At 35.0% G+C, this 72,089-nt stretch overlaps 2 protein-coding genes and 1 pseudogene across 2 annotated transcripts; 1 reads left to right on the top strand and 2 right to left on the bottom strand.

Annotated features, from left to right (window-relative positions):
- The first annotated feature begins 7,398 nt into the window (after positions 1-7,398).
- Positions 7,399-9,024, top strand: LOC18426224 (putative F-box protein At1g50870). The gene has a single exon (XM_006832882.3). It carries the CDS (start codon positions 7,617-7,619, stop codon positions 8,784-8,786), a length of 1,170 nt encoding a protein of 389 aa, XP_006832945.2. The 5' UTR covers positions 7,399-7,616; the 3' UTR covers positions 8,787-9,024.
- A 29,878-nt stretch (positions 9,025-38,902) lies between these two features.
- Positions 38,903-41,072, bottom strand: LOC148783526 (aspartic proteinase nepenthesin-1-like; annotated as a pseudogene).
- Positions 41,073-42,084: 1,012 nt separating this feature from the next.
- Positions 42,085-43,703, bottom strand: LOC18426221 (aspartic proteinase CDR1). The gene has a single exon (XM_006832879.2). The coding sequence runs from the start codon at positions 43,500-43,502 to the stop codon at positions 42,150-42,152; it is 1,353 nt and encodes a 450-aa protein (XP_006832942.2). The 5' UTR covers positions 43,503-43,703; the 3' UTR covers positions 42,085-42,149.
- Positions 43,704-72,089: the final 28,386 nt, after the last annotated feature.

Below are 72,089 nucleotides of genomic sequence, written 5' to 3'. Positions count from 1 at the left end.
TCAATATATTTAAATAAGTTAAATCTATTAAAATATCATGCATTCCATAAAATTGTATAATCCATCTCATATATTCCATAAGAATATATCAAATAATATCAAGTTTATATATACCTTCAATAATCAAGATAAGATATGGTCAATATTTCCTAAGCAATATTTCCTAAGTAATATTTGACCATATGCTACAAGATATAGTTATCATATTTAATAAACTTGAACACAAAGCAACAAGAGAAGGGTGGGGGCGTGCCACCCATGTATGGCATGTGGGGCCTCACCTAATACCCACACGGTGGGCCCATGTACACTATGGACCCCGTGCATTTTTTAATAAATATTTTAAAATTAAACAAAATAAATTTTAAAACATTATAACTTTGTAAATTAATAACTTCATTTTTATAAGTCAAAAAATAATAAATAAAATATCAAATGACTTATAAAAATTCAAACAATAAATCTAAAATAATTAAATAATTAAATAAACATAATTAAATTAATATGATGGGAAGTGGATCTATATGGTTTAGGAATTCTATCAACGATCATGGGGTACTCCACCTTCAACTGTGGACTACAGACCACATTTGCTTTATCAAACCAACCCAGTATTTCTCATTACCCACAATCCAAGCAGGGGCTCATTAGCGGGTCACCAAAGTCTGATCGATAACCCAAGGTGTCGCAATCTCAGTTTATGGATTACAGGTCCGCCTTTAGAGACGAGTCAAGGTCACTACGACCTGATGCCCCATAGCTCTATGGTGTATAGGGGTATCTCTCTCGCACATGCATATGCTTCACCCAAAGGTGGATAACTGGATTTCCCAAATGATCTATTGATATACATGCCGTATGATGAAACATGGAAGGGGATTAACCCCTGTCTCTGTAGGCCTACCATCACACACAATGGTCACACAGTCCCTAGTCTCACTCATCCAAGCATAAGCTCCGACCGCATCAATGGCTAACCCAAAACTCTTTTGGGTTTATTCTTTATGCTCAGGTACCCGACTGACCTATACCGTCAAGCGCAGTCCGTTATCAACGAACATCATTTGCTTAGTATGATCATCAAGAGACCACACTCCCACTGAGTTTATGTTCCACTATAATAAATGTTTTCATTACACACTCATAAAGCCTTTAAAGGCCACATAAACCCAACAGTTTCGTGGAAATTTCTCTTTAAAATTAAGTCAACCACACAATTCTCTATTGTTCTACACCAGAATTGCACTGAAAAAATGTTGACTCTAGTTCGATTACCGAGTTAGAATTGCGCCGGTTCAATTAGCGATTGGACTGGCCGCTAAATCACCAACAAAAGCCAATTAAAACCATAAAATATGCAATCAATTTTTTCTCAAGAACATATTTATTCTACTGAATAGAATGAGTCTGCGTTAGTCTGCGGTTCCTACGGTTCAGTCCAATTCTGGTAAGACTATTCTTGACAATTACCAAAAGTCCTGAGTTGACTGCTTTATCTCTCCAAGTCTAATCGATAACATTCTTTCTTCTTTACTTTTCTTTTCCTTTTCTTTTTTTTTTTTTTTTTTTGGTGTAGTATAAAACCCTAGAATGTTACAACCCTAATAATCAAGAGCCGACATGTAACCAGTCATAAAAGGTTGTTTGGATGTTGAAAAACCCAATAATTGATCATCTTGACATCGAGATGTATGAGTATGAAAAGAAAAAAAAAAAGATTTCGAGTATGCAAAATAGTCTATCTTGCAACACATTATTTGGACCGTCTATTTTCAAGATTTTTAAATATTCATAGATCTACTTGATTTATACTATTTTTAAATTTTTTAAATTTTTGTAATTAGAGATGAAAATAGATTCTCACGCCATCTTAAGAATTTTGATTTCAATATTACATTTATGATAAAATTTAGAGGTATACTTTAATTGATTGTTTAAAGTTGCAACCTCAGGCAAACCGCACCCTCTGGAAAAATTGTTTAAAAAAACTGGGGCCTCATCATTCAAATGGAAGAATTGCATCCACTTCAAGAGGAATTTACTTTAACAAATTTTAAGGGTGTCAATTCAATAGTTTTTTGCAATGGTTTAAAAAACGGATCGGTGACCCGGATCGGGCTTCCAAAAAACCGATCCGGATCGGCGAATCGGCGATTCGGATCGGGAATCGGGTGAATCGGTCAGAATAAAGCTTAAAAAAAATTCGAAAAAATTATAAAAATTCATTATAAATATTGTTTTTTAGGAATTCAATAAAAAATGAGGGTACTCCATTAAGAATTTTCATGTTTTTGAATGAATATGCGAATATTGATATGTTCTTTCCCTGCATGAACCGCTATTCAGCATTTAATTTACAGTATTTCGTGCTCATCCCTACAGTGTTGCTGTTGGGACTCGATATGTGAATAATATGGCTGGGATAGGGTGGCCTCAGAATCATCATCTCTCTCGTTTTCTCTTAGAATAATATGGATTAAAAAAAAAAAAAAACAAATTTTCAAAAAAATCGATCATGGATTAAAAAAAAAATCACAAATTTTCAAAAAATTCTATCATGGATTACAAAAAAAAATTCGATCATGGATTAAACAAAAAAAATCACAAATTTTCAAAAAATTCAATCATGGATTACATAAAATTCGATCATGGATTACATAAAATTCGATCATGGATTACATAAAATTCGATCATGGATTACAAAAAAAAACAAACAAAAAAAACAAACAAAAAAAAACAAAAAATTCAATCGTGGATTACAAAAAAAGAAAAAAATAGTTCGATCATGGATTACAAAAAATTCAATCATGAATTACAAAAAACTCTATCATGGGTTACAAAAAAAAGCAAAAAACAAAAAATTCAATCATGGATTACAAAAAAAAAAACAAACATTTCGATCATGGATTACAAAAAAAAAACAAACATTTCGATCATGTATTACAAAACATTCGATCATGGATTACAAAAAAACAAAAACAATTCGATCAGGGATTACAAAAAAATCGATCAAGTATTACAAAAAAATCTATCATGGATTACAAAAAAAAAAAAAAAAAAAAAAAAAAAAAAAAAAAAAAAAAAAATCCGTACGGAATCGCCGATTCACTGTTCGGAATCGTCCGGTTCTCTCTAGAACCGGACGATTTCCGATTTTTTGGACGATCCGGTCCCTTTTCACGATTTTCGAGTCGAACCGAGCGAGTCCGGTTCGACTCGGCGTTTTTTAAAACGCTGGTTTTTTGGATTGATCAATGGGATGAATAAAGAACACCTGCTTGTTCTGGAGTCTACAAGTAGGCTTTTGCTTGTTGGAGCGAGTGCACAATTTGCTCCCATAGTTCAATAGAGCGCGTATTAAATTTTTTTTTTTTTTTTTAATAAGATCAGGTCTTTTTGCTGATCTTTTGAAAATATTGCAGTTTAAAACCTTTTATTAAAAAATTAATTGATTGATTTATTTTTATTTTTTTTTTGAAGGACGTGTTTTTTTAACTGCAACTGCAACTTGCTAATTATGGTTTTGAGTGCCTAACGTTTTTTGCTTGGGGGCACTTTTGCTAGAATTGTATAAAAATCAAAAATTAGATTTTTGGATTGAACGATTCTTCTTGTTTTGAATTTTTCTTTCTTTAAAAAGAGCTAGGGCTTTTTTGGGTTATGTTGAGAAAGTGAATGAGGTGAAGAATGATTTTGTGTCCTATTTTTAGGAAAAATGCTATAAGCTTGTATTACTCATGTTTTTGGCTTCTTTGGATTATGTTGAGAAAGGGAAGGAGGTGAAGAAGGATTTTTTGTCCCATTTTTGGGAAAAATGGTATAAGCTTGTGTTGCTCATATTTTTAGGTCATACGAAGTGAAACGGGAAAATCGTGACTTTTGAATGATCATAAGAATGTATTCTTGATGATGTTTTTTCATCAATTTTCTCTTTTTGAGGTAACATTATATCCTCTTGTAAATTTTTGTTTTGATAGTGGAATATTTGCTGATTTACCCGTAGACGTAGTCCTACAAGGTAAACCACGTTAATTCGTGTTGTGGTTTGACTCTCTTTAATTTTCTCTCATGACAATGTTTTCTATTTTTAATTTATTTTTTTAAATTGTTGTACACAATCTTTGAGGTTATTATTCGATTATCAATTTTACATATTTGGTATTGAATGTGTGATATTCAGTGATCGAGAAAATTAGGGTTTCCGGTATTTGGATCTTCAATAGATTTTTGTGTTTTTTCTTTTTTTTATCTTGATGCTCAGTAGGAGATCAGCAAAAATGATAAGTTTTTATTTGATTTTTATACTCTTTTTTTTTTTGCATTTTATGCATGGTTTTTAGGAACTTTCTCTCCCTAAAAGAAACATTAAGGAAATTTTGGGGATTTTTTTACAAAATTATGCATCAAAAGGGTATCTGTGCATTTTATCCTGGTTATGGGTCCTAATCTATATCCCAGATACATATACGGGTCTGGGCCTCTTTGGATATGTCGGTTTGGGTACGGGTCCAACAAGTAGTATTTTGGGTTCGAGTCCAGCAACCCGTTGAGCAACTCGAGGATACTTGAGCAGCAATGCCTGACCTTCTCTCTCTTCGACTCTTTTTCTCAAAGATTGATTTTTACCTTTGAATTTTAAGGAAATTTAAGTTTTACGATTAAATTTTTTAAATAATTTACCAGGATAAAAGTATTGAAAAATAGTGAAAAAGCTTTTGGTAATTATGAAAAATTTAAATTTGGAAAATGTTTTGGTAGGGCTCAAGCCCTATCAAAATAAGTAAAGCCTAATCTTGAAAGTCACCAAATATTGTCGTTGTGGAGTTCGAAAACTTTCAAATCGATCATCTCAGCCTTAGCCATTATGGCTATTAAAAAAAAAAAAGAAAACAAAAAATATTTTAATTTAAAAAAATAGTGTGTATATTGTATTACATTAGCTGGACCATCTATTTCACCATAAAAATAAGTGTTCACGGATCTGCAAGAACTCTATCAATTTTTTAGCTTCAAATTTCATAATTAGTGTTGAAAATTGATTTTACCGCCATTATAGAGATTATGATGCTCAAAGTGCTTTTATAGAGAAAGATGGTGAGGCTTTACTTTAGTTTCATAAATCCTAGGCCTTATAGAAAGGGAAAAAGTTTATATAGAGCTGAGGCTCTAAACAATCAAATTAGAACCCACCTCAAAAATTTCATTAGAAGAGGTTATCTTGATGCCCCAATATCCTCAAATTAATCATCGAGACATCAAGATGCATGGATATGAGAAAAAATAGCTAAGGTTTGGAAATAGTGCATCTTGTATCGTATTTTTGGACTGTCAATTTTCAAAATTTTTAAGTTTTTTTAGTTTTGCTTGATCTACAATATTTTTTAAGCTTTAGATTTTATAATTAAATATAAAAGTATATTTTAAAGTTATCACAAAGATTTTCAATATTAAAACCACATTTCTCGACACTATTTGAAGGTAGGTTCTAATTTGATTGTTTAGAGCCTCGGATCTGTACAAATCTCACCCAATAGAAGGTGCACCCTTTTAATTTTAAGCATTAAGTTTCAGGAAATTCAATTTTTACTATTATTAAATAATCAGGAAATTGAAGTCTTACCATTAAATTTTCATAAAAATTTATCATGATAAAGATATTGAGAATCAATAAAAAAATTTCGGAAATTTTAAGGAAATTCAATTTTAACCATTCAAGAAAATTAATTTGTATCTTTAAATTTTAAAGAAATTTACATAGAATGCCATTTGAATAGTTATATTCTATAAATTATTCTTAAAAAGTTAAATTTAGGTAATAATAAAATATTAATAATATCAATAGTTTTGAATATTTCTGAATTGTTTTTCAATTTTTTGAAGAGCTTTTTGTCCCATTTGGTAACCTCACGTAGAACTTAACCGACCCGCACTGGGCCCAGGGCCGTGTTCCGTGCCCGATTCAGGCAATCCTACATTGGGAAAGACAGCTTACTTGGTGAGAGGGAGAGTGTCCCTTACATGGCAGACTTTCCAAATAAGAAAAGGAAAAAATTTTATGTAAGGATTCTACCTTATAATCTAGAACTACGGATGCCCTAAAAAATCCATCAAACAAAGGTGGTTTTAATGTTGAAAAACTTTTTGATTGATCATTTTGACATCGAGATATATGGCTATGAAAAATAAAAAGATTTTAAGTCTCAAAAATAATATATTTTACAACATATTATCTACACCGTCCATTTTCAAGATTTTCATATGTTTATAGATCTACTTGATTTTAATTATTTTTGAAATTTAAAATTTTATAAGTAGATATAAAAATAGATTTTGAGATAATCCTAAAACCATTTTACATCAAAATTATAGATCATGATAACATTTGAAGGTGCACTTTACCTCTACACCTACAGATGCATCCGTATGCCATCAGCAATAAGAAAATAAGAGAGAGAGAGTCCTAATAAAAGAGAGAAAGAGTGAGAGAGTGAAATAAGAGCAATGATTAAATACAATAGTTGTATCGTAGTATTATGCAGCGATACTTCTAGAAAATCATGTCTGTGGTATTTATATGACCTCAAATTTTGTACACACACTCTCTTCATTTCAATCATCAATCTCAAAAAAAAAATCCAATTTAAACCTTAGAAATGGTCAAAATGAGTCCCTTCCTAATGAATCTAGACCATTCATTTTATTCATCTAATGATAATAAAACCATCTAAAAAAATTGGAAATGAAACATCATTTTAAAGCCTAAATTTAAGCATCTCACCAAATTAAACGGCGTATGTTAATTGGGTTAAAAAATACTTTCTAGGTTATAGTTTAAATTTTTTTATTTTTTGTGATCATTCATTACAATGGTAAGAGTGTTTATTTCAAAATTTGGATCAAACAAATAGTCTTTTGTATCATGTATGAAATCATTGCCCATGAAATAAATAGGAAACGTTTATATAGAGCCGAGGCTCTAAACAATCAAATTTGAACCTACCTCAAAAATTTCATTAGAAAAAGTTATTTTGATGTTTAAATATCTTCAAATTGATCATCTCGACATCAAAAATCGTGAATAAGAGAAAAAAATAGATTTCAAGTTTTAAAAATAGTGTCTTTCGTACGTATTTTTGGACTGTTAATTTTTTAAATTTTAAAATTTTCATAAATATATCGATCTACATTATTTATGAAGCTTTAAACTTTATAAATAAATATAAAAATATATTTTAAAACTATCACAAATATTTTCAATATTGAAATGGCATCTCTCGACAGTAGTTGAAGGTAGGCTTGATTTGATTGTTTAGAGCCTAGGCTCTATACAAACGGCACCCGAAACAAATAGGCTCACTTTTCCTCTCTCTAAAAGTAGGTTTGACAGAGAGGGAGTGAAGTTTTAGAGAGAGAAAGAGTGTGAAGATTTCAGAGAGAGAAAGAGTGAAAATTTTTAGAGAGAGAAAGGGTTTGAAGATCGATTGAGAGAAAAAGAGTGTTTGATCTTCCTGCTTGCTTGTTTGGTCTGGAGATGGGTTCTCTCTGTTAAGATTTCTAGAGAGAGAAAGTTTGAAGATCGATAGAGAGAAAAGGGAGTGTTTGATCTTCCTGCTTGCATGTTTGGTGGGGAGATGGGTTCTCTCTGTTGCGCTCTCCCTGATGAACTGATGCTCAAGATCCTCACCCAACTCCCCGTTCAATCCATTCTCAACTTCAAAGCAATCTCCAAATCATGGAATGAAACCCTCTCCTCTCCTTCCTTCGCCACTGCTCACTCTCTCTCCTCTTCCCCATTCTCTCCAACCTTCCCTCTTTTCGTCCAGAAAAGTGGAATCTTCTCCATCCCTCCTCCGCCCCGATGTTTGTCTCTCTCCCCCAATGATACTCAGCCCCAACTTCTGAAGCACCTGCCTGATGATGCCTCAGTCGACGGCCTCACAACCTGCAACGGCTTAATCTGCTTCTATGACAGAACCTCTCAATCTTATTACATCGGCAATCCTGCAACTTCTAAGTACACGGTGGTTCCGGCACCTGTAGATTGCTTTTACAACGGAGTTGTTGGCCTCGGCTATGACCCCATCTCCTTTAGTTTCAAGATATTGATACAGTGCTCACCTAAAAGTGATACCCCTTGGAGATGGTGCCTGTTCTCCTCGCTTACCAGGTGCTGGGAAACAGTCGAAGCGCCAACGACGCCTAAAACAGTCGAAGCGCCGACGCCCAAGTTTGATCATCGTTGCGACAGAGCAATGGCATGTACCGGGAGCACCTGCTATGGCGTATTTTGCTCCTGTCCAAATTTTGTGGCTTTCGACCTAAACACAAAATCATGGGATTCATTCCCACCTCCGGAGGGTCTCTCGTATTCTTGCAGAAGACTGGGCGGACTCTTTATCCACACTTGCAAATACCTTTTGAAAACCCAAATGTGGGGTGACCGGGTTTGTATTTTCAATATAAACCATGATTTAGAGTTGAAAATATGGGTTTTAAATAGAGAGATGAGGAACTGGGAGCTGGTGGTGAACGCGGGCCTGCAAAATTTGAAGGATAAACCTGGCAATACACTTGAGGCCCTTCTCTTGGTGGGTGACACATTATTCATTTCAAGACACAATGACAGATTATTCATTTCAAGAAGACACAGAGATCGTCATTCAACAAAAATCACCATAGCATATAATGTGAGAAGTCACCAATTTACAATAATTGAAGATCTTTCCTTGCGCAATGTATTTGATTTTGTGCCCTATAAGACAACCCTCTTATCCTGGGACGCATAGAAGCTCAACTCTGGTAGTTTTCGAGTATGGTTTGATGACATCCATTCTCTCTCTGTTTTCGTTTCTCTTTTGCTGAGTTAAACCTTTTTGTGTGAGTGGTCTTGGGATTTTGGCAATTCGCAGTTTGTTTTTATTGGATTTCATTAGCTGGACTGGTTTCGGTTGTCGTCTTCTTCCATTTGAAAGATGCAATTGTAGGATTGTAACTGCTTTATGCTATTGTTTCTATCAGTGTAAATCAGCTTGCTTCTCTTTGCTATTTTAGTTATTTTAGTTAAATCAGCTTTTTCACTTTCCTAGCTATTTCAGTTATGAAAAACATCACTCCAATTGGATTACAAATCCAAATATTTCAAGTTGGTTACAAATATCATTTGATCTAGGTATTGTTTTTGCAATAATCGGTGATTAAACTAATGCAATGGAAATGTTGATCAGGATTTTTTGTCCATGCATTTGGAGCTATTTATTTCTAATTGTTCACTGACACTGACTCTAAAGTCTCTAGGATTGGTGCATCAATTTTGGAATTGGTCGAACTGAATATTTTGAGCAACTTGACTTGATATGTCACTACAAAGAAATGTGAAATTATCTTTGTAGAATATATTTGCAGTCAAATAAATCTAGATACCTCAGTTGTTTCAAGAATTTTTTCTTTGAAACAAGGACAAAATTTTATTTAGGATGACTAGCTTGTGGGCTGAAAATGCCTCGATGAACCATTTGTATGCCGGTGAGAATTTCTTTTCTAAGAATAAGATTATGATTACTTAGACTTCTCAGGGGTTTATGTTTAGAGCTCAACTTAGTGGAGCATTTATTCAACTCTGTACACCCTACCGTTGGTTCAAGATGCCCTGGAAGATTTACCTGCCAAGGAGACCAAAGTGAGCTTCTTGTTTCTTCTCGTGCATTTACAAGTTTAGAGATTACATTGTTGTCTTTTGTGCCTATTGTAGTCATGGCCACTATCTTGAATAAGATATAAAACATATGAACAAGGAATACAAAATTGACATCCACAAGCTTGGATGCCTGTCCATCTTGTTTGGGCTTGACAATTAGAATTTTCAGAAGACTAATAACTTGATGAAGCGTTTGGTTGTATTGGTAACTATCTACATAAAGTTTTACATACACTCTACATAATAATCTTATTTCCTATTCTAGTTCCATCTGTGGTTCTGTGCTCTCACCTCCTAACAGGAACATCAGTGATTCAAGTTCATTTGGTAATCTACTAAACCTAGATATGCCTCACTTCTGCAATTAGTTTCTGAATATGTCACTTTGGTTGGGTATTTCACTTTGGTTTGACCAGCCGTATATGTAGAAAGTAATCTCTTTTTTTACATTCTCAATATGTCTCTAGTAATATTTGTCTATTAACCTAAGGATCTAGTTTAATTGCTCCAAAAGAGTAGGATTTGAGTAGTTAACACTTTGGTTTTTTAGTTTTTTTTTTTTTTGGGTAGTTCTGTGGTATGAATCGAACTTGAGATGTTGCGTTGCTAAGACCCTAAGCACTCTAGTCCAAGCACCATTCCTAGGTACTTAACACTTAGTATGTTAGAATGCAAATGTTTGGTATGTTCTCTGTATTTTAAATACCCCATCTTTTCAGGTTATGAAGTCTCCATTAACTTGTGTAACTTTAGGGATGTTTGAATAAATTTCGAGGAGTTCCCGTGCGAGTTGAATTATTATTATTTGAGCATTAACATGTAACGTCCATTAGAAGTAAATATGCACAAGAGAGTACAAAGAAGATTGAGATTGTTTGATGAATACCCATGAGGGTTGATGAGCATCACCATAAGCTAAAGATCATCAGCCTCATTACTACCTTCGCTAAAGTAATGATTTAAAACCACACAGTTCCTGGACATGAGATCCTTTACTTCATACAAGATATAAATTTATGCCCTAGGTACCCTTGTTGTCCCCTTACTCCAAGCAGTCATATTGGTAGAAACCTCTTCAACAAGCTTATGGCCATCAAACGAAGATAATAGCTTTAACCTTTCCAAAAGGGCTCTAACTCCAGCTTCATTCGCTGTGACTGCATTACATGGTCTCAAGTAGGACAACAAAGTATGATCTTTGTGGTCTCTAACTAATCTTCCAAACCTGCAATATTGGGAATCCTTGAAAACCATCATCAAAATTAAGTCTAAAAACAATTTTCAAGTGTGCCATCCACGCACCCTATCTCCTTTTAATTTATTATCTGGCGCTGTCACCTCTTTGAAATTCAAGATAATATACCAGAGTGAAACAAATCTTGTAAACTAGCCTGTGTTAAATTTGGGTTTGCTTCCAGGCTCAATCCACTTGGGGATGCTATGCACTAACCTCCCAAAGTTCCACACATGGGTCAGTGATAACACATATAATACTTTAAAGAATGAAGACTTTTCGAGCTATGATCTTTGAAAGAACTTCATTACAAGAGTATATGGATTAGGGCAATGATTTCATGCAACCGTTGAATAGTAATATGATGCAACAACCTTAAAAAACCATTTATGGCCATTTGTTTGATCAAATTTTGAAATATACACTCTTGTCATTCTAATGAACAATCACAAAAAAAAGAGAAAATTGAAAACACAACTTAGAACGTATTTTTTTAGCCCAATTAACATAGGCCGTTTATTTTGGTGAGATGCTTAGATTTAAGTTTAAGAAGGATTTTTTCATTTCCAATTTTTTTAGATGGATTTATTATCATTAGATGAACAATTTTAAAAAAGAAAAAATTGATTTTGAGTTTATAAAGGCTAAGATATTGAAATTTACAAAATGAATGGTCTAGATTTGTTTTAGAGGGGACTCATTTTGACCATATCTACTATCCAAATTGAGCTTTGTGTTTTTGGGGGATTGATTATTGGAATGAAGAGAGTGTGAGTACAAAATTTGGAGTCATACAAATACCGCAAACATAGTTTTCTAGAAGTGTCATTGCATTATATTATGATACAACCATTGCATTGCATCATTGTTCGATGGATTAAGGCACCAATACAAGTCCAATTCCCATTCCCTAAACCTCAATGAGCCTTTCTCTTCTGGCATTCTTCCTTAGTGCAATACAAGTCCAATTCCCATTCCCTAAACCTCAATGAGCCTTTCTCTTCTGGCATTCTTCCTTAGTGCAATCCATATTTTGTTTGCGACCTGAGAAAACTGCTCCCTAGTTTGGTGACCTGACTGATTTTGCCACTCTCTCTCTTAACAGATCTAAAGGTTACATCTTGCATTGCAGGGGTGCAGGAACCCCAGAATTTCTCAGGCTCCGCATTTCTTCAAAAAAACAAAAATTTTCTCTTGCATCACTACACCGGTCTCAATCCGAAATCACATTCAAGTCCAACCTTTTGTCAAACTTGTTAGCAAGGACTTATAAAAGGAAAGCAAATATCGGAATAATAAGTTAAGAACATGAAACATAATACAAAAAATTATCCAACTCTTTTCATCGGGTCTCACAATTGATTAGTATGTCCATTCAAAACTGGTCAAACATTTATTTTGACCTTGGTAGTAAAAATTTATAAAAATAAAAATATAGGAATAATAATTTAAAAACATGAAAAGTAAAAACTAATGCACCATTCAGTTGATACCCATTCACCAGCTTCTCTCGCATATGGAAAGAAACTAATCTTAGAAGATGAGAAATAAACTTTTTCAAGACTATAAAAGGTTTATGAGAAATTCCATAAAATACATTTTCACTATGTGATAAGAGAAAGTAGGATCATGTTCATCCCACACCTTCCATCAAGGTTTTAAAATAAGCAATGCACGTTTTAAAAATAGCATTACAAATGTTTTTTCAAGGTCGAAAACTATAGCATCAAGGGTTTAAAAATAACTTCAACGCATGCTTTGAGAACCATCAAGGTTTTAAAAAAAACTTCAACGCATGCTTTGAGAAGGTATTACATAACTGTGAAAGTTAAGAAAATAGCATTTATACATTTAAAGCTAAAAGATTACGATAGAGTGGCCCATATAATTCTATCCTTCTGGCAACACATCGCCATGTTGCATTCCCATTCAACAAACTAAATTTGGTTCAACCAAAATGGGTATCCATTTCCACCGTTGACACCCTCAATTAACACTTTCAAAATGTAATTTATGGAAAAAATGGGTAGGAGCCTGTCTTTCCCACTTAACTACTCAAAAAAAAAAAAAAAAACTAAATATGATTAAGCTTTAATCTTTAATTCAATGGCATACATAATTTAGGGATAATACCTCGCCAATGATCAAATTTTGCCAAGTTCAAAAACAATTAAGACAGTTGAAAAAGTAAATAAAACAAATTTTGCTCAAAATCAAAAGGGAAACAAAGACTAGAGAGACTAGACTTTTCGCTACCATATCATTATTTCAAAATTTAAATGGCATAAACCCACCTCAAAACATCAAATTTTCTCTATCACATCACAAACAACATCAAATCTATAAAAAAATGAGATTATAAGAGCAAAGAGCTTAGACCGACCTGAAAACCAATATTTCCTCCCTCATCATCTCTAGAGAGAGAAAGAGAAAAGCCCCATGAAATAATGGATGGAAACACAATCGGAATGTGATCAACTGACATTCAAACAAGGACCGACATCTCAATATTCAGATATTTTTTCAAGATAATGAAAATTAATAATCCATTACCCCTATTTTTTCTGAAAATATCAAATTACATTATCTATAATGGTTTTGACTATTCTTTTAAAATTTTTTAGGGTTGGATGTGGCCGATCCAGTTTAAAGATCCACCGATCCAATCAAGTTTTCCGGATGGACGATCAGTGTCACCAATCCGTTTCTTAAAACCTTGTTTTGGACCACAACTTGGAAATCTCTTTCCAACCATGGTGGTGCTCGAGAATACACAAAATACTATGAGCATGGAGATTGATTTTGGATGGAATTCAGGGGGCTCTAAGATACAATGAAGTCATTTTCAATATTACAAACATGAGAAGAAATGGCGAAGTAGAACAGATGGCAAAGTTTGGCTCATAACAACATATGCTTTCTGATTATGAGGGGAAAAGTATACAAAGAGACTATTTACTTTGATACAAAGAGACTGTTTACTTTTTGTATAAGATGGTCACAATCGGTCTTGTTCCTTAAATTTCAAAATGGTTGGTTGTAAAAAAGTCATTGAACAAATATAAAGTTCCAAAACAAAAATTATTGGATTTATGTGAGTCACTCAAAACCATCCAATTTGACATCTAATAAGTAAGAATAGATGTCACCTCTATATAATAACGATTAATGATATCTTTGTAGACAACCCCTAACTTTGTCTATTCATTGCATGAAAAAGCGGTTCAGAACTCCAAGTTCAAAGCTGCTAAATTTTTAAAGAGTCCATCCAAAACTTAATAGGCCACATAGAAAACGAATATAATAATAAGGTTCAGGAGTTTCAAACTATGGGTATTTTGAAAAACAAAAAACACAGAAAATAAGACATGAGCAGTAGATGTGAAAAATAGAGACAATTTTTTAAAGGAAAAAGTTTATATAGGGTTGACACTTTAAATTGTAGAATTAAGGTGCACTTAAAAATCCATCGGAAAAAGGTAATTTTGATGTTGAAAAACCATCTAATTGACCATCACAATATCGACACGTATGCATATTAGAGAAAAAAAAAAAGAAAAAAGAAGGAGATTTCAAGTTCCAAGAATATGACATCTTGCAACATATTATCTGGACCGTTTTTTAAATATACTTGATTTGAAATATTTTTAAAGTTTAAAATTTTATAATTAAAAATAAAAATAGATTCTTAGACTATCCTAAAACTTTTCAACACCAAAATTACATCTTATAACAAAGTTTAGAGGTACACCTTAATTTAATTATTTAAGGTTCCAATTTCATGCAAACCTCCCCTTTTCTTGGAAGTTAAACAAATATTTACATTAGGGGGCCGTTTGGATACCTGAAAATATATTATCTATTAAATATATTATTGGCGTAATATATTACTGCCTAATACGTTACCTGTAATAGATTGTTACTGTTTGGATAGTATTTAGATGTAACCTGGGAAATACATGGCTACTGTTTGGCTATGTCTCTGTCTGGAAGAAATATGGGAAATGTATTTACCAATATTTTACCATCACTTGCCTATAAACTATCACTTCTTCTTTTTTTTCTTCACAAAATTCTACTGAAATGTAGAATTAAAGTCATCATCACATCATTCCAAAAATATTTTCTAATAATAACATCATCACCATTCCAAAAAGATTTTCTAATAATTTCTACCATTCTAAAGTCATCTTCACACAAATTCTTTATTTTGCATGCCTTTGGTACTTACATGAAATCACATGCCTTCTAACATGATTAGACTTTGGTTTCAAAATGATAAGTCATTGGAATAACATGTTTTTATTGTGATAAGCCTTATTTTTATTTATTTTTTATAGAAGTCTTTCAAATATCTATCTATATAATTTCAAATAAACAATAAATTTATGATACGAAATTAAAAATCTGTATGGTACGAGTTAAAAATAGGAAGAAGTTTGATTAGCAAACTAAAGGTTTGATAATTGCAGTAAAAAATTTTGAGGTATCGAAAGAAACTAAAGAGATATCTTATTTCAATTGAGCTTTTACTAATATCTTATGAGGATTATGTTGGGTGAAATTTTTTATTATAATTGTGTTGTGTAATTTCTTATATTGAACTTTTACTAATCTCTTATGAGGATTATGTTTGGTGAAATTTTTTATTATAATTGTGTTGTGCAATTTCTTATGTTGGATGTAATTTTTTATTATAATTGTGTTGTGCAATTTCTGAGGTTAGCAATCTTAAACAATCAAAATATGGTGTATCGCTAAATTTTATTGTAATATATAAATTTGGTGTTGAAAATTCTTAGTTTGGCTTGAGAATCCATTTTCATCTCTAGTAATAAAATTTTGGACCTTAAAATAGTTCAAATTAAAGTTGATCTATAAACACATGAAAACCTTGAAAATGGATGGTCGAGATAATGTATTGCAAGATGCACTAAATATATTCCAAGATGAATAATTTTTAGAACTTGAAATCTTTTCTTTTCATATTCATATATCTCGATGTCGAGATGATCAAGTAGAGGATTTTCCAACTTCAAAACAACCTTTTTTATGATGGATTTCTAGGTACATCTTAATTCTACAAAGTTGCAACCTCATATAACCTTTTTCCTTAGGTTTTTGCCATTTCTCAAAGGCAAAACCAACTCACAAGCTTAGCTATAAGGTAACACCATTTATTGTAATACATTTTTGGAACGCCAATTTTTAAGATTTTCAAGTTTTCATGGATATGCTCAATCGATACTATTTTTTAGGCTTTAAATTTAATACTTAGAGATGGAAATAAATTTTAAGGTTATCACAAAGATTTCTAATATTGAAACCACATTTCGCTTTAAATTTAATACTTAGAGATGGAAATTAATTTTAAGGTTATCACAAAGATTTCTAGTATTGAAACCACATTTCTCGAAACCATTTGAAAGTGCGCTCTACTTTGATTGTTTAGAGCCTCAGCTCTATACAAACTGTAGCCTTAATTAAATGTTAAGGTGCACAGTCATCACATTTATAATATCAAAAAAAAATCTCTTGAAAAGTTATAATTTTATTCCTATTAACACATAACTTTACTTGAATGATTATAATAAATTCATAACATTTAATTATAATTTTACTTAATTTTTGTAGTTAACATAATATTCAGCACATTACTACAATTATACTGTTATCATACTTACTGTTGTTGTAATATTTTACATCTATTCCAACTACAAATATTATAATAATTATTTGTTATATAAGATTTAATACAATCTGAATATAAAGTTGTAATCATATTATTATTATTATTATTATTTACAAATAGCAGTACTAATTAATACAAAATTAGAAAAATTCACGCTCATTATTTACGTATAAATTTATATAATTGTCATTCTATAATCACTACAAAGCAAACAATATTTGATTGTAAATATTTGAAAAAAAACAAAAAAGAATTTCGAACCTGTCTGATGCAGGAAGACGGGAAAAGATGAAAAGAAGGGGCAAATGTGGGGTGGTATCCACGTATTTTGGGGGAAAATATGGAGGTGACCATAATAAAAAGGAAAATCAGTTAACATATAATTTTTTCAATAATAAACTTGAGAAATGGGGGGTTACTTTTGAAATTAAACCTAGTTTAATCTTTAGGAGAAGTATTATGTGATCCATAGGATGACAATAACGGCAATGGAGAGTGAGTCCCATAAAACATGCCACTAATTCAACCGTACATTCCCTTTCACCTCCACCATTCACTCCATCGGCTGGATGGTGATGACACTTGTAATCACGATGTTACAATAATTATATGCATCATGCTAAAACCCAGGTTGCGTTCACATGTATACGGCTTTGCACAAGCATCTGCAGGACATCAGGAACATAGATTTCCAAGATTTTGAAGATCATCAGGAACATAGATTTCCAAGGACCATGATGCAATCTCTAAACATGTAGATGCAAGAGTTGAAAAAAGAAGCTCACTCTAGTATCCTTGGCAGGCAAATCTTCCTGGGAATATTGAAAATTATTGTTGTTTTTTGTGCCTTTTGTAAGTCATTGCCACTTTCTTGAATAAGATATAACATATGAACAAGGACTCGAGCTTGGTTAAGGCAGACAGTTTGTGAGGCCCTAAAGAAAAAAGGGATGAAATGGCTTCCAATGTGATGTAGACGTTCATAGGTTGCATAAGCACATTGAGATGGTTGAGATTGAATGTGTATCCGAAATAGGATGAATGGTAAACATACTGCTATGATACTTATCGAGTACTCTTTGTGCAGGGTTCGACAAACATAGCATTGATCTACAACACCCATCACTTAAAATGGACGGTTCCTCTTTAGCTTGGATTCAAACAAGCAACCCTATGGCTCCAGCAACTGAGCTTGAAGCTTCAATGAGACCCAGATTCTACGAGTAGATATATTTGTGTATATATTAAGGTGCTGCATATTGCTTTTTATTTTGCATTCGTAAATAATTGGTTAGGACATATTAGGAAGTGGCAACCCCATTAATTTCTCAATTAACCACCCAATAATTTTTAGGCAGTTCTTATCCCCTTGGACCAAAATAAAAAGGGATGTTTTTTTTGGTCCGTGAGAAGAGAAATCTCTGAAAGAGGAAAAACAGAAAACTGCAACTTATTCCCATGCAGTACAAATAAATCCACAAACATGTCCCCCAGACAACTCCATATTCGCAGAGACATGGGATACCATGGGATACCAAGAAGTCCTCTCTCTCTTTCTTCCTCCTCATCCTCCCTTTCTCTCTCTCTAATCCTTCTCCAAATCCTACCTCATTCCGTGTAGATCTTCACCACCGTGACTCTGTGCATTCTCCGCTCCACGACCCTCGGCTTCTCCCTATGCTCTTCTCAAGCTAGCTATCGAAACGTTCCATCTCTCGCCACAATCCCTTGCAATGTAACCTTCAGATCTTAAAACCGAGATCAAGCGAATACCAGACGAGTACCCCATCAAAATTGGAATACTCTTATGCATTATTCCAAGAGGAGGGCTCCTAGAGCTTCACATTGGCAACCCCCACCCCAGGGCGACCTTAAGCTCAACTTTGATGAGTGCTTTTTAGGCTATCCTGGACCATCAGGAATAGGAGTTGTGCTAAGAAACCACGCTGATTCCACGGTAGCTTCAACAACCAAGTTTGTAGGCCACTTGGACTCAATGAAGGCAGAAGCTACCGCGCTGTTAGAGGGCATTAGATTGATCCAATCCTTCTCAAATTCGCCTTTTATCATAGAAGGCGACTCAAAGAATGTCATTACTTGGGCTAAACATCCCTCCTTCATCGCTCGGGTCTTAAACCAAATCTTTGACGAACTCTTACACCTATGCAGGGGACTAACTGTTAAATGGAGGCACACATGGAGGGAGGCAAACCATGTCGCAGATACCATAGCGAAAGCAGTAGCCCGCGGTGAAGATACAAGTGGAATCCCAGTTTCTTAACAGCCTCTCTAGAGGCTCCTCTCTTACCCCGCATATTGTACCTGTGCTTTTAGCTTATACTAGCTTTTACTAGCTATCCCAAGTGGATAGCTCTTCTCTTTCTCCCCCCTGTAACTCTGCTAACTATCCTTAGTGGTTGGCTTTTCTCTCCTTCCCCCCTGTAAATCTGCCATCTGCTTGTGGATAGCCCTCTCTCCCCCTCCCCTTTGTACTTTTATCTAATATATATATATATATATATATAACAGTCAACATTATCAAAAACATTTTCGATCCCCAGAATTCATGCACATATGTCGCGCTCAACCATACTGCCCCTCTATGTCAAGCCTTCCACCAAGATACCCCTCCTGAAAACCCCTGCCCCTATGAGGTCTTATATGCTGATAAATTACAGAGTAAAGACATACTTGCAACCGAATCCTACACCTTTGAGACTTCTGGAGTTGATGCCACACCACTAATCCTCTCTCTACTTGTAGAAGCAGTGCTAACCCTGGCTACAATTCTAGTGCAAGCACTAATCGTCTCTCTAGTCCTTGTAAAACCAGTGTTGATCCTCACTATAATTCTAGTGCCACCACTAATCCTAGATCAAGTCATAGCTTTGCAGTAACTAATCCTGGTTCTAGCACCAATATGAGTTCAGATTCAACTCCTAATACTAAAAATGACACTACTCCAAGTGCTAGTACTACTAGCACTAGTCCTAGTGTTAATGTTATCCAGACTAACAATGCAATTCAGAAAGTGCTCAACGGGATTGGTTTTGGGTGCGGCCACAACAACACTGGGAATTTTCTAGCTGCAATGGCGGGCATCAAAGGGCTTGGGGGAGGGCCTCTCTCGCTAGCCTCCCAATTGGGGGGTGTAACTGCCGACAAGTTCTCTTATTGCCTGACCTTTGGCATCGCCATTGATGCCATAGGCCAGTTGATATCCAGAGACAATCCCGTGATCGATGGGCCAAACACCAAGAGAACAGAGATAATAAGGGACCCTGACATGCCGACCTTCCACTTCCTAAACCTTGAGGGCATTAGTGCAGGTGATAAGAGGCTCACTGTCCCTCCAGGAACGTTCGATCAGGATGCTGATGGAAATGGAGGGTTGATGATTGATTCTGGCGACCATAAACTACTTGGCAAATGGAGGATATGGACCACTAACTGATGAATTAAAATCTGTGATCCAATTAGAGGCAGCAAACGACCCCTCAGACAACCCCAAATCAATGTTGGAGCTCTGCTACAAGAAACCTAACAACTTCAAGGGGATCCCTGATATCACTTATTACTTTTCAGGAAATGCCGATTGGCAGATGCTGCCCTCGAACTCGTTTGAAGTGATGAGTGAAGATGTGATATATCTGGCCCTTCTCCCTGATATCAATGTTGGAGCTCTGCTACAAGAAACCTAACAACTTCGAGGGGATCCCTGATATCACTTATTCCTTTTCAGGAGGTGCCGATTGGCAGATGTCCACCCCCGAACTCGTTTGAAGTTTGCAGTGTTGTGTTTTCAATGAAATGGACCCTACTGGGCTTCTGTGTGTTTTGGGTCCTGCTCTTTGGTATGTAAAGATATCAGAATCACCAACATCTTGCAGACATGAAATCTAATACTTAGTTTGAAATATTTACATAACCCCCCAATTTCACATCAAACAACTAAAGTTCATTATGATCTTCATATACCAAAGCTAAACATAATATATTGATGCATGATGTTAAGGGTCCAGGTTTAATGTGCTTCGCATTTATGAAAAAAATAGCTGAACATGCACTAGCCTTGTTTTGGGATTCAAATGTCAAAAAAACTACGCTGAATAGTTTTTCTGTTGTTTTTTATTTTTTTCTAAAAGAACTGAGACATAATGAAGCTGATACAAGCAGGTGATCTACGATCATATGACCCTGGAAAATAGATAGTGGTAAGTGCTTGTTACCTTCAAATCGCTGGATGGATGGTGATGGAAGGTGTGAGGCGAACACAAGGATCATGGATGTTGGAGTCGTTCTTACTCTCTCTTATCACATAGTGCAAATGTATTTTATGGAATTTCTAATAAACATTTTATAGAGTCTTGCAAAAGTTTATTTCTCCTCTGATGAGATAAGTTTCTTTCCATACGCGAGAGAGGTCTATTTTTACACGGAAGACAGGGAGTTCTGGTGAATGGGTATCGACTGAAGCTATATTCAAAAGCTTTAACCAACGAGCAGTGGAAGGAGAGATTGAAAACTCATCTGAGCCCTCTGTGCACTACCTGAACCCTGTACATTCTTTGATGATTACAATACCAAAACTCCTGAGTTGACTACTTATCTCTCCAAGTCTAATGGACGAACTTCTTTTTATTTTTTGGGTAGTCCAGTGGGAGGAATCGAAATTGAGGTGTTGCACTGCTTGACGTTTGCTGCTAACCACTTAAGCCCAATTCCTAAAAACAATGAGCTTCAGTTATCAAAAACTATGACACTAAAGAGTCGAAGCATATTGCCCAAGGCATGACTTAAGAACAAAATTTCTTCCCTAAAGCAAATTTAACTAGCACATCAAAACCAGTATTGGCACCAATAGGCGATAAAATAAGAAAGAGTAGACTTAGGTGAGCTGGCCATGTGTGGCGCCAACCAATTACAGCACCTTTTAGGAAGTACGAGTTAGTTCAAGTGCATGACGAAAAAGGGCAAGGGGTAGGCCCAAAAAAATGTGGTTGGAAGTAGTCCAAAAAGATATGGGGACTTATGGCTTCACTGAGGATAATAGAGTAGAATGAAGAACCAGGATTCATATAGCCGACTCCAATTAATTGAGAAAAGGCTAAAATGATGATGATGATGATGATGATCAGAACAAGTATGTAGTTTCTAATATCTGTTAAAGTGATGCCATACCTCGTACTCTTACGGTGGCACTTGTTCTTACTTTCCATGTTTTTAAACTATTATTCCTATGTTTTCTTTATTTTTTTAAATCCTTTCTACCAAGGCCAAAAAAAATGTTTGCCAGTTTTGAATGTTTATTCCTATATTTGCTTTCATTTCACAAGTTCTTGCTAACGAGTTTGACAAAGGCTGGACTTGAACGTAATTTCAGATTAAGACTGGTGTACTGATTCAAAAGAAAAAAAAATTAAAATTGAAGACATGCGGAGCCTGAGAAATTATGGGATTCCTGTACCAGGATCCTGCCCTGCAATGCAAGATGTAACCTTTAGATGTATTAGGAGATAGAGTCGCAAACTCAGACGGGTCACCAAACTAGGGAGCAGTTCACTCCAGTAACAAACAGAACATGGATTGCACTAATGGAAGAATGGCAGAATCGAAGGGCTCATTAAGGTTTAGGAAACAGGAATTGGACTTATATTGGTGCCTTAATCCATAAATACTCTTGTAATGAAGTGGATTCATAAGGTCCCCTAGTGGATTGACTTTGGAAGTACACCCAAATTTAACATTGGCTAGTTTACAAGATTTGTTTCACTCTGGTAAATTATCTTGAATTTCAAGGAGGTGCCAGAGGTAGATGATAAAATTCAAAGGAGATAGGTTGTGTGGGCACTGCAACTAAAAATTGTTTTAAACTTAATTTTGATGGAAGGTTTTCAAGGAATCCTGGTATTGCAGGTATTGAAAGATTAGTCAGAGACCACAAGGGTCGTATTTTGTTATCCTACTTGAGACAATGTGGTGCTGTCGCAGCTAATGAAGCTGAAGTTAGAGTCCTTTAGGAAGGGCTAAAGCTATTATCTTTGTTTGATGGCCATAAGATTATTGAAGAGGATTCTACCAATATGATTGCTTGGAGTAAGGAGACAGCAAGGGTACCTCAGACGTCAATTCCAGTTTTGGATGAAATAAAGGCTCTTATGTTTCGGAATTGCATGGTTTTAAATCATTGCTTTAGGGAGGGTAATCGTGAGCCTAATGATCTTTAGCTTAAGGTGATGCTCATCAACCCTCATGGGTATTCACCAAACAATCTTAATCTTCTTTATACTTTTTAATACATATTTTATTTCTAATGGAAAATTATAGGTTAATGCTCAAAAAAAAAAAATAGAATTCCTCTTGCTCGGGAACTCCTCAAAATTTATTCAGACATCCTTAAGTTGCACATGTTATGGACTTCAAAACTTGAAAAATATGGGGTATTTAATTGTGCTGGATCAAAGGAATGGATATCTCACATCTCGCACCCACAAGTCTCTCTCAACAACCTCAAAATTCTCAATTCCATCTTTTTGGGTTTCTTATTTTCTCTCATCTTCTCTGCCTCGATTATTTCCTTTTTTGTTCCGGTCATTTGGGCTCTCTCTCTCTCTCCACATCTATCTATCTACCCATAAATGTTTTGACTTGGTTCTGTTTATTTGGTTCTTTGTTTAGTTTTATTCATTTGGTTCTTTTCGTATTTCGAGTACTACCTCAATTTGGTGGCTCTGCCTCCCACTCTAATTTTTTTGAAAATCATAAAATAAATTGCACCAAGAAATAGAATGGACCAGACAATTAATAAGAAGATAAACAAAAGAATGGATGCCTGACTGCAACCGGAGCAAAGGAAAATAAGCAAAAATGGGTCTCTCGTAGAGTAGAAGCCATTTGACTCCGTTAATAATTTAAGGCCATGAACGCCCAAATTTGTTATCCCCAATTTAGAGCTATTCAAATCTTTTACTTCTTTCTCCAATTCTTGAGCCACAACAAAAGATTTTAGTTCTCTCTAGTTCTTGAACTACATTCTAATCTTTATCTTCTGTCTCTACTTTCTCTTCTCTCCGTGGTAATTCATTGCATGAGTTTCTTTTGGAGATTGATAATGAAAAAACTCCATGCCCAATGCATCTGCGAGCTTCACAACCATCCAAACTTTTAAGGGAAAATTTCATATAGAGCTTTAATTCTTCGTATTATTTCAAGGTGGACCTTCTTTCCATTTTTTTTTCAAGCGACAAAAAGAACCCCCTAAAGATTTCAGCATACCCCTTCATATCTTATCTTCCCTCTTTTAGTGATTTTTTATCATAAACATTAACATCAAAAAATCTTTTTATACCATTTCAACCCAAAAACGTTTTTAATGGGTGGAAAGGAAAAAAACGGGTTAAAATTTTTTTTGAGTTAAAATGGTATAAAAAAATTTGTTGGGGCTAATTTTTATGGTCAAAAGTCAATTAAAAAGAGAGATAAGAGATGAGAGGGTGCGGTGAAATCTTTAGAGGTTTCCTTATGCCGCTTGAAAGAAAAACGGTATGAGAGTCTACAATGAAATAATATGAGAAATTAAAGTTCTATATGAAATTTTCCCAACTTTCAATTCCATATTCACTAAAGTAACTGGAAAAGCTTCTACTTGAAACTTCCTTGCCTCTCTAACTCACTAACCCTCTTTGAAACCCTAATCTCACATTCTAGTCATTGGAACACTACTGTTTGAGCTGAATTACTTTATCTTATATGAAGGTTTTGGGCTTTTAAATCTGGTCTCTGAGCCATTAGACCATAAAACCCCATTACTACCCTCATTTGGAACATTGTTCTTCCCTGTAAAATTCAAATTGAAAGGGTTAGAAAACATAATAAAACAAAAGTGCCTTGCCCGTCTATGCACATGGAGAGAAACCAGCAATGGAACTTAAAAAGCCAGAGGAGGGAAAAGAAATGTGCATGAATATAGGGGAAGCTTATGAAATGCATATTGCAAAAATGATAGAGAGAGAATCTTTAATTTCGTGAAAGAGCAACCGTGGCAATAGTGAGATAGTAGAGAGGAAAGAGGACGGGTAGAAAGAGAAAGAAAGAGGGCAAATAGAGAGCGAGAAAGAGAGAAGGGAAGGGTAGTTTAGTCCCAAATATGTTGATTTTTGACTTCGAGGGTAAAAATAAGAAAAAATGGTATTGGGGTTGAGAGTGTAATACTAAAAGCATTAGGAGATGAGATGTTTACAAAGTTTATTTTTTATGGGGGGCTTACAGACAAAAATGTTTGAGGAGCGATTAAAAAAAAAAAAAAAAGAGAGAGAGAGAAAGAAAGAGAGAGGCTTCTAAGTGGATTGGGCCAGGCTTATATTTGGGCCAGCCCAAGCCCAACCCAAAATACACTTTCGAGCCTGGCCTCTCTAGGGCAGGCAAAAAAATTTCAAGCTTTTACAGGGCCTGGGCCGAGCTGAACCTAGCCCACTGGCAGCTCTAATTACTTTCCTGTATCAAAGTCACAATGCCTCAATTCTTTTGATATAGTTTCTCTCTTTAAAATTTTAATATACTTTCTCTCTCTAAAACTCAAATTTTGATATAGTTTTTTCTAATTTTTTTTTAAGTTTCTCTCTCTAAAAATTTTAGGTAGTTTCTCTATCTTTTAATGTACTTTTTTGTAGGTATTAAAGGTCTTATGAGAGCTTGTAATCAATATTTGATATAGTGAAACAATAAAATCTATTAGGAGTATGGTCTAGAAGGACCGAGATAGGCAAATGCTATTTGTCGATACTTTAACTAAGCTTAATGTGCTAGGAGAGTCGAGTTGAAAAATCGTTAATTACCTGGGCATAGAGCACAACCGATGCGGATTAACAGGGTTATCTCTTGATGAGAACGGAGTTGCCAATGGACTGTGTGATTCTTCTGTATGATGGTAGGCCTATAGAAACAAGGGCCAAAGCTTCATCATTGAATCATCATACAATATGTATATATAATAGTCATATTAGAAAAGAGAGTCACCATTGAGGGTGATGTACTATATGGGGCCCGTTGTACTCTATGGGCATTTTTCTAAAAATTATTTTATTTTGTAATAACCTTTTTCTAAGAAAATAAAATAATAACCTTTTTCTAAAAATTATTTTCTTTTTTGAAATTAATATTATACAACGGGGCCCGTTGTACTCTATAAGCCTCACTAAAATAAAGCATTTGGGGAGGTGTGTGGGGCTCACTTGGTGCTCCATAAAAAGCACACCCCACATAAGAGAGAACTTTCCTATACTAATGGCTTTCAAAAGAAGCTATGCACTTTTAATTGAAACTTACATAAAGTATTTAGCAGAAATTTTTTTGAATCAAGATAGGAATGTTTGGAAACTTAAGAGATCTGATTTTCAAGTTAAAGAATGTGTAATAGAGAATATGGAATAATAGGTATATAAAATATATTTTTTATGTTTAATCTATTTGATAGGATTAGCTTAAGAAAGCTAAATGATAACTTTCTAGCATATTCATTTTAATTATAATAATTGAACTAAGGATAGTATGGCTAAGATGTCTCACCTCACATGTCTACTTTGATGAATGGTTTAAATCTATTCTCTATAAAAATAGTTAATCTAACCCTAGAGAAAATTTATAAATAGGGACTATGGGGGTCTTAATTCTCTATACCTTGAGTTCTCTCTCTCTCCCACATAAGGTGTCAATCCACCCTCTCTCAACTCTCTCTAAGATCTCCTCTCTCTCTAGCCTCTCTAAGTTATCTTTGAGAAAAGAAAAGAAGGCCACGCTGCAAGCCTAGATATTGAGACCTAGCCTATCATACTATATATTGAGACTTAGCCCACCATATTAGGTATTGAGATCTAACCTACCGTACTAGGTATTGAGACCTATGTTACTAATGGTGGTGAAAAATCAGCAAGGGTGTTTCAAAGTTATAGCTATAGTGCATTCAAATGAACATAAACAAGTAATAGAAAGAATATGTCATCAAAACATCAACAAGAAATAAAAATACAACAACATGCATTCATAGGGCATAGAGATTTGACTTGGTTCAGCCATAAAACATGACCTACAGCCATATGATAATGACACGAGACTTTACTTGCTGATTTGGAAATATTACGAGTGAAATCGAGCTCAAAACATCAATTTCCAACAACCATTTCTCACTTTAAATAGGGCCCAAAACAGGGCACCAATAACACCCAGAAATGAATTCTCTTCGACACTTTCTCTCATTAAAAATAGGTTACACAACAAACACACAATGAGCTCAAGCTTTTACTTACTTTCTCTCCCTAAAATAGAGCATACAACAACCTTCAAAAGAAAAATCAATTGCAGCCCAATATCTCTATCTTTTTCTCATTCTTTCTCTCACTACAATAAAATGAAATAAGCTCATTTAAAGAGAAAAGTTCCTACAACATCTCAACCATTGGATTAAGTGCAATCCAATTGTCCAAATAAAAGACAGAAAAGTCAAATAAAACACCAAATGTGTGTGTCTTCATACATGTAACACTCTCCCACTTGAAGACAAATCATTAAGCCTTTAAAACAACCATCAATGCACCACTCTCCATCCACTCGAGGTTATGTCTCCTCCAACCCCGAAAGTCCCCTACACATCTTGTTCTTCTCGGTTGACACAACCTTTGTCAATATATCAGCAAGGTTCTCTTCAATGTGAATCCTGTTCACCTGCAAATCTCTACGCTCTAGGGCCAACTGAATAAAATAGTATCTGACATCTATGTGCTTTTGTCTTGGAGTGATAAGATGTGTTCTTAGCCAGATAAATAACACTCTGGTTATCACAATACACAACATACTTATCTTGCTTCACGCCAAACTAGTCAAGTAACATTCTCAACCAAATTATTTCCTTTGCTGCCTCTGTCAATGCCACATACTTAGTTTTTGTTGATGACAACGAAACAATATCTTGCAAGCTTGATATCCAACTAACTGCACCACCACCAACATTAAAAATGTACCCAGTGGTAGACCTTCTAGTATCACGACATTTTGCATAATCTGCATTTACAAAGCCAACAACTTCCAATGATGAGTTCCCAAAACACAAGCCTATGTTTCGTGTCCCCTTCAAATACCAAATGATCCACTTAACTACTCGCCAATGTTCCCAAGTTGGATTAGACATAAATTTGAAAACAACTCCCATTGCATATGCAATATCAGGTCTAGTACAAACCATTGCATACATCAAATTACCCACTGTAAAAGTATATAGAACATTATTCATCTTACTTTTATCTACCTCCTTCATTGGATAGTCCCTTTAGATAACTTAAAATGTGTAGTTAATGGAGTAGAAACATCTTTACAGTCAATCATATCAAAGTGCTCAAGAACTTTAAAAATATATTCAAATTGACTTAACCAAAACTTATCTTACTTTCTATCTCTATTGATGTGCATGCTCAAAATCTTCTTGGCAGGTCCAAGATTCTTGCTGAAAAAATGCTTGGACATATCAAGCTTTAAACGCTTGATTTCACTCTGATCATTGCTAGCGACAAGAATATCATCAATATAAAGCAACAAAATAGTAAAAGAATCTTATGCTGAACTCTTGAAATACACACAATGATCAAAATCGCATATAGAATAACCTTCACCCAGCGTAAAACTGTCACGTTTCTTATACTATTACTTATATATTTGTTTCAAACCATACAATCATTTTTTCAACTTGCAAACCAAGTTAGGATTAGTTTTATTCTCAAAATCTTAAGGTTGACACAAATAATTTTTTCATCAAGATCCCCATGCAAGATGGCAGTTTTAATATCAATGTGTTTTAGCTCCAAATTCAATTTAGCAACAAAAAATAAAATAACACTAATAGAGCGCTTAACAACGGAGCAAAAATTTAATTAAAATCAACACCTGGTTTTTCCCATAATCTTTCACCACAAGTCTGGTCTTATTTCGCATAAGACCATTTGCCTCCCACTTAATAGCATATACCAATCTATTCTTCAATGCTTTCTTCCCATGTGGAAGTTCTACCAACTCCCATGTATCATTCTTATGTAAAGCGTCATCTCTTCCTTTATTACCTTATGTCATTTTTCAGCATTAGCGTAATAAATAGCTTCCTAAAAAGATTTAGGTTCACTACTATCAATATATAAAACATAATATAAGGAATGAGAGTATCTTTATGTAAGCTTGTGAGGGCGTGTGAATCTTCTCAATTCTTGTTCAAGTGTAACTGGTAGGCCTTCTTCATCTTGAATGGATTCAATGTCTTCTTCATAACTATCATCACCTCCATTAATGCCATCTTGAGCTTGAGCTTGAGTCTCTTACACTTGTCGAGGTGTAACAATGTGATTTGGTTCTTGTATATCCACAACAAGTTTGTATTGTTTTGGCTCTTCTTGCTTCTTTTCAGCAAACATCACATTCTCATTGAATAGAACATCCCTACTTCTTATGGTATTCTTTGCAATAGGATCCCAAATCTTATAACCTCTATCATCACAAACATACCCAAGAAAAACACATATTTTTAACTTGGCATCTAGCTTGACTCTATTTTCACTTGGCACTAGAAACCAAGCTTCACACCCAAATGTTCTCAAGTTTTCATCTGACACATTTTTTTTCTCCACCGAATTTCAGATATTTTACCATTCAAGGGTGTAGAGGGAGATCTATTAATCAAATATATAGTTGTATTAGCAACTTCAGGCCAAAATTGCTTACCAAGACCAGAAACGCATTTCTCACTCTTTCAATGATGATTTTATTCATTCTCTCAATGACACCATTTTGTTGTAGTGTCACAGGAACATTCATTACCTGGCGAATGACATTTTTCTACAAAAAACATAAAAAACATTGGAGCAATATTCACCACCATTATCAGTTTGCAAGCATTTTATGAATCTCTCTGTTTCTTTTTCAACCTTGGCTTTAAAAACCTTGAAATGTTCAAAAACTTGATCCTTAGGTGACAAAGGATACAACCAATATTTTCTAGAATAATCATATAAAAAAGTGACAAAATAAGAAACTCTACTAAGAGATTTAACATTAACAGGGCCACAAACATTAGAATATATCAATTATAACCTTTTTTATGAGATTTTGTTCTTTTGAAGCTAACTCTATGCTACTTACCCATGACACAATGATCACAAAAACCAAAACAAAAAAAAACTTAGAAATAGGAATAAGATTTTGAATTTGCAATACCTTCATGCAATGCTCATTACGATGACCCAATCGGCTATGTCAAATCTACATGTCATCTTACTTACTAGTTGTAGCAACGATCTTATTTATAACATCATTCCTTTGAGCCGTACCATGAAGAATGTAGAGATTTCCATCTTTTTTCCCTTTCAACATTGTTATACAACCTCTTGAAATCTTCCGTGACCCATTTCCAAAAGTCACTATGAAACCAGAGTCATCTAACTTCCCGGCTGAAATGAGATCTTTCTTCAACTCAAGAACATGCCTCACATTTCTCAATGTGTGTCTCTTCCCATCTGATTGCTTGATAATAATATTTCCAATGCCCAAAATTTTGCAAGTTCTATCATCGCTAAGATAAACCAAGTCACCATCCACATTTGTGTAGAATGAAAAATATGACCTTTTTGGGCAAACATGAAATGAAGTATTAGAGTCTAAAACCCAAATATTTGTAGTAGACAGTGTTGTGCATGCAACACCAAAAGTGATCATATCTTCACCATCTGATACTGCAATTGCTTTGGTATGATCATCTTTGCCCTTGCCCTTTTGCTTATTCTTCAAAGCATAACAATGTTTCCTCATGTGATCTGGTTTTTTACAATACCAGCAAGTAACATTCTTACCCCGTGACTTGGACCTGCCTTTGGTATGAGATTTACCCCTATTAAATCAAAATGGTTTATCTCTATATTGTGTTCTTTCTCTATCTCCTACTGCCATTACTGGATTTAATTCAGAAAACATTTGTGTAGATGCGTTTCTAGTCTCTTCATTTAATAATGAAGCTACAACATCTTTCGAATTAAACTTGTTACCTATTGTATTAGTCACATTGGCAACTAAGGTATCCCAACTTGCAGGCAAAGAACTCAGCAAGAACAAACATAACGCTTCTTCATCCAAATTCACTTTCAGATACCTCAATTGTGCAGAAGTTGAATTAATTCACTCACATGCGCTCTAACTGCAAGACCTTTTTCATTTTTAAAAGAAAACTTTTTCATGGCATGCACTTTATTTGTAACAAATGATTGTTCAAAAGATTGCTCTAGATATCGCCAAAGCTCTATCGATATTTTACATTGACAAACATCAAATAAAATTGAGGGTGAAATACATGTCTTACGGCTGCCAAACATTTTCGATAAAAAATATCTCATTCCCAATCTTCCATTCCAACAGGCATAACCTCGTTTCCTCGAAGTGACCGAACCAATTCTTTCCCAACAAGATAATGTTTTATCATTATTTTTTATAATGCCCTATGACTTAGGTTTTCAAATTCCATTGCCCTTTTCATTTTAGGAAAAATACAACAAATAAATACAATAGCAAAAAATCCCTTTATTCACAAACATATTGAGGTACAAACCCTAGGCTCTAATACTATTTGTTACTAATCGGTGGTGAAAAATCAGTAAGGGTGTGTCACAGTTACAGCTATTGTGCATCCAAATGAACATAAACGAGCAATGGAAGGAATATGACATCAAAGCATCAACAAGACATAAAAATACAATAATATGCATTCACAAAGCACAAAGATTTAACGTGGTTCAGCCTCAAATCGTAACCTACATCCATGGGAGAATAATGCGAGACTTCACTTATTGATTTGGAAAGATTACAAGGTGAAATTGAGCTCAAAACATCAATTTATAGCAGCCCTTTGTCACTCTAGACAGGACCCAAAACATAGCACCAAGAACACTCAGACATGAATTCTCTTGGACACTTTCTCTCACTAAAAGCAAGACAACAACAAATCCACAATGGGCTCAAGTTTTTGCTCACTTTTTCTCTCTAAAACAAAGCATCCAACAGCCCTCAAGAGAAAACTCCATTGCAGCCCAATCTCTCTATCTTTTTCTCACTCTTTCTCTTACCAAAAATAAAATGAAATAAGCTCCTTTAAAGAGAAAAGTTCCTATAACATCTTAACTATTGAATTAGGTACAATCCAATGGTTCAAAATAAAAGAGAGAAAAGTCAAATAAAACACCCACATGTGTTATTTGTCTTCACGCATTTAACAACCTACCCCCACCATATTAGGTATTGAGATCTAATATATTGTACTTAAGCATTGAGAACTAGTCTTGTGATTGTTCCACCATTGCTCTTTGATTTGAAAGGGTTGATAGCCTGAAGTTTTCCATATTTTAAAAGATTTGAGGAAGACCTTGATTCCATATGCCATTAGAGGAGGAGTCCCGGAGTGGTGTGCAAACTCCAGTTGAGGTATTTTCTGGCAATATATTTTCTATTTATGCAGTTATGTGTTTCATGATCCCTAGATCAAATTTATCCAATTTTGTTTGTGTAATAAAATAATTATTAAAGTGACAACAAGTAAGAGTCGTTGATATTCTTTTTGTGTTTTTATTGTTTCTTATAATGTATTAGAATTCTTATAAGTAATCCGAGTGGTGAAAATGAAGAAAGGAAGAAAGAGGTTTTAATCGACATACACTTGCCCAGATTACATAGTCCTACATTCATTGGTATTGGAGCTAGATCTCTTACTATCATATTTATTTTATTTTATTGTTTTGGAGTTCAAAAATATAAATTTAAAAGCCAAAGGCTTTATGGCCTAGTGATACACCTCCGAAAGAATAATTGGCATGTTTAACACCGGGACATATTCTACAGATTAAGGTTTTTTGTGCTATTTTATAGCACTGTTATGAACAAAAGGATGAGGTATCTCTCTAATGTATACCCTAGTGATATTTTTCATTTTTCAGATTATGATCTTCATGCAAAATTTCAGTGGGTGATCATGGGGAAGTTGAGAGTTATAGACTCATCTTTGAGGGGTGTCAGTTCTGATCCCTCAAAATCTAGGAGCTGTATTCTGTGTTCCATTAATTTTTCCACCATAAAGATATTTTTAGTTTTGGGAAATATCTGACTATAACTCACCCAATTCAATCTACTTCAAAATAATAATACTAATAATTTACAGAGAAAACCATTATGGTTTTAAAGTTATAGTCATTTTAATGAAGGGTGAGCAAATTTTAGAGAGACCACAAGTCTCTCTCTAAATCCTCCTTTTCCAATAAAGTTATGGTCCTTTTAATGAAGGGTGCCAAAAAATATGTGTATTTTAGACATTTGTCACCTTTTATTTGTGTTTTTGTTTTGGATAAAATCATAGATGGATTTTATGATTTGTTTTGTGGCTACACATTTTTTAATCGTGGTTTTTTTTGGATAAAATCATAGATGAATTTTATGCTTTATTTTATGGCTATTACATGACTTCGTAAATAATTAAAGGTGTATGTGGTAAAATGATTTTTAAAGACTAAGCATGTCCTTTTGAAATTAGATTGGACAATTTATGTTAAAAAACCTAGATATATGGATATGATTTTGAGAAACTACATAGTCTTGCTAGATTCACTAAGTCTTTATAGAAAATCATTCTAAAACTGTCATCCTATTATCTAATTATTGCTTGTAAATATATACCAAGTCAAGAGTTTTGATAAAACAGAAAAGTGTTTTGTTAGGCAACACCACTTGTGGTGTAGATCCTTAAACTGCTCAACATTTTTAGACCTTATCTTATAGTATAATAACTTTTTGTTTAGGGGTATTTTAAGTAATTAGTTAAGGGTAAATTAAAAATTCCTAATAGAAACAAAAGTATTTATTAACAATAGTGGACAATGACATTACCGATATGGTGTTTGACATCACCCAGCAGATGCATTAATTGTTTTTAACTACAATAGAATGCCATTATTTTTTATAAAAATATTCATTCTACCCTTCTAAATGACCAAAAATGCCCTTACTTGAAAAAATTTGTATTATAATTCAAGGGTATTTTAGTGTCAAAAAATGTTGAGCACTTTAAGGGTCTACACCACCAAGTGGTGTAGCCTTACAAAATCCAATAGAAAGACATTGTCTTGAAAGTATTTTCTAAAGATTGGAGAATATGTCTTTTATCTATACAATAGTTTTCAATAACTATGTCTTTGCTCCTATTTTATATTAAGAAAAGTAGACAATGATACTATATACCTTTGAAATAAGGTAGTCACAGTTAATCTTGACCATTGGATGTGAAATTGGACGGTTGTATTTATTTCATTGACCATACTCAAACTTCAAAATAAAGTTTCTTGAACTTTGTGACACACCCAACCTATCAGATTCACATTAAATGGTTAAAAGTAATTATGACCTCTTTGTATCAAAGGTAAGTGGTCTCATTGTGAATAATACTTTTATAGTATCAATTATGTGACATTCTAGTCAGTTCTTGAGAATCCTCGATTACCTAAGATCATGAGCCATAGGGTTGACACATGTTGTGCGGATAAGATGACTTGGTTTGTATTAATTTACAACCAAGAAACTAGAGTAGTTGAACTTGTGTGGTTCAGAGAGGGTTTTGCATATTACTAAACCAATGGGCATTGAGTTACTTTTGGCATGAAACTTACTATAGTACCTCATGGCATATGTATGAGAATACTGAGAAAGTACATATTATATATGTTATGATTAAGTGTGAGTTCTTATTAAGATTGAGTGGGAGTTCTTATTATAAAAAGTACATGTTATAAAAGTATCCTATTATAGAAGTTCCATAAAACTTAATATTCCTATGGGAGTTCTTTCTTGTGCCTGATGAACCAACCAGAATAACATATTATAGTGTTGTCCACCATGGAACCCGGATAGTGGCATTGGTTGTTTGGCTACAAAAATGAACACCATGATTAAAGAACTCCCTTGAGCTGTTGAGATACGACCTCATGAGATGGGGGTACATGATGATCATCAGCAACGATGAGACCATGAATCGCAATGCGGCATAAAAAGATAGATTACAACCACGTTTGGCAGGCGATTCAAGTAGTAAAAAGAAAGAGGCCTCAGGACTCCCACAGAGGCTATATCTATGAATCCTTAGAGAAAGGATTAATGGAGAAAAACTTGATCACGATATGTAATGAGCGTGAGAGAGAATAAATGAGCAATGCTTAAGAGAGAGATCGTATTGGGGGGATGAGAGTGAGGAAGAGAGACTATAAGGCCTTCAAGTGTCAAGTAGGAGATTTTTAGTATTTGAAGTCATTAACGACCTTAAGAGAGCTTGTTATCAATAATCCATACAATGTAAGAATATACTCTAGTAGGAGTATGGTTCAGAGGGATCAAGATAGAAAAGTGATACTCAGATTAGGCTTAACGTGCTAGCTAGTGGAGTTTGAAAACCCTTAATTACTTCGGCATAGAACACAATCGAGGAGGATCAGCCATGTCATCCCTTGTTGAGGTTGGAGTAGCTCAAGGTAGTGAGCCCAGAGACTGTGTAACCCTTATGTGTGACGGTAGGCCTGTAGAGACGAGGGCTAAAGCATCATCATTGAACCATCACACGGCATGTATATATGATAGCCGCATTAGAAAAAAGAGTCATCATTGAAGTTGATATGTGTACATGTGCGAGAGATGCCCCGTATGCGCTATAGAGTTATGATTGCACCAGGTTTGCGTAACATTGGACTTGTCTCTAAGGGAAAACGTGTAATCCATAGACCGGGATGGTATCCCCTCACCTATTGACTGACTTTGGTAGCTCAATTATGAACTCCTGCGATGGTCTATGGGTCATGAGAACTGTTGAGTCAATTTGAGAAAGTGAGTGTGGATTATAATCCACAATAGAAGAAGAAGTGCTTTAGCAAATTAATAATTCCTTGACCCAATTGAAGCCGAATCCCATCAAAATTATTTAGAATTATTTATTTAATGTTAAATGATTTTTATATTGATAGTTTGAATTTTTAGAGTCTCTAGATATTTTATTTTACAAAATGGAATTATAAATAAAGAGAACCCGAATTTTCAGTAGTTTAAATATTCAGAGAGAAAAATACAATAATAATATTTTTTCTAAAAAATATTTTTTTTATTTTAAAATTAATATTATATATGGGGGTCAATTGTACTCCATGGGCTCTACTAAAATAAAGCATGTTGAGAGGTGCATGAGGCCCACTTGGGGCTCCATAAGAAGCACACCCCACATAAGAGAGAACTTTTTTATACTAGTGGCTTGTGAAAGAAGCCATGCATTTTTTATTGAAATTTATGGAAAATATTTTACAGATCTTTTGATTGAATAAAAAAAGGAAAGTTTTGAAAATTAAGAGATTTGATTTTCAAGTTAAAGTATATATAAGAGAGAACATGAAAATAAAAGGTATATGTTATATATTTTTCATATTTTACCTTTGATGTGATTAGGTTAGGGAAACTGAATGGTCTGGATCCATTCTCTATAAAAATAACTAACCTTAAGAAATCCTAATCCTAAAGAAAATTTATAAATAGCACCATGAGGGTCCTAATTCTCTACACCTTGAGCTCTCTCTAATGAATGGTCTGGATCTATTCTCTATAAGGATAACTAACCTTAAAAAATCCTAATCCTAAAGAAAATTTATAAATAGCACTATGAGGGTCCTAATTATCTACACCTTGAGCTCTCTCTCTCTCTCACACACACACACATACAAGGTGGCACGCCACCCTCTCTCATCTCTCTCTAAGATCATCTCATCTCTCTGTAACCTCTCTAAGATAGAGTTATCTTTGAAAAGAGAAGAAAAGGACACTCCCCAAGCTTGTGTATCAATACCTAACCCATCATACTAGCTATTGAGACCTAACCTACAATATTAGGTATTGAGAACTAGCCCACCGTACTAGGCATTGAGACCTAGTATACCATGCTTAGTCATTGAGCCCAATCTTGTGATTGTTCTATCATTGCTTTTTGATTTGAAAGGATTGATAACATGAGGTTTCTCATACTTTAAGAGATTTAAGAAAGACCATGATCCCATGAGCCATCGGATGAAGAGCCCGAAGTGGGGTGTGCAAAATCCAATTGAGGTAATCTTTTGGGAATTTATTTTATGTTTATGCAGTTATGTGTTTTATGATCCCATGATCAAGTTTACACAATTTTGTTTATCTATTAAAAGAATTATTAAAGTGGCAGCATGTAAGAGTCCTTGGGATCCTTTTCGTGTTTTTATTGTTTCTCCACAAGGAATCCCACCGGAGCCATAGTAAAAGCGAGTCTTCATGAATCGAGGAAAGGTCGATCCTAGCTCAAAGGGCTTTGTATAGCTTGTGGTTCAGTATTTGAGGTAAAGCCAGGAGAACACTTAACAAAGATGTATGCACTCCCAAGCCTTCGTTCACTAGGGAAGAGAGGACTAACGCGTTAGCTTCGAGTGCGTCAGTTTGGTTCCATGCCATTTCCATTCGCATTTCTACCAACTTTAGGCCCGGGTTTCACAGAGGTCCCTTATAAGTTATTTGGATGTTGAAAATAAAGAAAAGAAGGAAAAATTTTAATCCGCATATACTTGCCCAAGTTATATAGTCCTACTTTCTTTCTCTCTAAAAACTTAAATTTTGAGATTATTAATCTATAAAAAATTTGAGATGTTTTCTCTTTAAAAATTCCAAGTACTTTTCCTCCCTAAATTTGATGTGATTTCTCTCTGAGATTTTAAGATACTTTCTCTCTCTAAAACTTAAAATTTTAGATAATTTCTCTCAAAAAATTTTGAAATAATTTCTCCCTAAAATTTTTTAAGTACTTTCTCTCACTAAATTTTAAGATGCTTTCTCTCTATAAAACATAAAATTTGATATAGTTTCTCTCTCTAAAAATTTTGAGATAGTTTCTCTAAACAATTTATGTTCTCTCTTTAAAATTTGATCGACTTTCTCTATCTAAAGTTTTAAGGTGCTTTCTCTGTTTGAAACTTAAAATTTGAGATAGTTTCTCTCACTAAAAATTTTGAGATTGTTTCTCTCTTAAAATAATTTCAGGTACTTTCTCTTTCAAAAATTTGATAAAGTTTCTCTCTGCAAAATTTTAAGGTGCTTTTACTTGAGATTGTTTCTCTCTAAAATTTTGAGATGGTCTCTCTCTCTCAATTTTCAGGTACATTCTCTCTCTAAAATTTGATATAGTTTCTCTCTCTAAAATTTTAAAGTGTTTTCTCTCTAAAACTTAAAACTTGATATAGTTTCCCTTTTAAAAATTTTAATATAATTTTTCTTATAAGAAATTAAAATTTGAGATAGTTTCCCTCTTTAAAAATTTTGAGATAGTTTCTCTCTAAAAAATTTGAGGTACTTCTTCTCTCTAAATTTGATGTAGTTTTTCGTATTTGTCGTGTACCAAACATGCATAACATAATTTTCACATGAAAATATTTTGATTCCTATCAAGCATGCCCTAATTTTCGGGTCGAGGGACCGGTACGTGGAATCCACGGGCATTGAAAGGTAAAAAAAAAAAAATGTATGGAAATGAAATCATAAAAAAATTAAGTGATGTTTCAATATTTAATGTTCATGAAATTTTAATATCCTAGTTATTGAGCAAACCAAATGATGGATTTTAGTAATATCCAAGATATTAAAAATCCATACCCCAAATTTTATGTACCCAAACAGATTTGAAAAAAAGTAAAAATAACAGCAAAACTGTTCGTGGTAATAATTTTGACCTTATAATCCCAAAACAAGACTAGTACATGTTCAGCTTTTTTTTCATAAACTCATAACACAATAAACGTGGATCTTTAACATCATATATTAATACAATATATTTTGCTTTGGTATAAGGAGATCACAATGAACATTTTAGCCATTTGATAAAAAATTGGGCGGTTACATAAAATATTTTAAATTTGAAAAATTAAATGGCACATCTCCAGGATGCTAGATTTCAGGTCTCCACGGGGAGTTCTAAGTCCTATCATCCTTGTGCTAAAAGTAAAATGATGAAATGCATTCGAAACAAAAGCAAAACCTACCTCTTCTTTACTTATTATATCGGAGCAATACCAAAACACACAAAATCCGGTAGCATTTTATTGAAAATACAACACTGCAAATCCTAAAACTTGTTGTCTCTCAAACCAAAGTTGTTCAATATCCACAAACCCTAGAAACCTACATTCTAAAGGATAGTGCAAGCAGCAGGGGTAAAAGAAAGCATATTATCCTTGACATCAAACTGCACAACCATGTCCTGCTGAGCCAAGTTCCCCATAATGGAGACCTCTTCAGTAGGTGAACATATCATGTCTTCACTCATGGCTGGGAAAAAGTTCTGGGGCGAAATTTTCTAATCGGCACCTCCCAAAAAATGATAAGTGATATCAGGGATCCCGTCGAAGTTGTTAGGTTTCTTCTAGCAGAGCTTCAACACCGAGCTGGGGTCGTGAGGGGGTTCGTTTGCGGCTTCTAATTGGATCATAGCTTTCAATTCATCAGTTAGTAGTCCGTATCCTTCACTTGCCAGATAGCTTAATGTGGAGCCGGAATCAATTATGAACCCTCTACTGTCGAACGTTTCTGGAGGGATATTGAGCCTCTTATCGCCTACGCTGATGTCCTCAAGCTTTAGGAGTGGTAGGTTGGATTGTTCTGATCTCTTATTATCTTTGTTCTCTTGGTGTTTGGCCCATCAATCACTGGATTATCTCCGAATATCAACTTGCCTATGGCATCAGTGGTGGTGCCGGCAATATGAGAACTTGCCGGCACTTATAGTCCCCAATTGGGAGGCAAGCGAGAGGGGCCCTCCCCCAATCCCCGCGACTTCTGCCAATTCAAGGCCAAACTCCCCAGTGTTTCATGCCCGCACCCGAAACCGATTCCACTGAGCACTGTCTGAGTTGTACCAGCTCTAGAGGTCTCGAAAGTGGACTCAGTTGCAGGTACGCCTTTACTTTGTGATTTATCAGTGTAGGAGACCTCATGGGGAGAAGGGTTTTCTGTAGGGGTACTTTGGTGGTAGGCTCGACATAGAGAAGTGTGGTCGAGCTCAACATATGAGCATGAATGCTGGGGATCAAAAATCTCTTCATCTTGATTGAAGCAGTCCTCACAAGGTTCGCACTGATTCCACATAAGATCGCTCCGTGTCAAAACTTAGCCAAAAGGGTTGAGGTGGTGTCCCCTATGGTGATATTTATGAGGTACTCGCCTAGTATTTGCTTGATCTCCGTTTTAAGATCCGATGGAGAGTATTTAATGGAGATCGCCCATTGCAAGGCATTGTGGCGAGAGATGGAACGTTCGATGGCTAGAGAGCATAGGTAGAAGCCGAGTGGTTCTGGAGCAGAGAATGCACAGAGTCACGGTGGTGAAGATCTACACGGAATGAGGTAGGATTCAGAGAAAGATTAGAGAGAGAGAAAGGGAGGGTGAGGAGGAAGAAAGAGAGAGAGATGACTCCTTGGTACGTCATGTCTCTGCAAATATGGAGTCGTTTGGGGGAAATATTTGTGTATTTATTTACATTGCATGGGAATAAGTTGCGGTTTTCTGTGTTTCCACATTCAGAGTTTTTTTTTTTTTTTTTTCAATAAGCCCCTATTCTTTGTAGGAATTGATAGGAATTGAACGTAGGACGTAACATTGCAAATCGTCAAACGGGAATCAATTAAGCTGAGGCTCTTTTCCTATCACTTACCAAACAAAACATCATTTTTATTGACAATGAAATTATGAAATTAGCAATAGGAGCCATTCTTTTGTAAATTGGAGGGTGGTCTTATAAAAATAGGGTAAGAGCAATGCACCCAAAGGATTTTATCCTTGAAAAAAATATATCAACCCCTAGTTTAAGAAAAGAGATTCCAGATTAAAAACATTACCTTTTTTGTTCACAGGGATAAGAACTGGGCTGCAATGCTCTGCCTAAAAATTATTGGGCTGTTAGTTGAGTAATCAATGGGTTGCCCCTTCCTAATATGTCCAAACCAATTATTCATGAATGCAAAATAAAAGGCAATATGCAGCACCCTAATAAATACACAAATATCTCTACTTTTAGCATCTCTCTCTCATTCAAGCTTAAAGCTCAGGTGCAAGAGCCATGGGGTTGCTGGTTAGATCCAAGCTAAAGAGGAACCGTCCATTTTAAGTGATAAATGGTGGAGATCAATGCTATATTTGTCGAATCCTGCACAGAGAGGTATCAATAAGTATCATAGCAGTATGTTTACTGTCCTATTTTGGATACACATTCAATCTCAACCGACCAGTAATAGGTCTCTCGAAAGACGTGCTCCCATAGGAGTAAATTATTTACTTGCTCCCACGAGCAAAAGCCTACTCATATTGACATGTTTCACTCCGAAACAAGCAGGTGTTCTTTACTCATCCCAGTGATCAATCCAAAAAAAAATATTGAATTCGCACCTTAAAATTTTATTAAGTGGATCACTATTGAAGTGAATGCAAATCTTCCATTTGTTGGATGATGAGACCCTAGTTTTGAAAGATTCCAAAAAAAGAGACTAGTTTTGAATAACAAGTTTTGTAGACAAATATTTTTTTATGAAAGGTTTTAAAAAAAGTTATTTTTGAAACATTTTTTAAAAATTATTTATGCAAGTTAACAAATATATTTTTCTAAATTTCAAACAAATAATGTCCTTTGAGCAAGTGCCAAATTTTTTTCTTCTTCTAGAAGTGCACAATAGGATTATCATGCACATAAATAGGGGTGAGAAGGGGTCAAATGGTTAGATCCGGATCTTGATCTAAATAGTATCTATCAGATCTAGAGTGCAATGGAGTTGAAATCGGATCTTGGATTTTCGGATTTGGATATCGATTCAAAAAGTATACATCAGATCCGGATTTGGATTCGAACAGTATACATCAGATCTAAATCCAGATCGGATCGGGATCGGGATCGGGATCTAGATTGTATAATAGTATTTTAAAAATTATATATAAAATAAAATTTATTATTTAAAAAAAATCGGATTGGATCTGGATCTAAATTCCAATCGGATCCTAATCGGATCCAACTGCACCCAGAACAGATTCAAATTTCAATTTGGATCTGAACTTTGGATTCAGATCGAGATTTTGGATCCAAAATTTGTGTCCATATCCGGATCTGCATAGAGTCCAAAATCAGGATTGCGGGTTATTTATCATTCCCTACCCATAAACAAAGATCAGGGTGGTTCTAACATCCTTTTGCCAAAAGTAGAATGATGATATATGCATTCGAAACAAAACATGAGCAAATAAAATCTTTCTGCTTTGCTTATAAAGCAGAGCAATACCACAATACACAAAATCCAGTAGCATTTATTGAAATTACAACACTGCAAATCCTAAAACTTGTGGCCTCTTAAACAGAAGTCGTTTAATATCCGCTAACCTTAGAAACCTACATTCTAAAGAAGGCAAGCAGCAGGGGCAAAAGAAAGCATATTATCCTTGACATCAAACTGCACAACCATGTCCTGCTGAGCCAAGTTCCCCATAATGGAGACCTCTTCAGTAGGGAGAAGAGCCAAACATATCACATCTTCACTCATGGCTGGGAAAAAGTTCTGGGGTGAAATTTTCCAATCGGCACCTCCCGAAAAATAATAAGTGATATCAGGGATCCCGTCAAAGTTGTTAGGTTTCTTATAGCAGAGCTCCAAGAGCAACTTGGGGTCAGTTGAGGGGTCGTTTGCCGCCTCTAATTGGATCACAGCTTTCAATTCATCAGTTAGTAGTCCATATACTTCATATGCCAGATAGTTTAATGTGGAGCTGGAATCAATTACGAACCCTCCACTGTCGAATGCTCCTGGAGGGACATTGAGCCTCTTATTGCCTACGCTAATGTCCTCAAGCTTTAGGAAATGGTGTGTCGGATTGTTAGGGTCCCTTATTATCTCTGTTCTCTTAGTGTTTGGCCCATCGATCACGGGATTATCTCCGAATATCAAGTGGCCTATGGCATCAGTGGCGATGCCTAAGGTCAGGCAATACGAGAACTTGCCCGCACCTACAGTTGCCAACTGCGAGGCAAGCGAGAGGGGCCCTCCCCCAAGCCCCGCGACGCCTGCCAATTCAGGGGCAAACTCCCCAGTGTTTTCGTGGCCACACCCGAAACCAATTCCACTGAGCTGAGTTGCATCGCCTCTCGAGTTCTCGAAAGTGAAGGATTCGGTTGCAAGTTCGCCTTTACTCTTTGAATTATCAGAGTACGAGACCTCATAGGGGCAGGGGTTTTCGGTTGGGGTACCTTGGTGGTAGGCTTGACATAAAGGGGCCGTGTTGTTGATCGCGACATATGAGCATGAATGCTCGGGATCGAATTTCTCCTCATCTTGTTCGAAGCAGTCCTCACAAGGCTCGCATTGAGTCCATAGAACATCGCTCCCTGTGTCAAAACTTAGCCAGAAGGGTTGGGGTGGTGTCCCTAAGGTGATATTCATAAGGTACTCACCTACTGTTCGCTTGATCTCGGTTTTAAGACCCGACGGTGAGTACTTACTGGAGATCGCCCATTGCAAGGCATTGTGGCGAGAGATGGAACGTTCGATGGCTAGCCTGCGAAGAGCATAGGGAGAAGCTGAGGGGTCGTGGAGCGGAGAATGTACAGAGTCACGGTGGTGAAGATCTGCACGGAATGAGGTAGGATTCGGAGAAGGATTAGAGAGAGAGAGAGGGAGGGTGAGTAGTAAGAAAGCGAGAGAGAGGAATCCTTCGTATGCCATGGCTCTGCAAATATGGAGTTGTTTGGGGAACATATACGTGTATTTACATGTTTGCACTGCATGGGACTTTAGCGATGAAATAAGTTGCAGTTTGTTGTGTTTCCTAATTCAGAGATTTCTCTTTCTCACTTGCCAAACAAAAAACTGATTTGTTTCTTTTTCTTGCAAACTCATATCAATTGTGATCCCCCTCTTTAATCCTTACCTTTTTTCCAAAATTTTATGCTCACTTACTAATCCTATGTAATTTCCCAAATGTTATGATCTTTATTTCAAAATATTTATTCCCTCATTTTTTTTTTCCTTAATCAAAATTATATATTCTTTATTGTCCATGTCATTTTTTGAATTTGAGGTTCTCCCTATATTTCTTGTTCGAATCATCATTGTCTTTTTCCAAGGTTCTGTTTTGCTTTTTATCAAGAGCCATAAATTAGAAATGGCATAAATCCTTATATATTTTCTCACTACTCCAACCAATCTAAAAAACAACTTACTTTGTGGTCCTTTGTTGTGGCTAGGCTCAATCTCAACCATTGAAGTGTACTTATACAACCTATAAACACGTAACAGGTTTCTTGAAAGACTTTGTACTCCCACGAGCAAAAGCATACACATATTTAGGGGTAGCAATGGACCTGACTAGACCTTGGGCATACCTAATCTCAGGTCTGAATATGGTTCCAAATTTTGGACCCAAATACAATTAGGGTTTGGGTCCATGTCCTACCGGACCTGATCCATACCCAACTTGTACCCATAATTAAAAAGGTATATGATGATATTCATGTGTAATATTATCACAATATTAGCAACATCAGTAATATTATGGGTAAAAAAAGAAGAAGTTCATAGTCATAAGTTATATGATGGTAAAAAAAAAGGGCCAAACAAAAAAAAAAAAAGCTCATAGTCATAGGGTCGTAATGAATCCGACAAAACCCGAGACCCGATAGATATGGGTACAAGTCCAAATTTTAGATCCGAATAATATTTGAGTCCTAATCAGGACCCGACCATCTGCCACTCCTACTCATAGTGATATATTTCACTCCAAAACAAGCACGTATTCTTTACTCATCCCAGTGATGAATCCAAAAGAAATATTGAATTCGCACCTTAAAATTTTATTAAGTGGATAACTCTTGAAGTGAGTGCAAATCTTCCATTTGATGGATGATGAGACCCTAGTTTTGACAGATTCAAAAATCGAAACCCTAGATTCGAAAACTTTTTTCTTTTTTTTTTTTTGTAAAAAAAAGTATTTTGGGTTTTAAAAAAAATTGAAACATTTTTTTTAATTATTTATTTGGGGTAGCAAATATATTTTTCAAAATTTTCTAATAAATGAAGTCCTTCAGAGCAAGCCCCGATTTTTATGTTCTTCTTCAAGAGGAGCACAATAATATTTATCATAGATATAAAGCATACTGAAATGCACAATTTCTGGGATAAAAATAAAAAGGTTAGAGGGGCATTTTGGGAACTCAAAAATCAATACATTGCAATAGAGATTATTGTACCACTTCATAAAAAATAGTCCATTAAAGAGAGGTTAGAGTACTAAACGGCTGGCTAATAGTAGTTAAATTATAAAGAGAAGAGAAACTTACGATAATATCCTCGAAATTAATGTTTTTATATTCTTTTTTATTTTTAAATTCCCCGAATTGCCTTTTCTTATACCTTGAAAATCCCAATGTCTCAAGTCATACCTAATAGTGTAACTTTGTATCCTTAAGACTTGGAAGTAATTTTTTTACTCATAATCCCAGCTTCGAATCTTCAAGGTCAAACAAAGTTGTGCCTAATATTGTCAATTCAAATATTGAAGATATGAAGTCAGAGGTATGAATTTGTATCTTAAATAATTTGGGAAAAAAAAGATAAAATTATATGAACATAAAATTAAACATTTTTAGGGGGTTTCTTAGTTAAAAACCATGCCAAAACTGGGCAAAAATCAAAATATGGGCTGCATTAAAAGAAAAAAGGTGCGGATTATATAGAGCCAAGGCTCTAAACAATCAAAGTAAAGCGCACATTCAAATAGTGTCGAGAAATGTTGTTTCAGTACTGAAAATCTTTGTGATAGCCTTAAAATATACTTTCATCTTTAATTATAAAATTTAAAGCTTCAAAACTAGTGTAGATCGAGCAAATCTATGCAAATTTGAAAATCTTGAAAATTGACGGTCCAAAAATACGTTACAAGATGTACTATTTTCAAAACTTGAAATCCATTTGTTCTCATGTCCATGTATTTTGATATCGAGATGATAAATTTTAGGATATTTGGGCATCAAAACAACCTCTTCTAGTGAAACTTTTGAGGTGGGCTATCTTGAATTTCAAAATGGTGGCAGGACTAGATAATAAAATTCGAAGGAGATAGGTTGAGTGGACATGGTATTTTAAAGTTGTTTCAAACTTATTTTTGATGGAAGTTTTTCAAGAAATCCCGATATTAGAAGATTAGTTAGAGACCACAAGGGTCATATTCTGTTATCCTACTCGAGACCTTGTGGTGTGGTCACAACTAATGGAGCTGAAGTTAGAGCCCTTTAGGACGGGTTAAAGCTACAATCTTTGTTTGATGGCCACAAGATTATTGAAGAGGATTCTACCAACATAATTTCTTGGATTAAGGGGACAGAAAGGATACTTTGGTCATCAATTCATGTTTTGGATGAAATAGAGGATCTCATGTCTAGTAAATGTGTGGTTTTAAATCATTGTTTTAGGGAGGGTAATAATGAGGCTAATGATCTCTAGCTTAAGATGATGCTCATCAACCCTCATGGGTATTCACTGTATAATCTTAATCGTTTTTGCACTTTATATAATCTCAATCTTCTTTGCACTTTATTGTACATATTTTACTTTTGGACAAACTTTCTATGTTTCTCCTACAGCATAGAAGTTATATCTTTCCCTTTATCCAGCCGTCCATTCTGAATGGAGGGCTAGGATTGTCCCAATCACAATGTCATGTCTATACACTATTTTATTTTTAATTTTTTTTTCATAAACTATTTTTACTCCAAATTTTGGAATTCCATGCCTTTATTAAACTCTCACTAGCAAAAAATATATAAAAAATATTTTCAATAAAAATAAAATGACCAAAATACCCTAAAAGTTTCAAGGGATATTTTGGTTATTATATTTTATCGAAAAATTATTTTTGATATTTTTTATAAGTGCACCCCAATGAGAAGATGACACGTACCAAATTTCATATTCATATAATTTGTATAAAACAAACTAAAAATAAAATACTTTGAGACGTCGGATCTAAGATCAAACGGTGAATGACTCTCTTGATCAAAATTGGACGACTGGATGATAGGGGGAGGATAGAACTTCTATGCAATAAGAGAAGCATATAAACCTTTCCATTTACTTTTAATGAAAAGTTACATGTTAATGCTAAAAAAAAAAAAATTCCTCTTGAACTCCTCGATCTTTATTCAAACTTGTCTAAGTTGCACTCGTTAAGGATTTCAAAACTGAATAAGATGGGGTATTTAAGATACGTAGAGTACATGAAACATTTGTATTCTAACGTATTAAGTGTTAAGTATTAACTACCCTGGAATCCGACGTACATGAAACATTTGCATTCTAATGTTAAGTATTAACTACCCTAGAATCGGGCGTGGGCTGGAGCGTTTCTCTTTCTAAAAATTTTTATGTAGTTTTCCTCCAAATTTAATGTAGTTCCTTTATCTAAAATTCTAATATTTTTTTTTTTTTTAAAAAAAAATTACAGGTATTTTCTCTATCTAAAATTTGATGTAGTTTTTCCCATTAAATTTTAATATTATTTCTCTCTCTAGAACACAAATTTTGAAATAATATCTTCTCTCTAAAATTTTTGAGATAGTTCTCTTTCTACAAATTTTCGGGTACTTTTTTCTCTAAAATTTGATGTAGTTTCTCCTACTAAAATTTAAATATACTTTTTCTCTAAAGCTCAAAATTTGAGAATCACTCTCTAAAAATTTTAAGATGGTTTTTATCTCTAAAAATTTCAGTTGCTTTCTCTCTCTAAAAGTTAATATAGTTTCTCTTTAAATTTTTAATATACTCTCTCTAAAACTCAAAAATTGAGATAGTTTCTCTCTCTTTTTTTTTAAAACAAGTTTATCCCTCTCTTTAATAATTTTAGGTAGTTTATCTATTTAAAATTTGATATAATTTCTTTCTCTATAATTTTAATGTACTTTCTTTCTCTAAAACTTAAATTTTGAGATTATTTCTCTCTTTAAAATTTTTGAGATAGTTTCTCACTAAATATTCTAGGTATTTCCTCACTCAAACTTAAAATTTGATATAGTTTCTCTCTCTAAAAAAATTGAGAAAATTTCACTCTCTAAAACTTTCTAAGTACTTCTCTCTCTAAAATTTGATATAGTTTCATTATAAAAATTTCCAGGTGGTTTCTCTCTCTAAAATTTGATATCGTTTATTTCTTTAAAATCTTGTAATATTTTTTTTCTCTCTAAAAGTAAAATGATGACATAGTTTCTCTCTCTAAAATTATTGGGGTAACTTTAAAAATTCTCATGTACTTTTTTTCCCAAAAATTTATAATTATCTCTCTAAATTTTAAGATGTTTTCTCTTTCTAAAACAAAAATTTGTGACAGTTTCTATCTCTAAAAGTTTTGTGATAGTTTCTCTACAACATTTAGGTACACTCTCTCTAAAATTTGGTATAGTTTTTCTCCCCAAAATTTTTAGGAACTTTTTCTCTTAAAAATTTAAAATTTGAGATAGTTTCTTTCTCTACAAATTTTGTGATTGTTTCTCTTTAAATATTTTTAGGCAATTTCTCTATCCATTGTTTGTTATAGTTTCTCTCTCTAAAATTTTAATATATATTCTTTCTCTAAAAATTTTTAGATAGTTCTCTCTCTAAAAATTTTCAGGTACGTTTTTACTCTAAAATTTGGCATAGTTTCTCTCTAAAACTTAAAATTTAAGATAGTTTTACTCTCTAAAATTTAATATACTTTTTCTCTATAACACTTAAAATTTGATATAGTTTTTCTCTATAAAAATTTTTTAGTACTTTCTCTAAAAAATTCGTACTTGTCGCGTACTAAACATGCATAATGTAATTTTCACATGAAAATATTTTTATGCAAATATTTTTATATCTATCAAAAGAGGGCGAAGTTTCATGTTGAGGCGCTAACTAGTGGAATCCACGGGCATTGGAAATTGAAAAAAACAGGTTTGAGTATGGAAATGAAATCGTAGAAAATGTTCAGTGATTTTCGGAGATTAAATTTCATGAAATCTTAATATCCTAGCATTGAGAAAACCGGTAGATTTTAGTAATATCAAAGATATTAAAAATCTATACCCCGAAATCCGTGTGCACAAAAGGATAGGAAAAATAAAAAATAACAGCATAACTATTTATGGTAATACTTTTAACTTTGATTCCCTAAACAAGACTTTCAGCTATTTTTCATAAATTCCGAACACATTAAACCCAAATCTTTAACATCATGCATCAATACATTATGTTTAGCTTTGGTATAAGGAAATCACAATAAACTTTTTGCTATTTGACATGAATACACAAAATATTTTGACACACTCTGTGATGTCAGATTTCATATCGGGGTGATTTTAACCTCTTTGTGCCAAAAGTAAATAGATGTTCGGCATTGCCAAATGATATGCTTATGACATAACAATACCAAAACACTCAAAATCCAGTAGTATTTTATTGAAAATACAACACTGCAAATCCTTAATCTTGTTGCCTCTTCAACAAAAGTTGTTCAATATCCATGAACTCTAAGAACCATAAACCCTAAAAGGTGGTACAATCAGCAGGGGCAAAAGAAAGTATATTATTGTTGACATCAAACTCCACAACCATGTCCTTCTGGGCAAAGTTCCCCAGAATGGAGGCCTCTTCATCTTCAGATGGGCCAAGAGCCAAACATATTACCTCTTCACTAACATGTTCGAACGAGTTCTGCGGCGGAATTTTCCAATCGGCACCTCCTGAAAAATGATAGGTGATATCAGGGATCCCCTCGTAGTTGTTAGATTTCTTATAGCAGAGCTCCAACACTATGTCGAGGTCGATTCTAGGGTCGTTTGCCGCCTCCAATTGGATCACAGCTTTCAATTCATTAGTTAGTAGCCGGTATGCTTGATTTGCCAAATAGTTTAATGTGGTGCCGGAATCGATTATGAATCCTCCATTGTCGAATGTTTCTGGAGGGATATTGAGCCTCTTATCGCCTACACTAATGTCCTCAAGATTTAGGAAGTAGAAGATCGGATTGTCTGGATCCTTTATTATCTGTGTTCTCTTGGTGTTTGGCCCATCGAACACGGGATTATCTCCAAATATCAACTGCCCTATGGCATTACCAAAAGTCAGGCAGTACGAGAACTTGCCGCCCCCCAATTGGGAGGGTAGTGAGAGGAGCCCTCCCCCAAGCCCCGCAACTCCCGCCATGGCAGCGATAAAATTCCCAGTGTTGTTGTGGCCGCACCCAAAACCAATCCCGGTGAGCACTGTCTGAATTGCATCGGTAGTCCTAATAACCTTAACACTAGGACTAGTACCAGCAGTACTAGCACTTGGAGTAGTGCTATTTTTAGAACCAGGAGTTGAATCTGAACTTATATTGGTGCTTGAACTAAGATTAGTTTCTGCAAAATTGTGACTTGATTTAGGATTAGTGGTGGCACTAGAATTATAGCAAGCATTAGTGTTTGTTTTACAAGGACTAGAGAGAGGATTAGCGCTTGCACTAGAATTATAGCCAGTGTTAGCACTGATTCTATAAGCAGTAGAGAGAGGATTAGTGGTGGTGGCATCAACTCTGGAGGTCTCAAAAGTGAAGGATTCAGTTGCAAGTACCCCTGTACTCTGTGATTGATCAGTGTACAAGATGTAATAGGGACAGGGGTTTTGGGTAGGAGCAACTGGGTGGAAGGCATGACACAGAGGGGCAGTGTGGTCGAGCGCGACATATGTGCAAGAATTCTCGGGATTGAAATTTTCGCCATCTCGTTCGAAGCAGACCACACATGGCTCGCACTGAGTCCATAGAAGATCGCTCCCTGTGTCAAGAGTTAGCCAGAATGGTTGGGGTGGTGTGCCTATGGTGATTTTCATGAGGTACTCACCCGGTATTTCCTTGACCTCAGTTTTAAGATCCGACGGTGAGTATTTACCAGAGATGGCCCATTGCAAGGCATTGTGGCGAGAGATTGAACGTTCGATGGCCAGCTTGCGAAGAGCATAGGAAGAAGCCGAGGGGTTGTGGAGCGGAGAATGGACAGAGTCGCGGTGGTGAAGATCTACACGGAACGAGGTAGGATTTGGAGAAGGATTAGAGAGAGAGAAAGGGAGGGTGAGGAGTAAGAAAGAGAGAGAGAAGACTCCTTGGTATGCCATGGCACTGCTAATATGGAATTGTTTGGGGGACATGTTTGTGTATTTACTTGTGTGCACTGCATGGGACTTTAGCAATGGAATAAGTTGCAGTTTGCTGTGTTTCCTAATTCAGAGATTTCTCTCTCACTTGCCAAACAAAACAACTGATTGTTTCTTTATTTTGCAAGCTCGTATCAATTTTGATCTTTCTCTTTAATCCTTCCCTTATTTCAAAAATTTGATGTTCACTTACTAATCCTTTCTAATTTCCCAAATGTTATTATCTTTATTTTAAAAATTTCATTTTTTTTTTTTTTTTTTCTTTTGTTCAGTGTTACTTACATCACCTGGACGCTGTATCATCCGTTTTGGGGCCTCACAAGCTAGTAGACCACATAATAGGTCTCTCAAAAGACTTTGTGCAACCACGGGAGCAAGTAAATTACTTGCTCCCATGAGCAAAAACCTACTTGTTTGTATTGATATTTTTCACTCCAAAACAAGCAGGTGTTCTTCACTCATCCCAGTGATCAATCCAAAAAAGTATAGAATTCGCACCTTAAATTTTTATTAAGTGGATGCTCTTGAAGTGAATGCAAAACTTCCATTTTGATGGACCCTAGTTTTGAAAGTTTAAAAAAAAAGAGGTCCTAGTTTTAAAAAACAATTTTTGTAAAAAAATATTTTTTTGAATGGTTTTAAGAAAAAATATTTTTGACATGTTTTCTGTTTTAATTATTTATTCGGTGTAACAAGGATAATTTTCAAAATTTCATATAAATAAAGTCCTTCTTCCGGAGCAAGTGCCGAAAAAAAAAAATTCTTCTCAAGGAGCACAATAATATTTTTTAAACATATAAACCATATTCAAATGCACAATTCCTCAGATAAAAATTAAAAGGTTAGAGGGCCATTTTGGCCACTTTAAAATCAATACATACCATTGCAGTACAAATTAGAGATTACTGTAGCACTTCATAAAAAATAGTCCATCAAAGAGAGGTTATAGCAGTAAACAGCTGGTCAATATAGTAGTTAAATTATCAAGAGAAACTTACATTAATATCCCTTTAAATTAGTGTTTTTTTTCATAATTTTTATGTCTGTTTTTAGTTTCTAATTTATGCATCTCAAAGTCTCAAATCATACCTAACAATATAACTTTGGATCCTTAAAATCTGAAGTAATTTTTCTAACTTATAATCCCAACTTCGAAAGTACAACGTCAAAGTTGTGCATGGTATTGTCAATTCAAACCTTGAAAATATGAAGTTAGACTATTAAGTATGAATTTAGATATTGAATAATTTAAAAAAAAAAAAAAAAAGATAAATGGTAAAAACATTAAATTAAACTTCTAAGGGGTTTCTTAAGATACAAACCATGCCAAAACAGAATCAAAATATGGGTTGCATTGAAAAAAAAAATGTTTCAAAGAAAAAAGAAAAAGACCGAACATAATATGGATTGCACTAAAGGAAGAATGTTATGTTCATTTACTAATCCTTTTTAATTTCCCAAATGTTATAATCTTTATTTCAAAAAATTCATTCCCTCATCGATGGAATTTGACGTTCTTCCATATTTTTTTTTTTTTTATCAAAATCAATCGTTGTTTTCTAACTATTTGATGTTCCGTTTTGCTCTATCAAGGGCTATACTATCAATGAGGGCATCATCATCATCACTTTTTTAAAATTATTTGAGGTTTCGTTTTGCTCTATCAAAAGCTATACTATCAACGAGAGATTAAATCCCTATATATTTTCTCACTACTTCTAACAAAACTAAAAAACAAAACTACTATGCCGCCTTCTGTTGTGGCTACGCTTAATCTCGACCATGAAGTGTGCTTATGCAACCTACAAACATCTACATCACATGGACGCTTTTTTTCTTCTTTTTTTTTTTACAATAGTACTTACATCACATGGACGGTATATCAGCCCTTTTTTCTTTAGGGCCTCATGGACCTCATAATAGGTCTCTCAAAAGACTTTGTGCAACCATGGGAGCAAATTATTTACTTGCTCCCACGAGCAAAAACCTACTCATATTGATATTTTCACTCCAAAACAAGCAGGTGTTCTTTACTCATCCCAGTGATCAATTAAAATAAAGTATTAAATTCGCACCTTAAATTTTTATTAAGTGGATTGCCCTTGAAGTGATGGATGATTAGACCCTAGTTTTGAAAGTTTTAAAAAAAGTGATCCTAGTTCTGAAAAACAATTTTTGTAAAAAATATATTTTTTTGAAAGGATTTAAGAAAAATTCCTTTTGACATGTTTCCTGTTTAAATTATTTATTCGGTGTAACAAATATAATTTTCAAATTTCAAACAAATAAAGTCCCTTCTGTGAGAGCAAGTGCCGAAAAAAAATTTTCTTCTCAAGGAGCACAATAATATTTTTCAAACATATAAACCATATTCAAATGCACAATTCCTCAGATAAAAAAAAAAAGATTAGAGGGCCATTTGGCCACTTAAAAATCAATACATACCATTGCAGTACAAATTAGAGATTACTGTGCCACTTCATAAAAAATAGTCCATCAAAGAGAGGTTAGAGCAGTAAACAGCTGGCCAATATAGTAGTTAAATTATCAAGAGAAACTTACATTAATATCCCTTTAAATTAGTGTTATTCTTTCATAATTTTTATATCTTTTTTTAGTTTCTAATTTATGTCCAAATTGTCTATTTTTAGATAATGAAAATCTCAATCTCTCAAATCATACCTAATAGTGTAACTTTGGATCCTTAAAATCTAAACTAATTTTTTTAACTCATAAGCCCAACTTCCAACATTCAAGGTCAAAGTTGTGCATGGTATTGTCAATTCGAACCTTGAGGATATGAAGTTAGACTATTAGGTATGAATTTGGATATTGAATAATTTGGGAAAAGAAAAAAAAAAGGAAAAATGGTAAGAACATAAAATTAAAACTTCTGGGGGGTTTCTTACAATACAAACCATGCCAAAACGCCGAATCAAAATATGGGTTTGCATTGAAAGAAAAAATGTTTCATAGAAGAAAAAAAAAAAAACAAAAAAGGGTCGATCATAAAATGGATTGCACTAAAGTGAGGTTTAATCCTACCCAACCAGGGTCTTATGTGCATTGAAGCCAAGGAAACAACGACCATTTTATTCATTCATTGTCCGGTCGCCTCCCTCCACAGGAGCCTCATACTTCACTTATTGCATTGGCAATAGGTTACCCAAAAATCTATCCCTTGGACTTTTCCAGCCTCCATACCTACCCTTGGCCCAAACCAGGCATTCTCCTATGGCAGGCATCCATCTTTGCACTTATGTGAATAGTGTGGAATGAGCGCAATCACAGGATTTTCCTCGGCCAGTACTCCACTTCGGCTATTCCGTTTGACAATATCAAATTACTGGTGATATTTTGGGCCTCAAACTAGTAGATCTTCAAAGGAATTCACCGTTCGGCCTTCCACCAAGATTGGCTACTGCTCCTACACATATCTCACTTCATTCTTTAAAGTATTATCCGTGTTTCAACTGAGGGTGTGGAACTTTGGAAGGTTAGGGCATAGGGTCCCCTAATGGATTGTGCTTGGAAGCACACCCAAATTTAACAACGGCTAGATTACAATACTTGTTTCACTCTGGTAAATTATCTTGAATTTCGCAGAGTTGGACAATGAAATTCAAAGGAGATAGGTTGAGTGGACACCGCACTTGAAAATTGTTTTAACTTAATGTTGATGGAAGGTTTACAAGGAATTCCGGTATTGAAAGATTAGTCAGAGACCACAAGGATCATATTTTGTTATCCTACTTGAGACCATGTGGTTTGGTCACAACTAATGAAGCTGAAGTTAGAGCCCTTTGTACTCTCTTGTTACTATTTTACTTCTAATGGAAAGTTACATGTTAATGCTCAAAACAAAAATGAATTCCTCTCTCTCGGGAACTCCTCAAAATTTATTCAAACATTCCTTAGTTGCACAAGTTATGGACTTCGAAACCTGAAAAAGATGGGGTACTTAAAATACAGAGAACATACGAAACATTTGCATTCTAACATATTGATTGTTAACTGTCAACTATCCAGGAACTGGGCTTGGGCTAGAGTACTTAGGATTTTAGCAACCCAACATCTCAAGTTCAATTTGTACCACAGAACTACACAAAAAAATAAAAAAATAAAAAAAACCAAAGTGTTAACTACCAAAATCCTACATTTTTGGAGCAAATAAACTTGATCCTTAAATTAAAGGACAAATATAACTAGAGGCAGATTGAGAGTGTCAAAATTTTTTGACTACTTTCTGCAAAATGGCTGGTCACACCAAAGTGAAATACCCAACTAGAGTATCTTTTAGTCCTTTTTCTTTTTTGATGATTAACATTGCACCGAATTGAGAAACTAATGGCAGAAATGAGGCATATCTAGGTTTAGTAGATTACCGAATGAACTTGAATCACTAATGTTCCGGTAAGGAGATGAGAGCATAGAACCACATATGGAATAAGAATACGAAATAAGATTATTATGTGGAGTGTATATAAAACTTTGTGTAGACAGTTACCAATACAACCAAATGCTTCATCAAGTTATTACTCTTCTGAAAATTCTAATTGTCAAGCTCGAACAAGATGGATATGCATCCAAGCTTGTGGATGTCAATTTTGTATTCCTTGTTCATATGTTATGTCTTATTCAAGATAATGACCATGACTTACAAAATGCACAAAAAACAACAATGTAATCTCTAAACATGTAGACGCAAGAGATGAAACAAGAAGCTCACTCTGGTATCCTTGGCAGGCAAATCTTCCAGGGCATCTTGAACCAATGATGGGGTGTGTAGAGTGGGATAAATGCTCTAGTAAGTTGAATTCTAAACATAAACCCCTGAGAAGTCTAAGAAATCATAATCTTATTCTTAGAAAAGAACATCATACCAGCATACGAATGGTTCATCGAGGCAATTTCAGCCCAAAAGCTAGTCATAGTCAACCGTCATCCTAAATAAATTTCTGTCCTTGTCTCAAAGAATAATCTCTTGAAATAACTGAACTATCTAGATCTATTTGACTGCAAATATATTCAACAAAGATGATTCCACATTTCTTAGTAGTGACATATCAAGTCAAGTTGCTCAAAATATTCAGTTCGACCAATTCCAAAATCGATGCACTAATCCTAGATATTTTAGAGTCAGTGTCAGTGACCAATTAGAAATAAAAAGCTCCCAATGCAAGCAAGAGAAATCAAGATCAACATCTCCATGGCATTAATTTAATCACCAATTATTGCAAAAACAGTACTCAGATCAAATAAGGTTTCTAACCAACTTAAGTACCCAAAAAATATTTGGATTTGCAATCCAATTGGAGTGATGTTTTTCACATGGTTGTGTAACTGAAATAGCTAGGAAGGTGAACAAGCTGATTTAACTAAAACAACAAAGGTAAGCAAGCTGATTCACACTGATGGAAACAATAGCATAAAAGCAGTTAAAAGCCTGCAATTGCATCTTTCAAATGAAAGAAGACGAGTCTAAAGACAACCGAAACCACCCCAGCTAATGAAATCCGATAAAAACGAACTGTGAATTGCCAAAATTCTAAGGCCACTCACACTAAAAGCTTTAACGCAGCAGAACAGAAAGGAAAACAGAGAGAATGGTTGTCATCAAACCATGCTCGAAAACTACCAGAGTTGAGCCTCTATGCGTCCCAGGATAAGAGGGTTGTCTTATAGGGCACAAGATTGAATGCAAAGGAAAAGGTCTTTCCTTCAATTCTTGTAAATTGGTGGCTTCTCACATTATAAGCTATGTCAATTATTTTGTAAAACCAAGTTTGCTTGTTGAATGGTACATTGTGTCTCTGTATCTTGAAATGAAGAATGTGTCAGCTACCAAGATAACGGCATCAAGTCCCTTGCGAGGCTTTCTTTCAAATTTTGCGGGTCCGCCTTCACCAGCAGCTCCCAATTCATCATCTCTCTATTTAAAACCCACATTTTCAACTCTAAATCATGGTTTATATTGAACACACAAACCCGGTCACCCCACATTTGGGTTTTCAAAAGGCAACCACAACTGTGGGGACGGAGTCCCAGTTTTCCACAAGGATATGAGAGACCCTCCTGAGGTGGGATTGAATCCCATGATTTTGTGTTTAGGTCGAAAGCCGCTAAATTTGGACTGGAGCAAAATACACCATAGCAGGTGCTCCCAGTACATTCCATTGGTCTTGGGCAAGGATGACCAAACTTAGGCGTCCGGTCTCCGATGTTTTCCAGCACCTGGTAAGCGAGGAGAACAGGTACCATCTCCAACTTCTAACTGAGCAATTTAACAGTATCTTGAAACTACAAGAGGTGGGGTCATAGCCGAGGCCAAAAACTTTGCTGTAAGGGCAATCTACAGGTGCCGGAACCGCCGTGTACTTCCAAATTGCAGGGTTGCCTGTAATAGAAGCAGATTAAGCCATTGCAGGTTGCGAGGTAGTCCACTGCGGCACCATCAGGCAGATGCTTCAGAAGTTGGGGCTGAGTATCATTGGGGTAGACAGACAAACATCGGGGCAGAGGAGGGATGTAGCAGATTCTTCTATCAGAGACAAAAAGGGGTAAGGTTTGAGAGATTGGGGAAGACGAGAGAGAGTGAGCAGTAGCGAAGGAAGGAGAGGAGAGGGTTGCATTCCATGATTTGGAGATTGCTTTGAAGTTGAGAATGGATTGAACGGGGAGTTGGGTAAGGATGTTGAGCATCAGGTCATCAGGGAGAGCGCTACACAGAGAACCCATTTCCCCACCCTTTCCAACAAGGAAGCAGGAAGATCAAACTGTTCCTCTCTCTATATCAGGCTTCAAAGTCTTCACCTTTTCATCGCTTTTGTGCCCCATGGGCGCCACTCTCTCTTATTTGCCACATTTGCCACTCTCTCTCTAGAGAGAACCTCCTCATAGAGAGTGGAAAAGTGAGCCTCTATCTCTCTCTTATTTGGACTCTTTCTCTCTCTTATTTGGAAAATCGACCCATGTGAGGAGCACAACTTATTTCTCACACGCGCACCGCGTACCCAGTGTAGGATTGCCTGACAAAGGCACGGAACCTGGCCATGGCCCTGCCCTAGGAACCCATAGCAGGTCCAGCAAGTGCTGTGTGAGGTCACAAAATAGGACAAAAGTTCTCCAGATAAATAATTGAGAAACAATTAAAAAATATAGAAAAATATTTATATTATCATTATTTTACTAGCAAAACTTTTATATAGAGCCGAGGGTCTAAATAATCAAATTAGGCCCCTCTCAAAAATTTCACTAAAAGAGGTTGTTTTTGAAAGACTGACCAATGTGATTTTTTACAGAAAAATATTTTTTTTTAAAAAAAAATTATTTATTTATCCCTTTTTCTTTTGGCAAAAGATCACTTACAAATGATCTTATTACAATAACACATGCTTTTGAAATATAATAAATAAATCCAAAATGTTTATAAGCTTGATGCCACTATAACAATTTTCAAAGAAAATAAACACCACTTCCTATGTTCGAGAATATAAAGACATTATAATTGAATATGTAATAAATAAAAGATAATACCGGAGATTACGTCAATCGGGCATATTACACCCCACACCAAGTCACCACCATCTGATGGCACGGGAACGACGATCTAGCTTTAATCTCAACCAGAAAAGCAATTTTAGGCCAAACTTTTCTATGAAACTTAAAACTCTCATTTGATCACAATTCTTTTAACTTAGGTCTAAAACCCCAAATGCCTAGTTGAGCATATTCTTTAAGTTTAATCAATATGAGAGAGAGTAAGAGATATCCTAAAGTTGGAGTGTGCCCCCTTTACAGGCTAGGAGAGAGAGAAGAGGCTAGAGAGAGAAATCTTGAAAGAGGAGAGAGAGTGGGACGTGCCCTTTAAAGAGGGAAGAGAGAGGAGAGATAAGAGAGAGAAGGGAGAGATGTGTAGAGAATAACGGAGGGGCGATCCTCTACTTATAGAACAAAATTAGGTTTAGGGTTTTTTAGGGCTTCTCATAGTTTGCATCTTAAGTGAGATTGAACATGGGCTATCGATCAATTGTGACTTGTGAGGTGAGAGATCTGAGTCATTCATTCTATAAATAAGCCATCAACGTTGTGGAAGGTACATGAACCATTATCCCTCTTTCTTAAATCATTTTCACATCAATAGAAATTAAATAAATTAAATCCAATCAAAATATTGTGCATACCATAAAATAACACAAGCATTCTCATACTTTCCACAAAATCATTCAAAACTATATCAAGTTAATATTTAGTCAATATCTTTCTAAGTCATATAGCCATTTGATAGCATGTCATAATCGACCATTACCAAAATAAAGAAGTATCCAAAAAGGGTGGGGAGTGCCACCCATGAGGGGGTCTCATGGACCCCTCCTAGACCATGGTGGGCCCATATGCACAATGGTGTAAAAAAAGAAAAAACTCTAAAAATAATTTTAGAATATTATTCGAATATTTAAACTATTGTAAATTAATATCTTTCTTTTTATAAGCTCAAATTTTATAAATAAAATATCTAGATATTTAAAAAAATTCAAATAATAATTCTAAAATAATATTTATCATAAAACAAACATAATTAAACTAATATGATGACTCATAGACCAAGCAGGAGCTCATTAGTGGATCACCAAAGCCTTACCGATGAGCCAAGAGGTCGCAATCCTAGTCTGTGGATTCCAGGTCCTCCCCTAGAGACGTGTCAAGGTCACCTAGACCTGATGCGACAACACATCTATGACACATAGAGGTATCTCTCGCACATGCATATGCTTCACCCTAAAAGGTGGATTGCTTTCTCGAAATGATCTATCAATATGCACGTCGTGTGATGGTATATGGATGAGGCTTTGACCCCGTTTCTGTAGGCCACTATCACACACAAGGGTCACACAGTCCCTCGGCTCACTCAACCGAGCATACTCCGACTTCATCAAGGTATGACCCACTAGATCCCTCATCTGTTGGCATTTTATGCTCAAGTAACATTGGTTTTTTCCAACCGATTGTCCTAGACCGTCAAGCATAGATCGATATCTGTAAACACTGTTTGTATAGTATGCTCTACAAGGGACCACACTCCCACTGAATTTAAGTTCCACTATATCAAATGCTTTATTACAATCACTCATAAGACCTTTAATGGCTACACAAACCCAACATCTTCAACTCGGCCTTTGAAGGTTTTACATTCTATCTTTCTCACTTTCTCTTATCCACATCTCTCTCACATGTCTTACAAAAACATTAGGGGCAACCCCGTTAGTCTGAGAATCTACAATCATCAGATTTATGGATATGTAGCTAATCTTGATCTCTCTTAATCTCACCTCATTCTGCAAGTGATAGAAATATGATTTGATATGCTTGGAATTCTTGCAAAACCATAGCTCCTTAGATACACAAATTGCCGTTATGTTGTCGCATAAAATCCTTACTACTTCACAACGAATGGGATGAAAATTAAATTAATTAAGAAACTTCTTAATCTATACATCCTCCTTGGCTGCTAGACAGCATGCCAGATATTCAGCTTCCATGGTGGATAATGCCACCACGTCTTGTTTCTTTGACTTCTAAGAAACTGCACCTCCTCCAAGCATAAACACATATCCAGATGTAGACTTCGCATTATCTAGATCCGCGAGATAGCTTGCATCGGAATATCCTTCTATTGTTATTTCAGTTTCCCCTTTGTGTGTGAACGCATAATTTATGGTCCCTTTTAAATATCTAAGGATTCTCTTAATCGCTTTCCAATGCTCCTCTTTATGATTGCTTTGGAAACAACTAACCAAGCTCATGACAAAAGACAAATCAGGCCTTATTCTCGTCATGGTGTACATAAGGGACCTAACTACGTTCCTATAAGGCACTCTCTCCATGGTCTTTTTATCAATATCTTCGGTAGGATACATTTTATTACTGAGCTTCATCTTTTTGTCAAGTGGGGTTGACATTGGCTTATACATAATCATATCAAACTTTTCATGTATCCTCTTGCAGTAAGTTACTTAGAAAAGTTGGATAATTTTCTCTCTTTTGTTTCTTGTTATTTTGATACCTAACATATATGAAGCTTTTCAAAGATCCTTCATATCGAAGTGTTGTGCAATGAAAGTTTTTTTGTCTCTACTACTAGGGTTATCGAGCTTCTAACAATTAGTATATTATCCACATATAAGGAAATAAAGACCACAACACTCTCACTTATCTTTTGATATATACAATAGTCATCATTTTTATAGAGAACTCTGCAAGAGCAAGGGTCTATTGAAATTTTATATACCATTGACGCGATGCTTGTTTTAAGCCATAGAGGGACTTGTTAAGTTTACCAACTAGGTTCTCCTTTTTTTTTTTCCACAAATCCCTCGGGTTGGGTAATGTAAATTTCTTCTTTTAGATCTCCATTTAGAAAGGTGATTTTGACATCCATTCGATGAACTTCAAAATCAAAATTGGATCTTATGGCTATAAGGATTCAGATAGATGAGAATTTGGCAGTAAGGGAAAATGTCTCTTCATAATCTATCCTTTCTTTTTGGATAAAACCGTTTGCAAACAACTTAGCTTTGTGTTTTTTTTATTTTCCCTTTTGAGTTCAAATTTTTCTTGAAAATCCTCTTACAACTTTATATTTTTGAGGTAGTGACACTAATTCCCACACATGGTTTTGGTTAATGGAAGTATATTCATTTTTCATGGCTTCTACCCAATATTCCTTTTCAGGACAGGACAAGGCTTTATGATAAGTTTTAGGCTCAAAATCTGCATCTTACCTAACTCTATCAAAATGTTCTCCCAAGCAGACAAACTGTTATAGGTACAGATGAGGTATATTGATTCGGTTACTTCATCTAGGTTCGGGTTTAGGTTCACATTGTTTATAGAGTTTGGGTTCAAGCTCGGGTCTATTGGAAGTTTCAGGCTCGGGTTCTCGAATCACATCCTTGTTTCTGGCTTCTTCAAAGAACTCGATTTTTTTTTTACTCAATCTTGCTTTAAGGAATTCTTCCTCAAAGAAGTGAGTATCGCGACTCTTAATGACCGCTCCTAATTCAAGGTTGTAGAGTCGATACCCCTTACCATGATCTGGGTAGCCAATGAAAATGGTTTTTATAGTGTTGGGCTGAAGTTTTGTCCTATTTTGATACGGGATAAGCACATGGGCTGAGCAACTCCAAAGTCTTAGGTGACCAAGGGACAGAGCACCACCAATGAATATTTCGTGAGGAGTAAGTGGGAACCGATTAAGGATATAACATGCCGTTAAAACAGTTTCTCCCCAAAAGTCTAGGGAGAGACTAGCATGCCTCATCATACTCCTTACCATTTTAACCACGGTCATATTTTGTCTCTCGGCAACACCATTTTGTTGGGGAGTATAGGGCATGGTGTACTGATGGATGATTTCATTCTAAATATAGAGTTCATTGAAAAGTTCAGAAGAATATTCCCCCCATCTATCGGTTCTAAAGACTTTGATTTTCAAGTTGGTTTGATTTTCTACCTCGGCTTTATACTCTTTGAAGTTTTCTAGGGCTTCAGATTTTGTGTGAATAAGATATACATGGCCATATCGCAAGTGGTCATTTATAAAAGTGATGAAATATCTTTTGCGCCTTTTAGTAGCCTCATTCATATAACCACATATGTCACTATAAATGATTTATAAAACGTTAGTAGCTCTTTTTGCCTCGGTGGTATTTTTCCTTATTAGTTTTCTTTGCAAACAAGACTCACACACTTTTGATTAATCACCTTCATAATTTTGAAGAACGACGTCCGCTTTCAATCTTTCCATTATTTTAAAATTAATGTGTCCTAACCTCATATGTCAAAAGGTGGCATCCAATTCATTAGGGGACAAGACATAAGCAACGTTATTTTTTATTTCAATATCAAATAACCCATTCACAAGACATCTAGTCATGACAATATTATTCCCCTTCTTGACTATCACCTTCTCTCCAATGACAGTGGTCATAAATCCAGCCTTAAAGATATTGGGAACTGAAACTAAACAATTCATCTTATTAATAGCATAAAGGTTTGTTTTAAGATCAAGATGCTCCCATTCTTCAATTTGTGATCAAAATCTTCAACCCCCAACACATCGGTCTTTTGATTTCCTCTCATGTAGATAGGTTGCTCTCCTAGTCCATGGGAGTAAAAGAATGTAAGCCTTCCTTGGTGTTTGTGACATGAGTTGCAGCTCCTGAGTCAAGATACCAAGAAGCTCCCTTGAGATCGGCTAGCAACGTCTCAAAGACCGCACAAGCCAGTTTTTTGTTGGCCCCTCCAAATTTGTTAGACCGACAATTCCGGGCTATGTGACTTACTTTCTTACAAATAAAGCAAGTCATAGTCTATCTTTTTCCTCCTTTATAGCTAAAATCTCTCTTTTTAAAGTCTCATCTCTTTCTAAAATTATTTCTACCATTTCCTTTCTTAGATTTAAAAGAAGGTGGAGATTTTACCATGTATACAACCTCTCTTGGAGTTGTTGTCAGTGCATGCCTTGAATTCCTCCTTTCTTCTTCTCCACTGATTGACGTGATAAGCTCATCCAGCTTTGGTGTTTTCCTTCTAGTCGAGAATGAGGACACAAAAGTCTCTCATGAGTTAAGAAGTGAATTCATGAAATGAATCACTTGTATGGGTTCAGTCGGTTTTATGCCTGTGTCTTCCATCTCTCTAACTAGTGCACGAAAGGTGTGTACATGATCCGCGAATTTAGTACCCTTTGTCATCTTTAAATCATTGTACTTTTTCATAGCTATGGCTTGCTTTATGAGAGATGGGTCATCATACTCTCTCTTTCTCAAGTCTATTAAAGATTCCACTTGCAATAGAAATTGACTCATACTCAAAGCATATGAGTCAGTCATGGCACATAAAATAATGTTCTTACATCTCAAGTTCATCTTCTTCTAAGTGGCATACTCATCTTTGATTGTTTGAGATGAGTCGTCACTTGGACGATGAAGACGATGCTCATAGAGCATCTCATGCAAGTTTTCCTCATGAAAAACACATCGAATCTTTCTTCTCCAAGAGATATAATTAATCACATCAAACCTTTCGGCTTTTAGGATCTCAGAGAGGAAGGTACATGCGGCCATATCTTTTATTCTCAAGCAGAAATCTAGATTCAATAAAGAGAAAAGACTCCTAATAACCTAGCTCTGATACCAATAAAAAAGTGACCAATGTGATTTTTTACCAGGGAATATATTTTTAAAAAAATTTTATTTATTTATCCCCTTTTGTTTTGGCAAAAGATTACTTACAAGTCGTCTTATTACCATAACACATGCTTTTTGAAATAAAACAAATAAATCCAAAACATTTATAACCTTGATGCCACTATAACAATTTTCAAAGACAATAAACACCACTTCCTATGCTTGAGATTATAAAGACATTATAACTGAATATGTAAGAAATAAAAGATAATGTCGGAGATTACCTCAACCGAGCTTATTACACCTCACACCGAGTTACCATCATCCAATGGTACGGGATCGACGATCTAGCTTCAATCTCAATCGGGAAAGCAATTTTAGGTCAAACTTTTCTATGTAACTTTAAACTCTCATTCAATCACAATTCTTTTTAACCTAGGTCCAAAACCCCAAAGACTTAGTTGAATCCTCTACTATCCAACCCTTAGGTTTATGAAGATGAGAGATAGTGGGAGATATCCTAGGGTTGGGGCGTGCCCCCTCTATGGACTATGAGAGAGAGAAGAGGCTAAAGAAAGAAACCTTGAGATAGGATAGAGAAACCTTGAGAGAGGAGAGAGACTGGGGTGTGCCCCTTAGAGAGGGAAGAGAGAGGAGAGATAAGAGAGAAGGGAGATATGCGTAGAGAATAGAAGAGGGGAGGTCATCTATATATAAAACAAAATTAGGTTTAGGGTTTATTAGAGTTCCCATAGTGTGCTTCTTAAGTGAGATTGAACATGGACGATCGATTAAAGGTGACTTGTGGGGTTAGAGATCCGAGTCATCCTTTCCATAGATGAGTCATCAACATTAAGGAATGTGCATGAACCATTATCCTCTTTGCTTAAACCATTTTTCCATCAATAGAAATTAAATAAATTAAATCCAATAAAAATATTGTGCATACTATAAAATAACACAAGCATTCTCATACTTTCCACAAAATCATTCAAAACTATATCAAATCAATATTTAGTCAATAGCTTTCCAAGTCATATAGTCCATTTGACCACATGTCATAATTGACCATTACCAAAATAAAGAAATATCAAAAAAGGGTGGGGCGTACCACCCATAAGGGGTTCTCATGGGCCCCACCTCCTAGACCATGGTGGGCTCATGTGCACAATAGACCACCATCATACACCAAGGTTACATTATCCCTCGACTCACTCATCCGAACATACTTCGACCTCATCAAGGGATGACCCATTAGAACCCTCATCAGTTTGCATTTTATGCCCAAGTAGCATGGGTTTTTCCCTACCGACTGGCCTAGACCGTCAAGCACAGATCGGTATCTGCAAACAATGTTTGTATAGTATGGTCCACGAGAGACCACACTCCCACTGAGTTTATGTTCCACTATATCAAATGTTTTGTTACAATCACTCATAAAACCTTTAATAGCCACACAAACCCAACAGTTTTGATGCCCAAATATTGTCAAATTGATCATCTTGACATCATGATGCATGTATATGAGAAAAAAAATAGATTTCAAGTTTTGGAAATACTGCATTTTTTAACGCATTTTTGAACTGTCAATTTTCAACTTTTTCAAGTTTTCATAGATCGGCTCAATTTTTACTATTTTTTAAGCTTTAAATTTTATAATTAAATATGAAAAACATTTTTGGAACGTCAATTTCAAAGATTTTCATGTTTTCATATATTTGCTCAAGCTACACTATTTTTTAGACTTTAAATTTTATAGTTAAAGACAAAAAAATATTTTAAGTCTATCACAAAGATTTTCGGCATTTGAAAGATTTCCGGTACTTGAAAGAAAAAATTTAGTGGCTAAATTGAATTTCCTGAAAATTTCCTTAAAATTTTTCATTGATTCTCAATATTTTTGTCATGATAAAATTTTGTGAAAATTTAATGGTTAGACATCAATTTCCTTAATATTTAATAGTAAAAATTAAATTTGTGGAAAATTAATGTTTAAAATTAAAAGGATGCTCTCAATTTTTTTGTCATGATAAAATTTTATGAAAATTTAATGGTTAGACATCAATTTTCTGAATATTTAATAGTAAAAATTAAATTTCTAGAAAAATTAACGGTTAAAATTTAAAGGATGCACTTTCTATAAGGCCTAGGCTTTATGAAAATAAAGTAAAGCCTCACCTTAATTCTTCATCCAGAAAGCACTTTAGGCATCATAATCTCCATTATGGCTCTAACATCAATTTTCAACACTTACTATGAAATTTGAATCTAAAAAATTGGTACAAATCTTGCAGATTTGTTAACATTTATTTCCATAGCAAAGTGGAAGGTCTAGATAATATAATAATAATGTATAGTATTTTTAGATATCGAAATCCCGGGTTTTTTTTTTTTTTGTAACCACCATGGCAAAGGCTGATATGATCGATTTGAAAGTTTTCAGACACCAGTATGGCAATATTTGTTGAGTTTTAAGATGAGGCTTAACTTATTTTGATAGGGTTGCAGCCCTATCAAAACATTTTCCAAATTAAAATTCTTCATAATCATCTAAAAATCTTTTAATAATTTTCAATATTTTTACCATGGTAAAATTTATTAAAAACTTAATTATAAAACTTAAATTTCCTTAAAAATTTATAGGTAAAAATTAATTTTCGAGAGAAAGAGTCTCTCTTGAAAGGGGAGAGAGAAGGTTAGGGCACTGCTCAAGTCTACTCGAGCTACCCAGGTTAGAGGTCCAAACCTTAGCAATTAGACACCCAAGACCAGGCAAAATCGGGCCCGAGTAACCCGATCGGGTTGAACATATGCGAACATTGCTCTCTCCCCTCTCTCTTGCTCTATATGCTGCCTCTCTCTTTTCACTCTATATAGTGTCTCTCTCTCTCCCTCTTTTCATGGGGACCTACCACCACAGATAATCTGATAATTGTTAAGAATATTCTTACCGGGACCAAAGCTTCTTGTTCAACTCGTTGGACTGCTAGTTGAACTGCCAAACTCATTCTATTCAATGAATAAATCGATTCTTGAATGAGTGTATATAGTATGGCATATTATGAGACCAATTACCTTGCGTACAAGGATGTCACAATTACTCTTAGCCATTAGATGTCAAACTTGAGAGGTGGGAGGGGGGAAGCGGGAGGGCATGAGGTGTATCATGAACTTCTTTTTTTATTTGAACCTTGAGAGTAGTCAATGACATACTCATAACCACCTGACTAGAAATCTGAAGTACAAGACTGATTGTGAGCTTCTTGTGCTAAAAATAAATAGTCTCTTTGTATTACTTTTTTATTGTATATTTTTCGAGTATTGACCAAATTCCCTAGTTGAATAACATGCCAAAATGATGAAAATACTGCCCGATCGTTTCATACTAGGTGATGCTTCAGAAAACAAGAAAAAGTAAAAATGGGATATGAGTGTTACATGTAACATATGAAGCACATAGTTTTAATATTGCAAAAATTAAAGTTTCAAAATCGCCTAGTTGACTCAAAATTGCCCAAGCGACCAGCCCAAGTCCCCACTATAATCAAGTAAGTTGCCCTTTTATTCCTAGATTGCCCTTTTATTTTCTTGTGTTTTCACAATCTAAGAGGGAAAACATATATATCTTTGTCATTTCTTCAAATAGAAAAGGATACATTTGACCAAAAAAGGAAAAAGAAAAAAGAAAAAGCAAACTACAAAGAGATTGGAAAAGTAGAAAAAACCTTATTCTTGCTCTATATTATAGATATGTCGGTATTTGCTTTCCAATACAGATAGAAAATGATTCGGCCCTACTTGTGGATGTCATTAAGAATCGATGCCATGCTCTATGGCGTTTACATACGATTACAGAAAAGTGCCATACCATATTTTCTACTCATCAATGGTCCATTACACATGTTTTTTGGGAGGCTAATATGGTTGTTGATGTTCTTGCTAAGAGCATCTGCTGGCCCCAATACTACTCTGTGGTGCCTCAACCCACCAACACCAAATTTTATTTTTTCCCTTTTATTACATGATATGGCAGAACTATGGTATTATAAGGTTATACCTTAATTGTTTTCCTTTTCTCATTCTTGAAACAACTAAGGTATTCAGATTTATTTAACTGCCAATATATTCAACAAAGATAATTCCTCATCTCTTTGTGGTGACATATCAACTCAAGTTGCTCAAATATTGAGTTCCACGAATTGATGAACTAATCCTAGATATTTTAGAGTCATCGTGAACAATTTGAAATGAAAAGCTCCAAATGCACGGAAGAAAAGTTCAGATTAACATGGATTACTTCTCCATGGCGTTAGTTGAATCACCAATTATTGCAAAAACGGTACCCAGATCAAATAATATTTGTAACCAAGTTAAGTACCCAAAAAATATTTGAATTTGCAATCCAATTGGAGTGATGTTTTTCACATGGTTGTGTAACTCAAATAACCAGGAGCCTGAGCAAGCTGATTTAACTAAAATAACTACAATAGCAAAGGTAAGCAAGCTGATTTACACCGATGGAAACAATAGCATAAAAGCAGTAACAAATCTGCAATTGCAAGAAAGAAGACGATCTGAAAGACAACCGAAACCACCCCAGCTAATGACATCCGATAAAAACAAACTGGGAATTGCCAAAATCCCAAGATCACTCACACAAAAGCTTCAACTAACTTAGCAAAAGATAAAGGAAAACAGAGAGAGAATGGATGTCATCAAACCATCCTCGAAAACTACGAGAGTTGAGCTGATAAGAGTGTTGTCTTATAGGGCACAAGATGGAATACATAGCGCAAGGAAAGATCTTCAATTGTTGTAAATCGGTGACTTCTCACATTATATTCTATTGTGATAGTTTTTGAGGGAGGATCAAAGGGTTTTCAAATGAAAACTCCGCCTGTGTGTGTTGAAATGAAGAATGTGTCACCCACTAAGAGAAGGGCCTCAAGTCTATCGCCAGGTTCATCCTTCAAATTTTGCAGGCCCGCATTCACCACCAGCTCCCAATTCTTCGTCTCTCTATCTAAAACCCACATTTTTAACTCTAAATCATGGTTTATATTGAAAACACAAACCCGATCACCCCACATTTGGGTTTTCAAAAGGCATCCACAACTGCAGGAAACGAATACTACCAGTTCTCTGCAAGAACACGAGAGACCCTCTGGAATTGGGATTGAATCCCATGATTTTGTGTTTAGGTCGAAAGCCGCTAAATTTTGACTGGAGCGATATACGCCATAGCAGGTGCTCCTGGTACATGCCGTTCTTCTCTCCCAACGAGGACCAAAATCGGGCGTAGGGTCTTCAATTGTTTCCCAGCACCGGGAAAGCGAGGAGAACATGCGCCATTTAGGTGAACACTGTATCAATATCTTGAAACTACAAGAGATGGGATCACAGCCGAGACCAACAACTCTGTTGCAGGACCACCGTGTACTTAGAAGTTGCAGGATTGCCGGCATAAGGTTCTGTCATACAGATCAAGCCATTGTAGGTTGTTATAGTAACCTGGAATTTTATTTTCGATCTCTAATTATAAAATTTAAAGCTTTAAAAGTAGTAGATCAAGCAGTTTATGAACACTTAAAAATCTTAAAAATTGACTTAAAATCCTGTTTTTTAACGTCTATGTATCTCAAGATCGAAATGATCGGATTTGAGAGTTATTCAGCATCAAAACAACTTCTTCTAATAAATTTTTAGGTGCGCCTTTGTTTGATTGTTTAGAGCCTCAATATTATATAAACGTTTTCCTTTTTATAATTACCTAGATAAAGTTTGTGTTGTCAATAAATAGGACCTGATTATAAAATATGAAATATACATGACTATTTTCAAATATGAAAAAATAAAAAAAGATTTATCTATAAATTTCCCTTTGAACTTTTAATGAGTCACATTAACCTTGGGTTTTTCTAGGGACTGCTCTAACATACACCACGTCAACCTGTTCAAAATAATTCCCTTTCACACTTCAACACATGCAAGAATCATAGAACGCTCAACATCTTCCTACATTTTCCTTTTTTTTTCAGTATTTTAACAAATTTAATGCCGAAGTTTGATTAAGATCACCAACTACACTGCAAAAACAATATATACTGCATTCTTGCATGTTTTTCAGTGATTTAAGATTACTTTGACATCCTAATTTCGTAAGATGATAAACTTAGGTGGACTTGCATGCGTGGGTACGCACATTAGACTCTTCCATTAACAAATGCATTGAATACAATATAGACATCCATTATTCCTTCCTTTGAATGTATGGTGGAGATTGATAAAAAAAAGTGTGTATTATGTATGCCCTTAATTATATAGAAGGTGTATATGACAAGCAGTGTGCATGGAAAGGGTGGGTGCAGTATCCTATATTGTATGATAAGTTTGAGTATAATATAGATGTCTCTGATTTATTCCTATTTTTATTAAAAAGGAAGCATATATCTTGTAGGCAAGCTTTTTATGTTTTTCCTATAACATAAAACTTATATATTTCCCTTTATCCAACCGTCTATTCTGAATGGATGGCTAAGACTGCCCCAATCACAATGTCACGTATCCACACTATTTTATTTTTAATTTTTTTTATAAACCATTTTGATACCAAATTTTGAACATCCAATCTTCTATTAAACTCGAACTAGCGAAAAATATATAAAAAATATTTCTAATAAAATAAAATGACAAAAATACCCCTTGAAAGATGCAAGGGTTATTTTAGTTATTATATTTTATCAAAAAATTATTTGTAATATTTTTTATAGGTGTGCCCCAATGAGAAGATGACACGTATCAAATTTCATATTCATACAATTTATATATAAAAAAACTAAAAATAAAATACTTTGAGATATTGGATCTAAGGTCAAACGGTGAGCAGCTCTTTTGATCAAAATTGGATGGCTGGATGGTAGGAGAAGCATAGAGAAATATAAAAGGGAAAATATCTCCATACCCCTTATTTTTAGGTTTCATTTTTTAATAAACTCAATGTTTTAAAACTTATCTTCTAAGCCCGTGATTAACTTTACTCACTATAAATCTATTTTTTGCATGCTTTTTAAATCCTATCATTTGTCGCTTTTCGTATTATTCAAACTTTTCTTTCTCTCTTCACTTTCCCCCAAACCCCTTCTCTCCCTCTCTCTCCATATTTTCTTTCATTCTCTCTCTCTCTCTTTCCCATCCCCTCTCTCTCTCTAAATTTCGGACTGAATTTCATTTCTCTCTCTCAATTTCAGTCTGACTTTCATGGCTATTGGAACCCACAAAACTTTTTGTTCAACTCGCTCTATTTTCAGGGAATATTACTCTCTCTCTTGGCACAGGCAAATAATTTATGAGTTCTCTTCATTTCAAAATATTCTCTTTATTACACACATCCAAATTAGAAAACATTCAAATTGAAGATACAACAGCTCTAAAACGTCCAAAGATATTCCAAGAGAATCATAGATGGAAGAGTAGGAAGGCAAAATGGCAAGACTCAGAGGTTCTCTACCCAATTAGAAGCTCTCAACAATAACAATAACAATCTTATTCCTAACACTAACACTAATACCAATATCAATAACGCCACCACCACCAATAACAATATGACTGCGGTGACAGCCAAAATTTTGGCCGGAATCAAATTTTGGCCACCCAAAATACTTTCTCCAACAATTTTCCAATCAACCAAAGTGGTGGAATAAATTCTCTTCGGGCTCATCATCAAATTTTGGCAAAAAAAACTCGATTTTTGGCAATACCCACAAGCTAAAATACAGGTAGATGATGCCATTTTTTAGAACCTCATGAAGCAGGGGCTAGAGAAGCAATAGGGGAATTGCAACAGAAGTTTCTGTAGAGTGTAGAAAAGAGAGAGGAACAGAGGGTTATGAGAGAGGAAGCTTGGAAGAGGTAGGAGATGGCTAGAGTTAGCAATAGCTTATGAGGGCGC

This window comes from Amborella trichopoda, chromosome 1, assembly GCF_054954075.1.
Source record: "Amborella trichopoda isolate Santa Cruz 75 chromosome 1, AtrichopodaSantaCruz75HAP2 v2.0, whole genome shotgun sequence".
Lineage (NCBI taxonomy): Eukaryota > Viridiplantae > Streptophyta > Magnoliopsida > Amborellales > Amborellaceae > Amborella > Amborella trichopoda.
The sequence above is the reverse complement of the archived record's forward strand: the minus strand, read 5'-3'. Positions and strand labels throughout refer to the sequence as shown.

Excerpts from the sequence above, each read along its gene's own strand:
- LOC18426224 (XM_006832882.3), top strand. The coding sequence starts at position 7,617 with ATGTTTGGTGGGGAGATGGGTTCTCTCTGTTGCGCTCTCCCTGATGAA.
- LOC18426221 (XM_006832879.2), bottom strand. The coding sequence starts at position 43,502 with ATGTTCCCCAAACAACTCCATATTTGCAGAGCCATGGCATACGAAGGA.